At 32.9% G+C, this 72,089-nt stretch overlaps 1 pseudogene; it reads left to right on the plus strand.

Annotated features, from left to right (window-relative positions):
- Positions 1–2,955: 2,955 nt before the first annotated feature.
- On the plus strand, positions 2,956–31,565 carry LOC149541718 (transport inhibitor response 1-like protein; annotated as a pseudogene).
- Positions 31,566–72,089: the final 40,524 nt, after the last annotated feature.

Consider the following 72,089-nt stretch of genomic DNA (forward strand, 5'->3'; position numbering starts at 1 on the left):
TGGGTGAAACACCCCTCATGCATTCCTTATAACAATACAAGGTAGATCCAAGGAGCAAATCCCTCACCACTAAGCCCATATAATGACCTTCAAAGCAACACTAACTTTCATGTTGCACATCATTTTAAATCCTAGATGCTAAGAAATGAAGCCCAATTTATTGCATGGATTAATGCATCTTGGGGATTTTCATTGGTCCATGTCTAAGAGGTTTTTTTAAAAACATATCACAAACCCTGGTAACTTCTCTTATTTAGTAACATCTCCTTTTATTGATCCTCTTCTTGCTCATGTTTTGAATTCCTAACTATACTTATTATTATTTTGTTATAGATTTCCCTTTTTTCCCTTTCTATACTCTACCACACTATATTTCCTTCTTTCTCTACCAAAATCATCAACATATCTATTTATGTGTTTGGTTTGCATTGCAATACAAATGCAGTGTCCAACTAGGCAATTTCTAAATTATCAAATAATTATTAACCCTTTAAATTCCTATTGTAGTTTATTTTCAAGATGATGCTTTTCACAATACATACATGCATTTGGCTAGAACACCAAACCAATTCTTGTTACATCATTTGCAACCTTACAATTTTACACATATTGCTTTTGCCATCTTTGTATAGCAACCATCATTAACAAAAGATAACTTATAGAATCTTGATGTGGCTTGAAGCAACATGTTAATGATTTAAAAAATCCTATGTATATTCTTCAAAAACATAAGATACAAAAAAGTGCATGTAGTGCTCCTAAGTAAAGAAACTAGACACACACAAATACACACGCAAGCAACTAGAAACCCAAACACATACACCAATTGTATGTAAACTTGAAAATTCTAGGACCTTTATATCCATACAACCAGTAGTGAAATTTAATTGTAATTTCTCCCTAAGGATTTGGAAATGAAATTAAATGATGGAAATAAAGTGTACAACCACTATTGATCAACAGTAGAAAACTCATGGTTTTTCCCACATAATGAATCTACCACTGTAGCAATTACAAATAAACTGCCATGGCAAAGTTCAAATTTCAAAAAATCACATGATTGTTCAACCTCTAATTCCTTTCTAGACCTTCCACTACATGAGGGAATTATTCAAGAGTTATAGAAAGTGTTGGTTGTCATGGATTTAATTAGTGGAGGCTAGTGTGAGTATTTAACAAATTGAACTATTAATATTTAGCTAAATGCAGATATTTTATATGATTCATAGTGCAGAAAGGAGGAATCTTAGTTGTCTCTACCCTTGTTGTTTTAGATTAATTAGAAGACTTAAGTTTGATGCACTATCTCAAAAAGAAACCAAGCTTTTACTCTTTGTAGTTTGTAAAGATAAAATGTTGATTGTTTCATGGTGAATATTTTCCAGGTTTAGTCTTTAATTATCTATTTTGAACAATAAATTAATCCTCTAAAGTTCTCTCATTTTCTTTTAAAAGTAGCAAAGAAGATGGTTTCTAATTTTAATGAATTCTAAATTATAATTTATTTTTTCAAAGTTATAGATAAATAATCTGTATTTTATCATCACATGAGCTAAGAGAAACAATGGAGGAAAAAATATGAAATGCTCAATGAAAATTTTCAATATTTGGTACAACCACAATTTATTTACCCAAAATAATTCAAAACAAAAATTAGAACATGATCTATGGATTTGATTTAACTATTGCAAAATGAGCATCCCTAGATAGTGGATATAATTTCAAAGAATTGTAAATATACCTACATAGATATCTTCACTTATATTAATAAAACCAGATACCTTGGTTATGCCTCCTCTTGTAATATAGAAAATCTTGTAAAACACATCAAAATGTTCATAATGCATGTAGACCCTATAAAAGATAAGATCATCTAGAAATCAAGTTTAGAGAACTAAAGCTTAGTTAAAAATAGAAATAAATATGGAAAAATGTCTAGAACTACATCTCATATGTTAAATATCTAAAGCTTAATTCTTGATTAAACATAAATGAAGATAAAGATGGCACACTACAGAAAATATCAATTGAAATAAGCTTGATCAATAGGTAAAATCCAAACATGGTCAAGAAGTTTGAAATTATGCCTTCTAGTGAAGACACACTCCCAAACACCAAGAATAGCAACAAACCTAAGTCCATGACCAGTAATAAATTCTTCTAAGAGACTGCAAACTTTCAAAGCTTCTTCAAAGTAATCATCCTGCTAGAAATAATAATATTATTGTACATTACAATGAAAGAAGTAAAACAATACTCAATTCATATTTTATATTCTAAAATAATAGAGAACTTATAACAATCAAATATTTCCCAAAAAAAAATTCAAATCATCTCACAATAATTATTTTGACTTTACTTACATCTCAGGGAGTACTTCAAGGAAGTGGTGGAATTGTATTTTTTAACCACTATAGAATTTTATTTTATCTCTGAATCACATGTGATTCAAAATAAAAACTCAAACACACACTGGATGTTTAATTATATTCCTTATGCATAATAATATGAGGAGACCTTAAGCTCTAAAATTTTTTAATTATTGGTGTCTAATTGAAGCTATTGATTATGATCTTAATGACTTTGATACAATATATGGTAGCTATCTTGGAAGATGGATTTATTTTTAATTGTAGAATAACTATTTTCTTGTGGAGGACTTGTAATTCTCCTATTTTGGTTGTATCAAGATGCTCTATTTTGCTACCCAGAGGCTTCTAGATTTTTTTATGTTTGGTGGATGCTTTTTGTTCTCTAGGATTTGACACTTCAATACTATCTTGAGACATATTTGAAAACCTTTCCCAATATAAAATTTAAAATTTAAAAAGAAAATAATGAATTTTTGTATTTTGTATTTTGATTGTAGCATACATTTCATTCATAATGAGAAACTTACATTAGAGTTGACATTCACTAGTGGTGAAGTAGAACCTCTTATTAGAGAGGGTAGCAATGGAAGTGTAAGTAGTGTTGGTAATAGATGATTCATATGCAAATGTTCTTCAAATCCATACTTTGAAATTTTTTGAGGTACTGATGTATAGATCTAAAGTCTAAAATTACTAAGCAATGCAACTATAATAGGAACTATAGTTTCACCTTTACGTTTGGTAGAAAATGTGGGCATTTAACTAAACTAAATTTAATTGAGGTTAAGTTACTAGAAAAAAGAGAGGAGGTTGGAATCCTTTCCTAAGAAGATGACCTCCTTGATACCTCTTAGCTTTGACTATTTAGATGTTCCAGTAAATTTTTATGTGCTTGAAAGGTTAGTGATAAGGTTGCCCATCTATAAAGAAGCTTAGGTTGAATAAAACTATCTCTAAAGTACAATCATAGTTTTTGATATTAGTAACACCATAGATTACTCATTGAGGAACAGGATCAATGGTATATGATTTCTCTCTAGAACATGCATAAAATCTTCTAGCAGCATTCAAGAAATGTTCTCAAATTTAATGCTTGTCAAGATTCTATAAACTTGTGCTAGAATATCTGTCTATGGTTTATCCAATGCACTCAATTTTGAATTCTCTAAAGTTAAGCTATGTACTTATTTAGAAATCTAATTTAGAAGGAATCATTCATCATTTTCATAAAGCACAATGTCTCTAGGATCTAAATTCAATGGAAGGCAATGGTCTAGAAGAAGTTGTAGCAACATGCATGGATTTGAAGGATCTTTGAGTGTTTTCCATAGATGTATGTGAAGATGGAAAAGGTTATGTATTAGATTTGAGCCTTGTTGTAATTTCAGTGGAATGTCCAAATCTATAGTTTATTCTTTACATTTGTCAAAAAATAACCAATGAGGCATTTATGACAGTGTCAAGAAACTATTTCAAACTAGTAAGATTTCAACTTTGTATCATGGGATGACATACACCTGATCATGTAACTAGTTATTCAATATATGATAAGTTTGGGGAAATCATAAAGAACTACAAATACCTAAAAATGCTGATAGTTTCTAGTCTTCTCATAGACAAAGCATTTGACTATATTGGAGCATATGTTAAAAGATTAGAAATCTTATCAATTTTATTTGCTAAGAAAAGTGATCAAGGTCTAAAGTATGTGTTGGAGGGGTGCAAAAGCCTTCAGAAATTTGATACAAAAGATAGTCCATTTGGTGATTTTTCCCTCTTGTCTAGTTTGGATCACTATGAATCCATGTAGTTTTTGTGGATGTTTTCTTGCAAAATTAATATAGAAGAATGCAAAGAGTTGGCAAAGAAGATGCCTAAACTTGGTGTTGAAGTTATCAGAGATAATGCCTCAAAAGATACTTTCTTTTTGGAGAAGATTTAGGTATATCTCTCTATAGAAGGACCATAAAAACACATGCCTTCATTTGTGACTACCATGTGGCAAGTTTTTCACTTAAATTTGAGTTCATATTTTTATAATTTGTGTTTCTAACCTCTCAAATTTTTCAAGTGAAATTTTATTCAATTTGAAGATCTTTCATCTATTGTCTTTTTCAAGAAAGTCCAAATGTGAAGTTTATTAGGTCAAGAAATTGTTACATCCCTACAATTTCTTCATGGTTTGGCTGCAATAGGAAGGGTTGCAAAAGATAAATTGACCACTAGTGAGGTATCTCATAATTGGTCTCTAAATATTATTATAGTTAAATGCCACACAAAAAGTTCTTGAAACAAATGCTGAAAGGTGAAGTATTACTAGTCATTCCTTTTTGCATGCACTAGCATATCATTTTAATGGAATGAAATATTTGGTTTTCTTTTTTCAGTTCAAAAAAATTGACAAATCACCCAATCAGCTAGGAAAAAATCCCCATTAAATTTGGATTGAATATTACATTATTCAAATTTTAGTTAAGATTTTTTTGTGTCTACTACACATACAAGTTGTGGTTTCTCTCTATTATTACTTGGTGTACCTTTTCTAGAGTCAAGCTTTTATTTATTAGAAGATTTGATCACTAAACAAACCAAGTCTTTGGGAATCAGACTCAAGCAAATATTGTACATGAGAATAAAAGATGTTATTGAGGTGAGAAATAAAATGGTTTATCAAATGTGTAGTTATTTTGATATTATTTATGATTTTTTAAATTGTATACTCATTTTAAATTTTTTTTAGCTCTAGCTAGAGTTTTCTCAATAAATTAGGGTATTTTGCATAAGTTTTGGTATCATAACAACATGTGAAATTCATTCGAATAGGGAAGAAGAGCTAGGAAAGGAGCTAGACAAGATAAAATACAAGAGAAGAGATGAATTGTTTAAAACTCAAGATATTAGAATGGAAAAATTTAGAGTAGTCCAAAATTGTTAAAAACTAATAGAAATGCACAAATTATGTGACTCGTGGTCTCTCAGTTGATGCTTGTGAAAAGTGTCACACCTAATATATCATCATCCCTCCCTATGCTATCTTTTTTATTTGTGTTTTGAGGTACACCATGTTCATTGTGATTTTAATACTTAGAGATCCCTCTCATAGTAATGTTAGACCCTAGCTTCTCTATAGAGGTTGGAGTTGTGCATAGGTGCAGTGATAAACACCAATACGGTAACTTTTTCAATTTGGTGAATGTAAAAAGAATATTTACACAAAAAAATAAAAAAAATAAAAATTCATTCTCAGCCTATATAAACAAAGATGAGAATAAAGAAAGAAAAATAGGTTTTGGGGAATTTGTAGCACCTATGATAGTGCAAGTTTTTCCAAATAAATGACTAATGACTCATAATTTATAGAAACACACTTACAAAAAACAAAACCCTTTATAAAATTCACAAGATAATTCATTCTATCAAGAGAGGTAATTCTATTGGAAGTAAAATTTTTTACAATGGATAAAAAGAAAGGAATAAATCCCATATCTCAATTGTTAATTGCTAAGCCCACTACATAGATTTTCCTCTCAATGGGTCAAAAAAATATGTAAATAATGGCAATATCAATGTAGAAAAAAGTAAAATATACTAGACATGGTGAAAATAAGGTACATTACATATGAATTCCATGCCTTTCATAGCTCTGCCACACATTTGAACTCTTTATAGAGTTAAACAAAAAATCACTAATGGTTTCCCCAATATTTGATCCTCATTTGCAGTGTTTGGATGTCACTGAACTATTTGACTCTCTAATGAAAATGGTAGAGAAATTATTTTTCAAAAACTATAAAATTGTGGGACATTGCAGTGTAGTCATTTTCACTTTAGGTTGACAATTTGGCTTTACAAAGCTATGATTAAGTTGGGAAAGTATCCTACCTCCGGCTATTAGACTTTTGCCCCTTTTAAAAAATATATGCAATTTGTCTTTTCATCTTAATTTTAATTTTTAATCTATTGCAATTAGAATGATTAAATAATAATTTAATATTTAAAATAAAAATTTTATTAGATCTTTTAAGAATTTTTTTAAAATATAATCGTAGCGATACAAATGGAAAATCAAATTGGACAAAATAGTAATTAAAAATATTAATTATTACTTGGTACTTGTGCCAAATAAGTGCATTTTCAAACAATTACACTACCAAAAATATTAATTTAAGACATGTTACCATTGTGCTAAAGGCTCTTGTTTACAAGTAATATAATTTATAATTTATAATAACTAAAATTTTAAGATGAAATATTATTGTTGTCTTTGAAAAATGTCTTAAATGTTGTTTTTATGTTGTACTACAATAAAATTATCATGAGAACTAAAATCTGACCTAAAAATCTATATAAGAAAAATAGGTTCAATAAGTTGGCTTGTTGAGAATCACACAACAAGGATCCCAAAGAAATAGGCACCACACCCATAGGGTGAAATGTGTGAGGGCACCTCATGCCTAGCATGTCCAGAATTGTTCCCATGTAATTCAAAAGGAATGTTAAACAAATAAAATGTAGGATTTGAAGTAGATCTAACGAAGGTGACCACAATAAGAATCAAAAAAATCAATTATAGTGTTCCCAAATTTGTAAATGGATAGAGAGCATGAGGATAGAATGTGTCAATAATGTAGATATAATACATATTCATAATAATATCTCTCTCTCTCTCTCTCTCTCTCTCTCTCTCTCTCTCTCTCTCTCTCTCTCTCGCTCTCACTCTCTCTCTCTCTCTCTCTCTCTCTCTCTCTCTCTCTCTCTCTCTCTCTCTCTCTCTCTCTCTCTCTCTCTCTCTCTCTCTCTCTCTCTTTCAATGTTAACTTATGTCTTTGTGTCTCTACATGTTAAATATATTTGTAATTAGTAATAAATTGTCAATACTTTTTACTACAATTTTGATGACTACTGGCTATAAATTACTAATTCTTTTAACTATGATTATTTTAATATATAATTGAGAATCCAAATGAGTAATATAATAAGAAAATAACTAAAGTAAGGGAAAAAAATATTAATACACCCATTTATTGATATACCTTTTAGAGGAAAACTAAATCAATCTGTAATATTAATCATTAAAGAGCCTAAAATGGTGCATAAAATCTCTCAAGCTATTTAACAAAATGACTTGTGTCCTAGAAGATGCAAACCAAAATGACCATTTGTATGAGAACAAGAAGGTCAAAGGGTCTTGAATGAGTTATGGAAAATAAAATCAACCTAATCCATTAATAAATAAACATTAGAAAAAGTGAATAGAAGAAGTGCAAATGACTATTTTTTAGTGATTGATTATCTAATCCATTATTTATTTATTTTTGTTTAGGTGACTTATTATTAGTGAATAGTTATCCAGTCACTTTTATGTCATTTATTTAGTAGTATATATGTTACTTTCATTTGGTTGATCTTGTGATTTACCTAGCAACCAAAGTAGTCACTTATTCTGTCACCTATAGTTGTAAATTACAATGAAATAGTGGAATGCGACTAAATTTTTTAGTGGTGTGACTAAACATTTTAGTCACATAGTCACATATTTACCAAAATGTACTAGTGACAACATAGAGAAAAGATAGAACAATGGTTAGTAGATTAGATTAAAGGTCAGAGAATAGAAGAAAGTTTCATAAAGAAGACGAATATTGTAGTAGCATGAGTCTTGATCTCCTTGTTCTCGATGACTTTGTATTGTTTGTCTTGAGAAGTAGTGATTTATCTAAGCTTGATCATATGCAGCCATTAAAGCTATATGTTTAAGCATAAAGTATTATCAGTTTGAAGTTTTGGTGTCTATTAGTTGAAGTCAAATGCTCCCAAATTTTGTAATAGTTTTAACCTAGTTGAATAGAAAGCAAGAAAGCAAGCAGACATACTTATTGATCCAGTTGATCTTTATTGTCTCCTTTCTATTCAATATTCATTCTTAGTATTTGAGAAGTTCATATTTAAAGCTTCATTGTTAGCCTCTCTGCATTTTAATGGTGAAAACATTCAGACAAAAAATCTATTGTTAGAATGCTTGGTTCACTCTCTAACCAAGCCCACTCAGTCATTTTGTTGGTTGTGTATTGAACCTAATAAGCTCCACCTCCCTTTATTGACTGAACTCATGGAAAATCTATACTATCGAGTTTACTCAACACCCTCTAGTATCGAGTTTCCCCTTTGTTACCAAGCTCATTCACCTCCTTTGTGTGCCAAGAAACTTGCCACCATCTCCTTGTCACTCGGCACCCTCTTGTGCCAAGCAAAATTGTTACTCGACACCCTTGGTTGCCAAATTTTTTTTAAAGGTTGTGATTTATCTTTCACCTAGTTTCAAAGCTTTGAGGCCCCACATCTATAGTGAGTTAGGAAATTTATTTTCTAGGTATGCTTAACATGGAAGGACATGGTAGCAACCACCATCCTTTAATGGAAAAAATTATGCTACATGGGGAAAGAATATGAAAACCATAATGGTAGCTAATAATTCATGGGAGTTTGTTATAAATGGATTCAATGATGTTATAGTCCTAGCACTATATGTTTCCCTCACAAAACTATAGAAGACTCAATTGAAAGATTCAAGGAGAAAGGATGAAAAAGCATTAAGTCTGATTGAGACAACTATGACAACAATAATCTTTCACAAGATTGTAGCAAAAAATTATTCAAAGGGAGAATGGGATATCCTTGAGATGAACTTCAAGGGGATTGATAAGGTTAGAGTAGTGAAGCTATAGATGATCAAAAGGAAATTTGATAAGCTTCAAATGAAGGAGAATGAACCTATTGTAGAGTTTAGTTTATCAATCTCCACTTTGATAAACTAGCTCAAATCAAATGGAGAAGATTATAAAGAGTAAAGGATTGTGGAAAATATATTGAGGAGTTTACCTCAAAACTATGAAAACCTTGTGATGACTATTGAGGAAGCAAAGGACCTCACCACATTGACCAGGGACAAGTTGATGGGAACTTTTCAAACCCATGAGCATCAAATTTAGCGATCAGCAATAACTTCTCAAGGTAAATGTTTAGGGCTCAAGATAATTCAAGAGATAGGGGTAGAGGAGGAAATGGATTTGGTTGAGGCTCAAGAAGTAGAGGTCATGGAAGGAATGGTCAAAGGAATGTTAGTGCAGAAAGATTAGGATGAGAAAGAAACCAAGAGGGAGCAAGCACCTCTCAAAATAGCTTTAGAGGAGGTAAGAAGAATTACAACTCTAATAAGAGCAATGTTGAATGCTACTACTATCATAAGTATGGGCATTATGCTAGTGAATGCTAGAAGAAGTAGGGTGATTAGTAAAAGAAGAATGAAAATGTGGCTTACATGAATATGGGAAATACAAACAATCCCACAATCTTCATCATGTGCAACATTGGTGAAGAAGACAACCCTGAAGTGTGGTAATAGTTGTAGAAACCACATGAGTGCTAGTGAAAGTTTATTTTCTTTCATTGACAAGAATTTCAAGTCTAAAAATAAGATGGGAAATAATGGAACCTTTCCTATGTGGGAAAAGGATCTATCATGGTCTGCACCAAGAAAGGTGAGAAGAAGGAGGTACAAAATATATATTTTTCCCCTAGTATGAAGCACAACTTGATGAGTGTGGGACAATTCATTCAAAATGGTTACAAGGTGTTGATGGAAAATGAAAAGTGTATCATTCATGAGAAGGATGGGAGTAATAGATTACTTATAGTAGTCCAAATGAAAAAGAACTAGATGTTCCCTTTGAGGATAGAGACATGTTTCTCTTCTCAAGTCAGTGATGCACCTCCCAAGCATGCATGTACAATATTACATTAGCAATCAGCTCTTAGGAGCATGATTGAAGACCCCTCCGAGATTTGGCCTCTCAAGTATGGACATGTTGGTCATGGTGGTTTAAATTTGTTGTCTAAAAAAAGAATGGTATATTGTTAGCCAAGCATAGTAGATTCATATGACAAGTGTGAGGGTTGCATTTTGGGTAAGCAACATAGGCTTCCCCTTAATTCTAGAAATTATAGAAGGGATAGAGAACCAATAGAATTGGTGCATTCTAATTTAATAGGCCCTGTGAAAACTAATTCTATTGGGGGGAGTACTAATTTTAAGACATTCCTAGATGATTTTAGTCATAGGAAATGGGTGTATTTTTTAAAGAGAACATCGAAATAATTTGATAAATTTTTTCAATTTAAAGCTCTAGATGAAAAGGAATGTGGAGACTATGTAAGATTCCTTAGATTAGATAAAGGAGGGGAGTATACCTCCAATTTGTTTGTAAATTTTTGTAGGAAAAATGACATCAAGAAAGAACTAACAACCAATAATACTCCATACAAAAATAGAGTGGCTGAGAGAAAGAATAGGATCATTGTTGAAATGGCTAGAAGTTTGATGAAAGAAAAAGGGATCCAAACTAAATATGGGGAGAAGCTATAGGAACAACAATATATTTGATCAACTGGTGTCCTAAAAAGTCAGTTCATGACAAGATTCCTCTTGAGGCTTGCTCAAGGAATAGATGGATAGTTGAATACTTGAGAGTGTTTAGATGTGTAGCATATGCACATGTGCCTAAGGAACAAAGGAAAAAGCTAGATGACAAATGTGTAAATTGCATCTTTATAGGTTATAGCTTGGAACCAAAGGCTTATGGATTGTATGATCCTATCACCATGAAGATCATCATTTAAAGAGATGTGGAGTTTCTTGAAAATCAGTCATGAGATGGCTCGGTTGATGTATCTTCAAGTATTTCAAGCAAAGTGCCAAATATAGATAACGAGGAGGAATGCATTGGTGAGATGCAGGATGATGGAGCAAAAACAGTAGATTGTAGACAAGGAAAAAGGGAAAGTATCCCCTTACATTTTGAGTGACAACTCCAAGTAGTTCAAGACATGCTTGACCTAGTATGCAAACTAGTAGCAGAAATAATACTAAAATTTCAGATGCCACTCTTGCCTCCCTATTGCCAAGAATGACTAAAAGTCTAAGAGAGATATACCAAGATGAAGGGTATGAGGAATATTATGATGGGAGTGTTAATTTTGCATTACTTTCTCATTGTGATCCAATTTATTTTGAAGAAGCTATAAAGGAAGAGAAATGGTGTAATGCCATGGATGAGGAAATAGATTCTATTGAAAGAAATGAGCCATGGGAGTTAACTACATTGCTTCCCATGAAGTAAGTAATTGGAGTGAAATGGGTTTACAAGACCAAGTTCAATGTTTATTGAAAAATAGATAGACATAAAGCATGTTTAGTGGTAAAGGGGTACAAGCAATAGTATAGTAGAGATTATGATGAGACATATGCCCCCGTTGTAGGAATGGAAATTGTGCATGTTGTCATAGAAATTATAGCCCAAGATAAATGGAAGGTATATCAAATGGATGTAAATTTTACCTTCCTCAATGACATATAGAAAGAAGAGGTTTATGTGGAGAAGCCACCCAGTTATGAAGATTTCAATGAAGAAAACAAAGTGTATAGATTGAAAAGAGCCTTATATGGACTCAAACAAGATCCATAGACATGGTATAACAAGATTGACTCATATTTGATGAGCAATGGCTTTAGAAAAAGTGATGGTGAACCCACTCTCTATATCAAGGTAGCAAATGCAAAAGTTTGGATTGTTTTTTTCTATGTTGATGACTTAATCCTCATTAGAAATGACAATTTCCTAATTGGTGAGTTCAAAGAGGCCATGAACAAAGAATTTGAGATGATAGATCTATGTCTCCTAAAGTAATTTCTTAGCATAAAAGCAAAATGAATGCATCATGGCATCTTCATCTCTTAAGAAAAATATGGAAGGAAAATCTTGGAGAGATTCTAAATGACGAATAGTAAAGCAACCCAAACACCAATAATAGTAGGTTTGAAGTTGAGCAAGGAAGATTTCAAAAAGAGTGTGAATCCAACACTATACAAGAGTATGGTTAGAAGTTTGATGTAATTGACAGTAACTCAACCTGACATGATGCATATAGTAAGTTTGGTTTTTAGATTTTTAAAAACACCAAAGGATTTCCATTGGCAAGCGGGAAAGAGGATCCTAAGGTATGTGAATGGTACCAACGGATTTGGGATTTTGTATAATATAGATAATGATTTTATGTTGGTTGGTTACACTAATAGTGATTGGGCTGGAAGTTTAGATGATAGGAAGAGCTTTTTTGGATATATGTTCCATATGGGATCAAGTGCAATTTCATGGGCATCGAAGAAGCAATCTATTGTTGCTCAATCTACAGTAGAGGTTGAATACATAGTGGTGAATGCAACAACATCTCAAGCTATTTGGTTAAGGAGGATCTTGACAAATTTGAATGAAAGGAAAGAGGATGGAACCATATTAATTTGTGACAACATCTCCTCAATTGCACTGTCTAAGAATCTCATATTCCATGGGAGAAGAAAGCACATTGAGATTAGATATCACCTTGTTAGAGAGTTGGTGGAGAATGGAGATATTAAGATGGAATTTTGTAAGTTTGAGTAGCATCTAGTAGAAATTTTTACAAAGCCTTTGGGAATTGGAACTTTTGTGCACCTAGGAAAGAGTCTTGTTGTAGTTGATTTGGATCAGGAGTGGTCCTTCTTTTATTTGGCTCATGAGAAATGAGGAGTTTTAGGCTTTTAATGTGGTTGGTTGGTTTCTCTTGGAGCCAAATGTTGACAACTAGATTTATGTAGAGATGTAATTATTGTCATTTATAGAAAAACATGATGTACTTGTTGTAGAAAACCACAGAAGTAAAGATACTTAGCCTTTGGTAATCAAAAAATTGTCTAATTATGAAGCTGGTTTACATCAGTGTATTATTTTGATGTATAACTTGTTTATATGATATTATCTAAGAGAGAGAGGTCAAATGTAATAATTATACATACTAATGATGATATATATAACCTCAGACATCAATATAGATATTATGGAAAAGAGATATTCACATTTTATCAGTAAAAAGAACAACAGAATTAAAGGTAAAGGAATTACTTTATTTACAAAATAATTACTTGACAATTAGGGCCAACATCCTAGATGTTTACTCTAAATTGTAAAAGTATATTGTGGTCCTAGCCAACCTAGCAACAATTTGTGAAAGGAATGGTCTTTGTACAAAGGATATCTTGCAAGATTAAGTGTGCAATTATAATATGAAATGTGATATGTGAACTTTTTATGAAGTGATATGTCTGAATTTTTTGAGAACCTAATTTTGTGATCGTAGATTGAGCTAGGGTTAGAGACCAGCCAAGAAAGAAGGTAAAACATCTATATAATTGAGGATTAATTACTTGTTTTGACAGTGAGCTTTTCTTGTAATTGGAAGTGCATGTTTGCGCAGTGAGTTCTTCTTAAATACACTTTACTACAACTCCTAATAGGGTTGGAATCTTCTAAGAAGGATTCAAAGTCTCTTAACCGAGACTCTTATGTACTAAATTCTTTCATTGACTCTTAACATGGTCCATCCTCTAACAAGGAAAATTTATATTAGTACATCATCTAATGGGTATCATCCCCAATGGGCCTTTCCCTTGGCCAAGGTTTCCCTAATTAACATAATATACTGTTTTGAGTTCTCTATATGCATCATTATTATTACTGCTCAACATTACTTGTTTATTTTCTTATGCATGGTTCAAAGTGATAAATAATATCTAGTTGGTGAAAAAAGTTTGTAGAATACTGATCCCCCCCCACAGTATTCCATATTTCTAACAATTGGTATGAGAGCATAGTTACTCAAAAGAGGATTAACATCTTGAGTAAGATCCCTATGGATATGGAATAGTTGATGAAGAACCTTGAAGAGGCACTTGAAGAAATTGATCTCCTTAGTGAAGAAAGAGATAAGCTAAAAGATAGATATGAAAATTGTAAAGTATACATTAGACAATTAAAGAACAAGATTGAACATCTCTAATCCAAGCCTGAATCTACTAAATCTAAAACTGGTGATGATGAATATTCAAAACTGAAAATAGAGTAGAAGATATTGAAGCATGAATTGAAGATTACCAATCTAAAGTTATGTTTGAAGAATGATACTAGCAAATTTGAATCTGATTTGAAGATTGAAAATTCAAATCTTAGAGCAAGTCTAGCGAAGAAGACATATGAATTTGAAACATTGAAAGAAGATCATGAAGAAGTTCATAAGTACAACAATATTGTGAAAGGAAAATTAATTCCGTGCAAGGTACATCTTCAAAATATTTATGCTAGTAGAGAAAGGCTTGATGAATCAATGTCAATAAAAAGACCTACCTATGATAAGACTAGTCTTGGTTATCTAATTAACATGTTTACAAAGAAACTTGAAAGTAAATTAGATCCAAAAGAAAAAAATAAATCTAGTGATAGGATTGAATCCAGTCAATCTTCTAATAAATCCAAAGAAGTTGGACAAGAAAAGGAAACTATGAAATTGGATCTACCTAAGCAAGTGGAATCTCCTAAGGAAACTAGGTGAATTTAGAGGTAAATATTTTTGATGTAATGAAATAGGTGAGATGAAAAGAGATTGTACAAATAATTCATTTAATCATGTTCAAAAATTTTGCCGCCATAATTGTCATGGTATTGGTCATAATGCAATTCATTGTAGGAAACCTAAATATGATAATGATAGAAGAAGTAGTAGAATGTTTAAAAGTATTGACTCTGCATATAGAAGAAGATCTAATGAAAAGACATGAAGAAAAAGTATACCTTATAAAGAAAGGAAACATATCATGTGTTATAAGTGTAACAACTTTACACACTTAGTGTGGAACTGATAAGCACCTATTGATGAACATAATCCTAGAAGAAGAACAATAGTATGTTAGTTATGCAACAACTTTGACCAGACAAAAAAGTACTATAGAATGGACATAAGCAATAATGGAAGGAACTTCAAAAATTCTAGAAGGAATCATGGAAGAAATTTTAGAAACATAAGTAACAATGAAAGAAACTTCTGATCAGGCAAAGCCAAGAATCAAGGGTGCCCTAGTTTCTTCTTCAAAATTGATACCCATAGAAAATAACTAACTAGTAATAGTATTAAACTCATTTAAATGATCTACAATAGATCCACCTTCTTCCATTTTCATATTAAATAAATGCTTCATGAGAAATACCTTGTTCGAAGCAGAGGGCATTTCATATAGTGTTGCTAGGGTTTTCGTCAAGTCTTCTATTCTCTTCTCTTTTGTAATATGAAATGCCACTGATGGTGCCAGGCATAATTGAATGCTTCCAAGTGCCTTTCTATTCAAAAGATCCCATTCATCATTTGACATAGATCATCAATACAAAGTATACCTTATGAAGAAAGGAAACATATCATGTGTTATAAATGTAACAACTTTGGACACATAGTGTGGAACTGATAAGCACCTATTGATGAACATAATCCTAGAGGCAGAACAATACTGTGTTAGTTATGCAACAACTTCGACCATAAAAAAAAGTACTATAGCATGGACATAAGAAATAATGGAAGGAACTTCAAAAATTATAGAAGGAATCATGGAAGAAATTTTAGAAACATAAGTAACAATGAAAGAAACTTTTGATCAGGCAAAGCCAAGAATAAAGAGAGCCTTAGTTTCTTCTTTAAAATTGATACCCATAGAAAATAACTGACTAGTAATAGTATTAAACTCATTTAAATGATTTGCAATAGATCCACCTTCTACCATTTTCATATTAAATAAATGCTTCATGGGAAATACCTTGTTTGAAGCAGAGGGCTTTTCATACAGTGTTGCTAGGGTTTTCATCAAGTCTTCTATTGTCTTCTCTTTTGTAATATTAAATGCCACCGATGGTGCGAGGCATAATTGAATGCTTCCAAGTGCATTTCTATTCAAAAGATCCCATTCATCATTTGACATAGATCAGGGATCTATGTCAAATGATGAATGGGATCTTTTGAATAGAAATGCACTTGGAAGCATTCAATTATGCCTCGCACCATCGGTGGCATTTAATATTACAAAAGAGAAGACAATAGAAGACTTGATGAAAACCCTAGCAACACTGTATGAAAAGCCCTCTGCTTCAAACAAGGTATTTCCCATGAAGCATTTATTTAATATGAAAATGGAAAAAGGTGGATCTGTTGCATATCATTTAAATAAGTTTAATGCTATCACTAGTCAGTTATCTTCTATGGGTATCAATTTTGAAGAAGAAATTAGGGCTCTCTTGATTTTCTATTCTTTTCCTAAAAGTTGGAATGGCTTGGTAATGGGTGTGAGTAATTTTGTTCTTGTATCTAGTACCCTAAAATATGGTGATGTGATTACTGTTATTTTGAGTGAGGAAACTCATAGAAAATCCTCAAGTGGATCTACATTAGGAAGTGCTTTGAATGCTTAAAGAAGGGGCAGAATGAGTAAGAGAGAAAGTAATTCTATAAATCATGGGAAATCAAGAGGAAATTCAAAGGAGAGGAGGTCTCAATCAAGAGGACCAAATGACTACTGGTACTATGGGAAACCAAGTCATAAAAAGAAAGATTGTTGCAATCGAAAGAGAAATGAAGTAGATAAACCAAATGGGGACAAAGAGGCAAATGTGGTAAGTAAAAAATCTGTAGAGGATGCTTTGCTTCTGTCTTTAGAAAGTGTTGATGATTCATGGGTTTTAGATTTTGGTGCTCCATTTCATGCTACTCCTTATAGAGATTATTTCATTGATTATGTCCAAGGGGATTTTGGGCTTGTTTATTTAGAAGACAATGAACCCTATTAGATTGTTGGAAAGGGAAAAATTAAGATTAAGCTGTAGAATGGGAATCATTGGCTACTACATGAGGTTAGACATGATCCAGGCCTGAGTAGGAATTTAATTTTCATAGGGCAACGTGGTGATGAGAGTTGTGTGGCTACTTTTAATGATAAAAATTGGAATGTTTCAAAAGGTTCCCTTTACAAAAGGTGTGAAAATAGGCACCTCATATCTTTGTACAGGAAATATTATTCCTTCTACTTTAATTGTTTCAGAGAAAAATGAATGTTCAGGAACAATTGTTGTAGTCGAGTAGGGAGAACAAATAGTTGATGTAGATTCTAATACAATGTTGTCGCACAATTGACTTGGGCACATGAGTGAGAAAGGTATGAAAGTACTTCATTCCAAGAAAGTTTTACAAGGTCTGAAATGTGTTAATATGGATTTCTATGAAAGTTGTGTATGGAAAACAAAAGAGAGTAAGTTTTGTAAAGACTAGGAAGGAAAACAAAAATGAGAAATTAGACCTTGTGCATACAGAGGTATGGGGACTAGCTCATATATCTTCCCTTGGTGGCTCTCATTATTATGTCAATTTGATGTGCACTTTTCTACTTGTTATAAACATTATATAAAAAATTTGGGATATAGGAATCCCTAGGAAACTGAATTTAGTTTCTAAACTACTAGGCCAAATCTAAAACAAAACAAAAACAAAAAATGGTCAAAATTTTGAATTTTAATGCAATAGTACAAAAATTTAAGGACAAAAAAAAGAATTAGATGTATGTCTAACCATCTTAATCAAAATAAAATAATAATATTTTTAAATAATATTCTAGATATAAAAAGTAGACTCATGCTTGGATGTGACACATATTTTTTTGTATTATTATTTTAAATAAGTAATTAATTATTAATTTTCTACTGTACTATTTTTTGAATTAAAAAAATCTACTGTTTGACCACCTTAACTAATTCAAAAACCTGCAAATTTTTTTTTTCTTTTTATCCTTATAGTAGAAGAAACATAGAAAGTGATGCATCTTTTGGATTTGAAAAATGTTGTACCCTATGAAAGTTATAGGTTTTTTTCAAGTACTGTGTCAGTTAGCACTTTATAAGTAACTCCATTAGAAAATAAATAATAATTACTTACAAAACTCATAAGTTGAAAAAATTACATTATGGAAAGCTAAGAACATTCTTAAGAAACCATTCTCATTTCATCAAATTTTGGTGAAAAAAAAGTCATCAGCTACATGTTTGAAGTAAAAAACACACAAGAACAGGCCAAAAAAACATTTTCATAATGTTTTTAAAGTTAACCATATAGGGTTAGTATTGAAAGATATAGTAGGTCTATAAAGGTATTAATTATTTTCATTTAGTATTAGGATGGGTGGGAGAACAAGTTGGAATAGATTGTAAAATTATTTGAGGCATTTCAAAACTACATATTTTTTAGATCGACACTCTTTTGCACACCATGATCCTACACATACCCTATGTCATTATTTCAATCATGTGTTTTCAAGGCTAAAATATTTGAGACTTTAGAGTTTTTGAAGTTTCATGATTCTCAACTTGTACAAAAAGAAATGCATCTATGGAAAATATGTAGAGGTATGAAGTTTCTCAAAACACCATCACTATGAAAGATAATCAGGCTATTCAGGACGTGCTCTAGGAGTTGGGTAAAGTTAAATAATGGGTGGGCTACTGAAAAGAAATGAACTCTGGGACAAAATGGAATTGCAATGGAGATAAGAGATATGGTAGTACTTTCTAGATGTGGGACCAACCAATTTCATTGAAGCCATGAGAGACTTCAATGAAGAACTCTCTAGTAGGTTTTCAAACTCTTGGCATAATGACACAGTGATAATTGACAACTTTGTCTTTATGGTTACACTAGAGATAACTGTGAAGGCCATTTGTTTGAAATGTGCAAGTCACTAGGTCAAAAGGAAAAGCTATGGAAAGTACAAAAACTATATAAAAGATATATTTGGCAATAATGAGAAGACTGAATGCATGAATGGGAAAAATTGGGATGAAAAAATTTCTCACCCCCCTCCTTTAGCTATTATCTGCCACTAGGTTATGAAATATTTTACTTCTAAAGGTAGGTTTAACCCTTGCCATTCCTATTACTTCTGCTTGTTGAACTTCCTCTTTCACGGGAAGAAAATAAATGTTTTTCTCTTTTTGGTTTCCTCCTTAAAGGGAAGCATAGAAAATGGAGATAACCCTCCTCTTCAGCAAGGGTTAATTTTATTTTATACCAATATGTATTTTCCCATTAGCTATCTTTTAGTAGGAGCTTGACCTACTAGAAAGAGTTGGTTGGGAAAAACTCTTCGATTAGAATTGATGAAATAAACTAGTCCCTTGTTGCAAACCCTAGCAAAAAAAAAATTAACCCTAGGACCTAGGAAATATCTAGTGCCAACACATCTCTTCCAACTAGAAACCCTAAATAATCCCTTCAAAAAAGATGAATTCTCCCCAAAGAAGCCAAGGCCCCACCCCTAGAAAGAGTAGAACTGATAAACACATCTTTGATGTTGACAAGTATGATATTGGGGATAAAGAGAGTAAAGATATAATTACTTTGGTGAAAAATGAACAATAAGAGGCTACCTTATTGGGAAGAAGATTGGAAATAAATTGAAAGAAGAAATAATAAAGGAAATAGAATGATGATGAGGACACATCAATGGGAATGGAAGAATTAAAATTCCTTGAGGGAGAGACTTAAGTGGAAGATGAAACTGATGATGAGGACACAGAGGATGCAGACGATGTTAGCTACAATGGGAAAGATGAGGATGTAGTTATGGTTGAACAGGAGGCAATTATTAAGGTTGACCTCCACAGAGTTACTACGAAAAAAACTAATCCCATTGAGGTTAATGAAAAGAACCAAGATGATAAGGGACATAATACAGAAGAGCATGATAGAAATGTGGATAGGGGTTCTATCCTTAATAGGGTTATTGATCTTGAAAGTGAGATTTCAATTATACTAGATGCTCTTTGTATAAAATTAGAATCACTCAACAAAATGTAAAAAAAAATCATCACTAAATTAGAGTTGGGGGATTTTGCTCAAATTATCTATAGTATCCAAGGGAAAATAATGGCAAGAAATGTTTTAAGGGTGTTCATTGGTAAAAGTAGGCTACTAAAGACAAAGGATGTGGACTCAACTAGGAAGTTGAAGGATTGGGAATAGGAGACTAGAAATGTCACGAATTAACATAGGGAGCTTTCTCATCTTACCAAAAAATGGACTGATATTAAAAAAGCTTAGTTTTTTCTCCGATTTTAATTTCTTGAACACCTCTTGGAGATGTCTAAAAAATTATAATAGTCCTAAGTTAAATATTTTTTTTGTTATTTTTAACATAAGACCTTTAACTTTTTTGAAGTGAAGTACTTATGTAGTTTTAATACTTATTACTTATACAACACTAAAATAGTTTACATTGAATCCTCTATTTTTGGTTGATTTCTATTGTTGCAAGTTATTTAGTAGGTTTAGTTTCATAGTATCTTTGATTAGTTTTTTTTTCTCTCATGACGTGAATCAGTTGTCTTGGTAGTTGATTTTTTCTTTTGATTATTTTGTGGGAGTGATCTCTTTGTTGGTTATGATTTTTGGCTAGTTGCTCCACTATAATGACCATCATGTTTTTTAGGAAAGCTACCTACATAAATATGTCTTCCAAATTCCAATTTATAGGGGAAATATTAAACTTTGTAAATCTACTTTATAACATTGAGATGCATAGGAAAAACAAAAACATTGAAAAACAATATGCAAACAAGATAAACAAAGGACACAAATGTAACATGGGAAACCTTTTTAAGAAAAATGCACCAACCAAAAACCCTCAAGAAACTTTTTATTACAATAAATAATTTACATACAAAAAACTCTAGTTTCTAGACAGGCTCACAGGCTCAAATTTTACTACATTCAACCTAACTTTCAAGGCACTATAGCTGTCACAAATCCCACAAACATTTATACATTTTGTAATTTGTTATGGAATCTCATGTATTAATTTTCAAGAACAAAATGGTTACTACTAGCCTTGGAACTCGTCCATCCAATGGTCAATCATCCATCTGATGGTCACTCCTAGTATCAAATGCCTCTAATCACTTTGAAATCTTCAGTCACATAGATGCCTTTGGTGATAGTCACACAAACACCTTCAGTCACATGGATTCCTTTAGTGATGGTTACGCAAACGCCTTCAGCTAGACATCTTTGGTATCGACTAGTGCCTTTAGGTTACTGGCTTTAGGTTACTGGCTTCACCATACTGCTATACACGCTATGCTCATATTAATATTCATGTACATGTACTCATTAAGTATATCACACTAGTTTCATTATGCATGTATCTCACTATACATGAGATTAACTTTTCCAAGTTGCTAATATAACCATATAGTGCCTCAATGTACATGTTTCACCATACATCCATCACTGTATGGGTTTCACCATAGGGTGAAAAATTACTATACATGCTCATCACTCCAAATAGGTTTTCCTTGCTCTTAACTCAGGTTCAAGACCCTCTCCCATCCTCCTTTATCAAAAAAAATGCACCACTCTAAAACCCTCAAGCAACTATGTATTACAATAAACAATTTACATACAACAAACTCTAGTTTCTAACTTTCAAGCCACTATAGCCCTCATGAATCCCATAGACATCTATACATTTTGCAATTTGTTATGGAATCTAGTGTATTAATTTTCAAGAACAAAATAGTTACTACTAGCCTTGGAACTCATCCATCCAATGGTCAATCATCCATCTGATGGTCACTCCTTCTGGTATCGAACACCTTCAATCACTCTAACACCTTCAGTCATATAAATTTCTTCGGTGATGGTCACACATATGCCTTCGGTGATGGTCAGATAGATGTCTTCAGCTAGACATCTTCGGTATTGGCTAGTCCCTCCAACTTACTAGCTTTACCATACCACTACACTTGTTGTGCTTATATTTATGTACCCATATGCATACTCACTAAGTATATCATAGTGGCTTCATTATGCATGTATCTCACTATACATGAGATTAACTTGTCCAAGTTGCTAATATAACCATATAGTGCCTCAACATACGTATTTCATCGTACATCCATCATTATATGGGTTTCACCGTAGGGTGAACAATCATTGTACATGCTCATCACTCCCAATAAGCTTGCCTTCCTCGTAGCTTGGGTTCAAGACCCTCTTCTAGCCTCCTTTATGAAAAACAATTTTAAATCATTTAAAAATATATTAAATATTACACTAACTTATTTATAAAACTTTAGTCTCTAATTCATATCCATTACACCCATCAGATTCCACATGTGCATCAGCCAATCACACTATTGAATTCCTTTTTAGAAACTTTTTAGGGTATTAAGAATAATCAAGCCAATAGGCTTATTGTAGGAGATTTTCTCCCAAATTTTAGTTTTTTTTCCAAAATATTGCAAGACCATGTCAATTTTTAAGTTTTCCAATTGACTTTTTGACATGAGTTTAAAATCCATTTAAAAATATTTCTAAAAATAAAGTATTTGATAAATGATGCTCCCATTAAAACCATAAACTCATAATAGAAACAAAGAAACAATAGCTTTCAAGAGCCTAGTCAAAACCTATTTTTGTGGCTGTAGTGTTTTATTTTATATGTGTTCCCACCTTGGCCACCTTTTGTTTGGTGACATGTTTCACATTTTCTTGTTGTTTTGTATAGGGTTTCAAGCACCCTTCAAAACCTATTTGGGGTTTTAGGTTCCCATTCAAAACTTGTTTGTGTGGCTAATGAGTATTGTGTTATCTACGATGCCACCTTGGTCACTGTGTCTTGTTGGGTGGCCTATTTCACCTTTGGACTATAGTTTTGTTTAGTTTGGGATTCTTTGAAAATTTCTTGATTTGTAAAGGTTTTACACTCCCTTCAAAACCTATTTTTCTTATCAAATACAAAGAAGCAATAGCAAATGCAAGAACAAAATATGGACTTCTTATTTGCACCAAAAATGCGAAATTACATAATTCACAACTACAATATGCTAATCCACATGGTGCCTTCATTACAATAATCATCATGACAAATTGCGCACTATCATCCATAGTTGTCCTAGATAATATTTGGATTTTTCTTAAATAGGCAATTTTATGCTTCTTGGGAAGGTTCTAGATGCTCAAACTTAATACCTAGGGCTGACGAACCCTAACAATACATATAGAGTCGGCCAAATATATCTTTGACAATTATTTTAGATATTTCAGGTAGCCCAACTTCGGAAGGCCATAACTCTAAAACCGTTACTCTGATTAGTGATTATAACCACTTTTCAAAAATGTTTGCTCTTAATCTACAAACTTGAAACCATTAAACCACCCTTTCGTTGAGTTTTCTGACCTCATCTGGGAACTCTAAAGCCTCCAACAGTGAACCTCAAGATTTTTCTACAAATTTTTTCACCAAAAATCCTTAATAACTTCTCCAATACTTAAACTAGAGAAATGAGATTTTTATGGTACACTTATAACTCTAAAATGAACCTTTTTGTATGAAATGAGAACATTCTGAGCTCATATGATGAACTTGCTAAAAATAGCAAGTTTCCATAAATAGTAATCACCCTCTCTACTAGTTCTTATTAAAATAGAAAAGATTGAAAAGAAAATATTTTTGGTTGATGTATGATTGCTCTTACACCCAAGATGCTCTTGCATCCAAAAACTAGGGTAATTTGAGAGGTGACCCTGCAACATCTTAGGTGTTCAGAGGAAAACCAAGATGGTCAACATCCTCATGGATGTTCTTTAAATGTTCAACAAATTATTTGGCCTTAGCACTACTTATCTCTCCTTTATCTAACTACCTCAATTCAGAAGCATTTTTGAAACTACTCTGAAATGGTTATTTACCAGTACTCTTTTTGATAGAATTATTATATGCAAATTTTTCCTATGGTAAAATCATATCCCATCCTTTTTGTTTCATCTCCAACCAAGCATCTCAGCAAGTTTGGGAAACAACAATTTAGAACTTCTATATGTCCATTAGTCTATAGATTATATGATGAATTTAACTTCAAATCTATCTTCAACTTTTTCCACAATATACACCAAAAATATCCAAAATTTTTGGTATCTTGATCTAAAACTATACTCTTTGGAAGACCATTTAATCTCACAACTTCTCAGAAACACAACTCTACCACGTGAACAACATCACTAGTCTTCTTGCAAGGAATAAAATGTCTCATCTTTGAAAACCTATTAACCACCACAAAATAATAATCATGCTTGTGGTAAGTCCTTGGTAATCCAAGAATAAAATTCATACTAACGCCCTCCCACAACTTCTCTATTATAGGTAATGGTTGATACAACCTTGTATTCTACTTTACAACTTTTTCCATCTGACATACTTTCCAACTCTGTACAAATTTTTTCACATCTTGCTGCAACTATGGCTAGTCATAATTCTCAACAACCAAAAAAATGGTTTTCTCTCTACCAAAATGTCCAGCCAATCCACCACTATAGTTCTCCTTGATGAGATTTTCTCTCATTGAACTTCTGGCAATGCACAACTAGCTTCCCTTGAACAACATACTATCTTGGATGATAAAATCCAACCACTTTGTCTTGTCAGTTGTAATAGGTTCTATACCAGCCTTCCATGCTTCACCAAAATTAGGATAATCTAAATACAAGGTACTTAGTTCCTTGAAGCCAACCTCCTCTATCTACATTTTTGTCATAAAAAGTTAGCTTCTACTAAGAGCATCTACAACTCTACTAGAATTCCCACTCCTGTATTTCAAAACAAATGTATAACTCTGCAAAAACTCAATCCATTTTAAATGTCTTTGGTTTAATTTTTCTTGACTATTCTAATATTGCAAAGCTTGATGATTGGTATACAAAACAAACTCCTTAGGAAGAAGATAGTGTCTCCACTTCCTCAATGCTTTAACTATAGCATAAAATTCCTAAACATAAACATAATATTTTCTTTTTGCACCATTCAATTTCTCATCAAAATAAGCAATAGGTCTACCTTCTTGGCTCTTAAAAGCTCCTATTGTAGTACCACTAGTAGTACAGTTTACTTGAAACACCTTGTTAAAATTAAGAAGTGCTAAAACAGGCTGGTCAGTAACTTTTTGTTTCAACAAATTAAAATTTTTATCTTCTCCTATAGTCCACTTAAATTATTTCCTATCCCCTCTCATTTTTTTATTCAAGGGTCCAAAAATATTGCTAAAAGCTCTTATGAACTTTCTATAAAAACTAACCAGTCCATGAAAAGATCATACCTCTATCACACTCCTTAGAGTAGGCCATTCATGGATAGCCCTCACTTTCTCTACATCACCTTCTACTCAGACTACAAATCCCAGGTACGCTAACTCCTTCTTTACAAAACTTTACTTCTTCAGGTTTATCAGCAACTTTTATTCCCTAAACTTATCACTCACCTTGCAAATATGAATCAAATGCTCCTCCAATGTCATACTAAAGATCAATATATCATCTAGGTAAACAATGAAAAAATTACCCAAAAACTTCTTCAGTACCTCATTCATGAGCCTCATGAAAGTGCTTGGTGCATTGGTTAGCCCAAAAGGCATGGCTAACCACTTGTACAGTCCTTCTTTGCTCTTGAAAGCAATCTTCCACTCATTACCTTCTCTGGTACAAATTTGATGCTATCCACTCTTCAAATCTATCTTTTTGAAATACTCAGCCCCACTGAAATAGTCCATAATATCATCCATCCTTAGTAATGGAAATCTATACTTGATTTTGATCTTCTTGATAGTGCGATAATCTGTGCACATCCTCTATCCTTCTTTGGTGCTAATACTATTGGTACAACACATGGACTTAGACTCTCTCGAATCAACCCCTTGTACAACAACTCATGAAGTTATCTATTAAACTCTTCACTTTTTGCTAGTGGTATTCTATGTGTTTCCTTGTTTGGAAAACTAACTCTTGGAACGAAATCCATCTGGTGATTGATCTTTCTCATTGGGGGTAATCCACTAGGTACATTATCTAATAAAATATCACAAAACTCTCCAAACATGTCTACAACTTCTGCAGTTACCTCTTCTACTTCTTCGTTACTATCTTTTGGAATTATAACAAAACACATATGATACCTTTGAGAAACTCTTTTCCATCAACAAAACATATTCTAGTAGCACTACATACCTTTTGTTCTTTATGCTTCAATGGCTTCAACTTATGTTTCACTCCATCCTTGGTTAGAGTGTAGGTATTTGATTTCCCATCATGTACAACATTCCTGACAAACTGCCATGGCCTACCCAAAAATATATGACATATGTCCATAGGAATGATATCACAAAGTACCTCATCCTGGTAGCTTCCAATCTTGAACTTCACCGAACACTGCTCATTCTCCTTGACCTTGTGGTCATCTTGCACCGAAGCAATATTGTATGGATGTGGGTGTTTCTATCTCTTCAGCTTCAACTTGGTGATCATCATTTTTAACACTAGACTATCAGTACTTCTACCATCCATGATCACATCATAACACTTATCTTCACATATGAACCTTATGTGAAACAAGCTTCTTCTTTGATTGGGTTCATTCTCACCACTCTGTAGGACTCTTCTATTAACTAGGATTTCTCCTCTTTCAACATCTTTAGAATGTGAGGATCTAACATCTTCATCAACATTTGCAACTCTAACCTAGATTTCTATTCTTTGGTCATTCCTTTGTTGGAACTGGGTACATTCAAATGCTTTGTGTCCTTCTTTTCTATAGTGAAAACATTTCCCACAGAAGCGTCCTCTTCTAGATCCTTGTCCTCTACCTCTTCCTCTCTGATCTTTATTATTATGATCATGAAAATGATTGGAATTATTTCCCCTCTAGTTCTGACTACTGCTTCTAGTCCCATCCTTGTTCTTCTAATCATCATTATGGCCCCCATAAGATTGTCCACTAGATCTTCCACCATGACCTCTTCTAGTATTCTTGTTGTCAAATTTCTTGGTCAGTTTCTCCTCAACTCTTAGGGAAAACTAGTATGCCTCTTGAATATTGTTCATCCAAACTAGACTCAACTCATCATGAATGCTTGGCCTTAACCGATTAAGATAGTGGGTGACTTTCTCCTTATCAGCTTTTGCGTGGATAGTTCTAGTCAGAACATAGTAGAACTCTTTAATATACTCTTAAATAGATTTTATTGGTTGCTTCATTCCTTGCAATTTCTTCAATAGATCAAGCTTGTAATCCATAGGAATGAATTGTCACTTCATTTTAGCTATCATTGATCCCATCTAGAAATTTTATCCTTTCCCTCTCTATTTCACTCTAACTGAACCTATTTCACTCTAACTGAACCTCCTGCCACTAGATCTTTGCATGTCACTTTAGTTTTTCCTTCAGAAACTTGACCCTATCTTGATCCTCAATATCTTCATACTCAAAGTACTCCTCCAATTCATTGATCCAATTGATCAACTCCTCTAGGTTAAGATTTCCTAAAAATGTGCAAACCTCAAACTTGGGTCTTTTTCCAATCTCAGAGATGACCCTAAAAGCCTCTCTTCTCTAGGTTTAAAACCGCCTCTACTTTAGCATTTTCTTCTACTTTGTCATCATCCTCACTTTCATCTCTTATGGGAAGATTTGATCCTCTACACATTTGTTATTCCAATATTTGCATTTATTTTTGGAGGGTTTAGAAACCCTTAGGTGTATAACCTGTAACCCTTCCACTACGCTATCTTCATGCAGGTATTTTCACACTTTCACTAAAAATCTAGTGCAAACTACTCGCAATTGGCAATCTGTCTACATACTTAGCCCAAATCATGATCGTGGCGTGAACTACCTTACAATCAGTGATCTATCCACACACTCAAGAACTCTAGCTTTGATACCACTTGATGAAAGGTGCTCCCCTTAAAACCATAAAATCATAACAAAAACAAAGAAATAATAACAAATATGAGAACAAAATATGGACATCTTATTTGCATTGTAAATGTGAAATTACAGAATTCACAAGTACAATATGCTAACCCACATCGGTGCCTTCATTACAATAATATGCAAGACAACCTATGAACTATCACCAAGAGTTGTCTTAGACAATGTTCAGGATTTTTTTAAATAGGCAATTTTATGCCACTTGAAAAAGTTCTAGATAGTCAAACTTAATATCTAGGGCCGACAGGCCCTAACAATACATCTAGAGTCGGCCAAATACATTTTTGACAATTATTTTAAATATTTTGGGTAGCCCAAATTTGGAAGGCCATAACTCTCGAATCGTTGCTTTGATTGGCTATTATAATCACCTATTAAAAATGCCAACTCTTGATCTATAGGCTCAAAATTATGCAAACACTCTTTCATTGAGTTTACAGACCTCACCCAGGCACTCTAAGGCCTCCAACAGTGAGCCTGGAGATTTTTCTGCAAATTTTTCTACCGAAAATCCACAATAATTTCTTCAATAATTAAGTTGGAGCAATGATATTTTTATAATAGGCTTATAACTCTAAAATGAACCTTACTATAGAAAATGAGAACATTCTGAGTATAACAAGTTCCTAAAAACTAAAAATAATATATTTTTGGGTGATACAAGATTGCTCTTACACCCAGGATGCTCCTACATCATTATTCTTTTATGATATTATTTCTTAAATTTCAATTAGATATTATTGTAGATTTTTCTAAAAATATTCTAAGATGGAACTCCAATAAAACATAATTTTTGTGGAGACATAACACACAAATATATATGAGATATAAAATATGTAATTTTTTCTTTATCTTATTAATATTATTTTTTGAGTAACTTTAAATATAAGTTTAGTATTAAAATTGTATTTAACATATAATATGAATTATTTAAATGCAATAATGAGTAAATCGTATAATTAAAATTTTGATGTGAATGTAACTTTATTTATTTAAAAAAATTATGTTCCTTTTCAATGAATTCAATTCTCATTTTTTATTTATCTTAGAATGAATTTGTTACATATTTTTACATATTTCAATTTTAAGTAAATATATATGAAATATAAAATATGTAACTAATTTTTTAATTTTATTAATATTATATTTTGAGTAATTTTAAATATAAGATTTTAATATTAAAAATTTTGATCTTAAGAGGTCATATGATGTCTTAAAAAAGAAAAATTCATAATTCCTTCAAACGGTGCAACTGTTAGTTTTAAAAGATCTTGTAGTCGAATTTTGATATTCAGATTGTACGAACTACGTAACAAAAACAAAAAAAATTGATATTTAATAGGCGTCAAACTTATCCAGATAAAGGTGTTTGGATTTTTAAAAACAGAAACTTTCATCTTCGAACTTTTTAAATCAGAAGCTTTTATCTTTAGCTTTAAAAAACCAAAAACTTTCATCTTCTATTTTTTAAAATCAGAAGCTTTCATCTTTGCCTTAAGAAAAAACAAAAACTTTCATCTTCTATTTATAAAAATCAGAAGCTTTCATCTTTGGTTTAAAAAATCAGAAATAAAGTTTTAAACTTATACCTACAGAATCCTTGATTCTGAGAAATTAGAAACTTTGATATTACTTTCTTAAATTATCCCTAATTATTTGCAGAGATGAAAAGAGGGCTGTAATGCATAATCTACGATTTTGCGAATACTTATTTGAAAAGTCTAATCGAAACCATAATCTTATAAAGGCCAAATTTGTGTACAGAGCAGAAACAAAGACAGTTCTTTTTAAAGGATCCAGCAATGGCAGGCCATAAAAAACATGTAGCAGCTGTTCTTGTTATTGCATTCATGTTAACTTGTTCTGCACGTCAATTACACAGTGAAGAAGGGAGAGTACGTTTACCAGTTCAGCCAGATGATGTTGTGGATGTTGTGGAGATTAAGGGCACCCAAATGGTAATACCAATGTAGTTTAACATTTCATTTTCACAATGTTCGATAGCATGCAATCGTAATAACATTAACAAGTCCTCTTTTATATTCGGGTACTTGATAATTTGTTTAGGTTCTGTTGTTGTAAACTCATCAGTGATTGTATTGGTTTCAATTCAGGTACTGTTTGTTAAATCAATACCTCTAAATATTTCATCAAAACGTATGTTAGTTTATCTCAGGATTTGTAATGATTTTGATTTGGACACGTTCTAGGGTTCGTTTCTTTTCCCTAGTCTCCATATAATCAAAATTAATTCTTTTATCAAAAGACCTCTGGTTTTTGGCGAAGTTGAAAGACTCACAAAGAACCTACTTCAAGTCTTGCTTAAGAAAGAGTTTAAATGGACTGTAAGAACAAATCAGAGTTTGCGGGTACTGTGGACTTGGACTACTAGATGAGTTTAAGTAGTGAAATCTAAGGTATGTTTCTTTAGATGGTGCGTGGGAAATCACACTTAACTTAGGGTTTGCGTTGGTTTTAATCTATGCAACATTAAAGAGCATATTCAAAGTTTCTATTTATTTAGGTTTCCCATAAAAATTTGAAATAAGGTAAGTTAGGGTCTTAATTGGTTTCCATTAGGTCAGACATTGTATTCAAAGTTTGGATTTCGTAAGTGCAATGATTGGAAAGAGTAGGATTTGCATTTGTTTCACACTGGATGAAAGTGTACACTTTATGTTTTGAATTGTTCAGATGAGAAATTACACTAGATTACCTCAAGTGTTGATCGATTTTATCATGGACAAGATCAAAATGGAAAATTGCAAGATTTGATTTGTTTAAGTTATTCATCTGATATCATATTTTTAATCGGTTCATCACAAATGACATTAAATATTACTTCCAATATATCTATCTGAATAATGTTATTGTATCTTTTGATTTTCCTAAGTTGATCTATCAATTGGATTTTAGATAACTATTATTGTAAATTAAAACTCAAAATGTAGTGTTTAAACCTAAATCTTTCATGTTTATCATGATGATAAAGCAAAGATCCTTGTATGGCATTTGATCTTTCATTTGATAATTCTTGAATGATGAATAAATCTGATTGTACCAATGTTGTGGCAGAGCGTAGATCTGGAGATGGATGATGTTACAAAGAGCTCCACTGTTGATCAGAACCCTACTCCAAGGATGACATTTGATGATGCAGAGAGTTCCACCGACAAACTAGTATTTGCTAGGCTGCCAAAGGGACCTGTACCTCCCTCTGGGCCTTCTACTGATCCTCCCTGTTATAATCCTGAAGAGTGTGATGATTAGTAAAATCCCAAACATGGTCATAAATACAATAAATTTCCATAACATAATTTGGAAACAGTTATATGTTTTGTAATAAATGCACTAAATGTGCAAATATATTCAGGAAGCTGAAGAATGTGCTGTATGCAGATATACACAAATATGTACGAACAGAATAATTTGCTTAGTCACTAATGACCATATACCTAAGGAAACAATACCTACCAAACTCCTCTTGAATTTAGAATTTGTTTTGGTTATTCAACTATGCGTTCACCAATGTTCAGATCATTGTTCATTTCCATTTTTTTGCAATTAAAATAATGCATTTAGAGTGCATGAAGTATTTGTTATGAAGAAATAGATGTTCAAATGGGTGTAGAAATGTCTCCAAATCTTCACTAAACATTTCGCATCACAGATAAAATTAGGAGGTAGAAACCTATTTTGAAAGATGACTGGGTAATCGTAACCCTGCTTGCAACCACATTTATAAATTTCTCAACTATATTGATGTAAAATGATTGTTCTTCCATAAATTTTGGTTTATTATTATTACAAGATTATAGAAGAAATTTTCTTTATCTTGATCCTTCTCACGTAACAAGAGATGTAGTTGGTCACAATGTTTTTCCAAAAAATTCGTTACTCATGATCTGGGAAGTATTGAACTTTTTAAAATATGTTTTTGATTTTACTTTATTAACTTTCTTCACCGATTAATCTATATGATATATATTTGTTTAAAATATCTTAATATAAAAAAAAATTGTATATTTTAACAATTTAATTAATCAAAGGTTTAAAATCATTTCCTATTTTTTTAAATATCACTTGGAATGCTGTTATAGAAGCTAGACTAACAAAATACTAAATATTTTCTAAATCTCAAAAATCTTGCAAAATTATTTAACCTTGAAAACAAGCACTAACTGAAAACAATCAAAATATAAAAAGTCTCCTTTTATATATAGGAGTGCTCGCTAATTTTCTTGGGTTTTGTTGCCGGAAATCGATGAGTGTTGGCATTTGTTTCCATCTAGGTAAAGCATAGATTACTCTTTTTCCGTTTTAATTTATTTAGGGCTTAGCTTTAGTTGGAGTCATATTGGCTCGATTAGGATTCGCACGACTCGACAAGATTTAAGTAGTAAAAACTAAGGTATTATTTCTTTAGATGGTGCATGGGAAACCACACGTACATAACTTAGGCTTCGCATTGGCTTTAAAGTATGAAATACTAAAAATAATATTCAAAGTTTGTATTCGCTTAGGCGATTCATCAAAAAAATTAAATAAATTAACATAGGATCTCCATTGGTTCCCATTAGGTTAAAGGTGGATTTATTGAGGTGGATGATTGGAAATAGTAGGGTTTGCATTGGTTTCAACCACGATGACTCTGAAGAGTACACTTTATGTTTTGAATTGTGTAGATGAGAAATTGCATTAGGTTGTCCTAAGTGTTGATTGATTTTATTATGGGCTAGATTAAATGGAATACTGTAAAATTTTATTTGTTTAAATTACTCATTTGATATCATAGTTGATAGAAAAGAAATCAGAGAGAAACAAATAGATTTTGTTACTACATAGAAGAAAATATAGAGAAACAAATAATGATTGCTACTATAGAATGATGGGTGGGCAGAGGCACAGAAAAATAAAATAAGAAACACAGTGTGATGTGGCACAATAAAAATTAATTGTATTTGATTACTTTTTTATTGTCAAAATGGATACATAACACTCCCTTTTATAGAAATATCTGACATTTGCAACAAGACAATTATCTACAGAGTTTTGGAAACTAATATAGCCAACACAACCTAAACCTAAACCTAAACCTAAAATTCTAGAAACATTTAATGACAGATATGATTAAATAAGTTTTAGAGTAGAAATTAATATTTCTAACACTCCCCCCTAATTTCTACTATAAACTATTACAAATTTCAAAGTGTACTTGTGCTAAGGCCTTGGTGAATAAATCTACAAGTTGCTCATCTAACGTGCAATGTTGTAGATAATTTTTTTTGTTATTGACCAGCTTTCTAATGAAGTGATACCTTGTGTCAATATGTTTTGTTCTCTTCTGAAACACATGGTTCTTTGAAAGTACAATAGAAAACTTTTTATCACAATAGATTGTAGTAGGTCCATCATGAGCTTGCATTAAGTCCTTCAAAATCCTTCACATCCATATTGTTTGACATGCTGTTGTGGTTCCTACTACATACTTTGCTTCACCTAATGAGATTGTCACTACAGCTTGCTTCTTTGATGCCCAAACCACAACACTTTCCCTGAGTTGAAATGCATATCCAGATGTGCTCCTTCTATCCTCAATATCCCCTGCAAAATCACTATCTATATATCCAACTAATTGAAAATCATCTAAACTAGAATACAATATGCCATGATTCATAGTTCCTACAATATATCACAATATTCTTTTTCCTACTTGCCAATGTGAGGTCTCTAGTGAATCCATGAATTTAGAGATCAAACTCAATTGTTGTGAGATACATCAAGCTACCAATCAATTTTCTAAATATAGTTGAGTCAAAATCTTTCTCATTATCTTCTTTGCTAAGTTTTGTGCCTACTACAATAGGTGAAGAAACAAAACACCAATTTATCAATCTAAGCTTCTTTATAACATCATTTGCATATTTACTTTGACAAATGAAATTCTCTTGTCATTTTGAGTAACTTCAATGCCAAGAAAATATTTCATCAATCCTAGATCTATTATTTTGAATTCCTTCTTCATTGTTGATTTAAACATGTCAATAGATAGATTACCTGTAAATATCAAATCATCAACATATAAACAAACTATCAAAATATGACCTTGTTCATTGATCTTGGTATATAATGTAGGTTCACTGGCGCTTCTTCTAAATCCATTCTCTATCATGTATGAATCTATCTTGTTGTACCAAGCTCTTGTAGCTTGCTTTAGTCCATAGAGCACCTTTTTCAACTTATAAACTTTATCTACATAACCTTTTATTTCATATCTTGGTGGTTGTCATACATAGAATTCCCCTTCCAAATATCTATTCAAGAATGCTGATTTGACATCCATTTGGTAAACCTTCCACTTCTTTTGAGCTGCAATAGCTAATATTATTCTAATAGTATCAAGTCTAGCTATATGTGAAAATGTCTCATTATAATCAACCCCATATTCTTGTGAAAAACTCTTAACAACTAACCTTGCCTTATATTTGCGTACATCTACATTTGATTTAAACTTAGTCTTCTAAACCCATTTTACACCAATGCAATCTTTGTTCTTAGGAAAATCAATTAATTCTCATGTATCACTTCTCTCAATTGATTCTATTTCATCATTCATTGCATTAATCCAATGTTCTTCCTTAATTGCATCTTTAAAATATATAGGATCTTGAGAAAATAAAGCAAAATTTCATTGCAAATCTATTTTACTTCCTTGAACATAAATCTCATTCAACCTTCTAGTTTTCTTTCTTGTAATCCTTGATCTCAATTGTCCAAGTACAGGGTTTGAATCATTACTTATTTATGAATTCAAAGTTCCTCCATGTTTAACTTCATTTTCTGAGTGATCTCCTTGTGGACTTTGTGGTGGAGTTCCTTCTTGGTCACTTGGTTGATCCTCTTGATCTTAATGATCCTTTTTATCCTTCTCATCATATGGTATTGTTGCAGCACCTATAACATTTGTATATATATTTTCATCCCATGATTCATCCTCTTTAAATACAACATCCTTACTCACATTGACCTTTCTAGTGATAGGATTAAACAACCCATATGCCTTAGATTGCTCATCATAGTGAACAAAAATGCATTTCCCACTTATACCGTCTAACTTTTAGTTCTTTTAGGAACATGCACATATGCAATACAACCAAATACTTTGAGATGAGAAACACTATGAATCTTACCACTCCATGCTTGTTGTGGAACTATGTCCCCCACAATCTTTGTTGGACTCCTATTCAAAATATAGTGCAAGAAACTGCCTCAACCTAATAGTCATTAGGAGGATTCTTACCTTTTAACATGCTCCTTTCCATCTCCATTATTGTCCTATTCTTTCTCTCTACAACACCATTTTGTTGCGGTGTGTAACTGGTAGTAAATTTCTTTTTGATTCCATGATCCCTACAATAATCTAAAAACTCATTTGACTTATACTCTCCTCCTCTCTTAGATCTCAATATCTTGATAGGTAAACCACTTTATTTCTCAACACAAGCCTAAATTCTTTAATGATGTAGGGAGCTTCCCTTAATACCATAAACTCATAATAAAAACATAGGAACAACATAAAATGCAAGAACACAATATGGACTTGTTATTGGTACCACAAATGCAGAATTAAAAAATTCATAAGTATGATATGCTAACGATGGGCATCTTTAGTACAATAATTTGCAAGACAAGTTGTGAACTATCACTTAGAGTTTTCCTAGACAATGTTTGGGCCTTTCTTAAATAGGCAGTTTTATGCCATTCGAGAAGGTTTTAGATGCTCAAACTTAATAGCTAGGGCTGATAGACCCTAACAATACCCATAGACTTGGCCAAATACATCTTTGACAAACTATTTAAGAAATTTTGTTAGCCCAACTTCTAAGAGCCATAACTCATGAACCGTTGCTTCAATTGGCTATTATAACCACATTTTTGAAACACCAACTCTTGATCTATAGGCTCAGAATGGTGCTAGCACCCTTCCATCAAGTTTTTGGATGTCATCCGGGCACTCTAAGGCCTCCAACAGTGAGCCTAAAGATTTTTCTTCAAAAAAATTCACTGAAAATCCACAATAACTTCTCTGATACTAATGCTTTCACAATGGGATTTTTATGGTAGACTTACAACTCTAAAATGAACCTTTCTATAGAAAATAAGAATGTTCTAAGCTCTTATGACAAACTTACTAAAAATAGTAAGTTCCCATAAATAGTAACCACCTTATCTACTAGTCCTTATTAAAATGGAAAAGACTAATTTTTTATTTATTTTTGGGTGATACAAGATTGCCCTTGCACCCAGGATGCTCCTACATCAGACACCTGGGGTAATTTGAGAAGTGACCTCATCACATCTCAGGTGTTGAGAGGAAAACCAAGATGGTTAACCTCCTTCTTTGCTAGCCATGATGAATCCTCAATTGGTCTCCCTTTCCATTTGACCAAATATTCCTCATAAGTTCTATTTTTGGTACTTTTTCCAACACAACTATCTACTATCTCCTCAATCTCTTTTATAGCTGAACTATTTGCTCAAATGCTCCACTATGCTTCTACAAATTCATCTCCATCACCTCCTTCATAATACTCTATAGAATCTGAAATATTAAATACTGGTGAAATATTTAATTCAATAGGCAACTCCACTTTATACGCATTGCCAGAATCATGTCTCTTAACTATCTTGCATGGTCCAAACTTCTTCATCATCAACTTATTATATTTACCCACTAGAAAATGCTCGTATCTCAAATGAACCATGACTTCATCTCCATTCTAAAATTCCTTATATCTCCTTTTCACATCTACCTTAGCCTTGTATTGTGTATCCATCTTTATGATGTGCTTTATCACCTCCTCATGGATGTTCTTCAAATGCTCAACAAAATCTTATGCTTCAGCACTACTTATCTCTACTTTATCCAACTGCCTTAGTTCAGAAGAATTTATGGGAGTATTCTCCCATATACAATCTCGAATGGTTATTTACCAGTACTCGTATTGATAGAATTATTATATGCAAATTTCACCTGTAGTAAAATCATATCCCAACCTTTTGGTTTATCTCCAACCAAGCATCTCAACAAATTTCTCAAACTATGATTTACAGCTTCTATTTATCCACCAGTCTATGGATGATGTGATGAACTAAACTTTAAATCTGTCTTCAAATTCTTCCACAATGTATGCCAAAAATATCCAACAATTTGATATCTTGATCTGAAACTATACTCTTTGGCAGACCATGTAATCTCACCACTTCTTTGAAAAACAACTCTGTTACATGAACAACATCACTAGTCTTCTTCCAAGGAATAAAATGTGCCATCTTTGAAAACCTTTCAACCACCACAAAAGTAGAATCATGTCCATGATGTGTCCTCAATAATCCAAGAACAAAATCCATGTTGATATCCTCCCACAGCTTCTCTAGTATAAGTAGTGGTTGGTACAACCCTTAATTCTACTTCACTCCTTTCGCCATCTGACATATTCTTTAACTTTGTACAAACTTCATCACACCTTGCTGCAACTATGGCCAATAGTAATTTTCAACAACCAAAGCTGTGCTTTTATCTTTGCCAAAATGTCTAGCCAATCCTCCACTATGCTTCTCCTTAATGAGATTCTCTCTCATTGAACTTCTAAAAATGTACAATTGGCTTCCTTTGAACAACATATTATCTTGGAACATGACATCCAACCACTTTGTCTTGTCAAGTCTAACAGGTTCTGTAGAAGCCTTCCAAGCTTCACTAAAATTTGGATCATTTGGATACAATTTACTAAGTTCCTTAAACTTAACCACCTCTATCTATATTTTCGTTAGCAAAACTTATCTTCTACTAAGAGCATTTTCAACTTTGTTAGAATTCCCTCTCCCATGTTTCAAAATAAATTTCTAACTTTGCAAAAACTCAACCCACTTTAAATGTCTTTGGTTCAATTTTTCTTGACTATTCAAAATCACAAAGCTTAATGATCAGTATACTAAAAAACTCCTTAGGAAGAAGATAGTGTATCCACTTCTTCAATGCTTGAACTATAGGATAAAATTCCTAAACTAAATATTTTCTTTTTGCATGATTCAACTTCTCACTGAAATAAGTAATAGGTCTACCTTCCTCGCTCAAAACAACTCCTATTGTAGTACCACTAGCATCATCGTCTACTTGAAACACCCTATTAAAATTAGGAAGTGTTAAAATAGGCTACTTAGTAACTTTCTATTTCAACAAATTAAAACTCTTATCTTCTCCTATAGTCCACTTAAACTCTTTCTAATCCCCTCTCATTGTTTTAGTCAAGGGTCCACAAATACTACTAAAAATTCTTATGAACTATCTGTAAAATGTAGCTAGTGGGTATGTGCAGGATCATGGTCAACAAAACTCTAGCCTTCAGTGACAGTGAAAAACTAGCAAATCTGGGTTATGTCAACTTGACACATAATTTTAAAGTGGTTTTGGACTATATATCAAAAAGTTGTAAGAAAACAATCTGTAAGAAATTGAATGTAGTTTCCAAACTACTAGGCCTTATCTAGAGAAAAAAAAAATTGATTGTTCAAAAGTTTGGATTTTAATGCAGTACTACGAAAATTTCTAGGTGAAAATAAAAAGTAGGTGTATGTCTAACCACCTTAATCAAAATTAAATGATAATATTTTTTTAATATAATTATAGATATAAAAAGTAGACTCATGCCCAGATGTGACGCATATTTTTGGGTATTTTTATTCCAAATAAATAATTAAATATGAGTTTTCTCCTTAAAAAAATTCAAAAGAAAAACTCCTATGTCTGACCACCTTAACTAATAGATAACTTTACCAATTTTTATTTTTATTTTATTTTTCTTATACTAGGCAAAGCATAGAATGTGACACAACTTTTGGATTTAAAAAATATTATTCTATTTGAAAGTTACAGTTATTTTTCAATTAGTATGCCAATCAACAGATTATAGTCATCTTCATTGAAAATTAACTAATAAATACTTATCGAACTTAGAATTTGACAGCAATTATATTGATGGAATCTCAAGAGTGTTATAAAAAAACTATTTTTGTTTCATTCAATTTTGATGAAAATAACATTGTCAGATAGCTACTCGAAGTCTAACTATCAATGAAACCCTTCTCAACACATTTTTTGGGTTCACCGAATAGGCCTGGTAAATACTAAGGCTAATCAGATACCCGAATTCATATCAAGTATTTGATGTGGATACCCAATTTGAAATTAGGTATCTGATCAGGTTTAGGATTTTTCAATTGAAATTTGGAGGCAAATTTGAGAGAGATATTTTCCAATGTCAAATTTGGAGCGAGGGAAAATTTAGAGGAAATAAATTTAAGAGGGAAACTTTAGAGTGTTTTAGAGGGAAATTTAATTGGTGGAAGTGTGGAAATTGATATTATTATTAATAATAATTATTATTATATATGATTATAATTATTATTATATTATAGTAATATGTATGATTATTATTATTAAATATAATATAGTTATAAATATAATTATTATTACAACTAAATCTAATATAGTAATATATTTGATAAATATTATTATTATTAAATATATATAGTAATATTATATGACTATTATTATGTATAATAATATATATGGTTATTACTATTATTAAATCTATAATCCAATAACATATATGATTATTATTGTTATATAATCTAATATTTTATTATTATAATATAAAAATATACAATATTATATTTTTACTACATATAATATTGTCATAAAATGTATTAAAAGGGGTCATAGGTTAACCTATGACCCATTTCAATGCATTTCATGACAACATATATCCCTACGGCCCCTAGTGAACCCTTTTGACGCATTCCCAATGGGTCCCTAGGGGTCCTAGGGATATACATTGTCATGAAATGCATCGAGAGGACCTATGACCCCTCTTGACTCATTGGAACCACCAAAATATATCCTTAGGGGTCATAGGACCCCTAGGGACATAGGTTGTGATTAAATGCATGGAGAGAGGTCATAGGTCATCCTATGGCCCCTTTTGACCCGTATAAATAATTATAAAATGTCCTTAGGGGTCCTAGGACCCCTAGAGACATATGTCATCCTAGAATGTGTCGAAAGGGGTCATAGGACCCCTTTCGACCATTATAAAAAAATTATAATATATCCCTAGGGGTCCTAGAACCCCTAGCAACATATGTTGTAATAAGATGTGTCGAAAGGGGTCATAGGTCATCCTATGTTTCTTTCAAGCCATATAAATGATTATAATATGTCCCTAAGGGTCCTACAACACTTAGAGACATATGTCATCATGGAATGTGTCAAAACAGGTCATAGATCATCATATGGCCCCTTTTGACCCATATAAATGATTCTAATACGTCCCTAGGGGTCCTAGGGACCCTAGAGACATATGTTGAAATAAAATGTGTCGAAAGGGGTCATAGGTCATCCTATGGCCCCTTTCAATACATATAAATGATTATAATATGTCCCTAGGACCCCTAGACACATATGTAATCATGAAATGTGTCGAAAGGGGTCATAGGTCATCATATGGCCTGTTTCGACCCATATAAATGATTCTAATATGTCTCTATTGGTCCTAGGGCCCCTAGAGGAATATGTTGTAATGAAATCTATCAAAAAGCGTCATAGGTCATCCTGTGACCCCTTTCGACCCATATAAACAATTTCAATATGTCCCTAGTGGTCCTTGGACATCTAGAGATATATGTTGTAATAAAATGTGTTGAAAGGGGTCATAGGTCATCCTATGGCACCTTTCCACCCATATAAATAATTCTAATGTGTTCTTAGGAGTCCTAGGACCCCACGACACATATGTTGTATGGAAATATTTCAAAAGGGGTCATAGGTCATCTTTTGGTACCTTTCAACCCATATAAACAATTATAGTATGTCCCTAGGGTTCCTAGGACCCCTAGTGATATATCTTGTCATGGAATGTGTCAAAAGGGGTCATAGGTCATTCTATGGTCCCTTTCGACGCATATAAACGATTGTAATATGTTCCTAGGGGTCCTAAGACCCGTAGAGACATATATCCTCAAGGAATTTGTCAAAAGGGGTCATAGGTCATCTTATGGACCCTTTCGGCCCATATAAGTGATTGTAATATGTCCCTAGGGGTCCTAGGGCCCCTAAAGATATATGTTGTAAAAAAATGTGTTGAAAGGGGTCATAGGTCAACCGATGACCCCTTTCAAAACATATAAAAAATTGTAATATGTCCTTAATGGTCCTAGGACCCGTAAAGACATATGTTGTAATAAAATGTGTCGAAAGGGGTCATAGGTCATCCTATGGCCCTTTTCGACCCATATAAATGATTATAATATGTTGCTACGGGTCCTAGGACCCCTAGCAACATATGTCATCATGGAATGTGTCAAAAGGGGTCATAGGTCATCCTATGGCCCCTTTCGACTAATATAAATGATTGTACTATGTCCCTAAGTGTCCTAAGATCCTTAGAGACATATGTCATCATGGAATGTGTCAAAAGGGGTCGTAGGTCATCCTATGGCACCTTTCAAACCATATAAATGATTGTAAGATGTCCCTAGGGATCCTAGGACCCCTAAAAATATATGTCATAATGGAATGTGTGGAAAGGGGTCATAGGTAATCTAATGGCCCCTTTTGACCCATATAAACGCTTGTAATATGTCATTAGGGGTCCTAGGACCCCTAGCAACATATGTCATCATGGAAAGTGTTGAAAGGGCTCATAGGTCATCCTATGGCCCCTTTCAACTTATATAAACAATTGTAATATGTCGCTAGGGGTCCTAGAACCCCTAGCGACATATGTCATTATGGAATGTGTTGAAAAGGATCATACGTCATCCTATGGCCTCCTTCAAACTATATAAATGATTGTAATATATTACTAGGGGTATAAGGACCTCTAGAGACATGTCATCATGAAACGTGTCAAAAGGGGTCATTCGTCATCCTATGTCCCCTTTCGATCGATATAAACGATTGTAATATGTCCCTATAGATTTTAGGACCTCTAGACACATATGTCATCATGGAATGTGTCGAAACGTGCCATAGGTCATCTTATGACACCTTTTGATCCATATAAAAGATTGTAATATGTCCCCAAGGGTCTTAGGGACCCTAGAGATATATGTCATAAAAAATTGTGTCGAAAGGGGTCGTAGGTCATCTTGTGACCCCTTTGACACATATAAACAATGGTAATATGTCCCTAGGGGTCTTAGGGCCCCTAGGGACATATGTTGTAATAAAATGTGTCAAAAAGGGTCATAGGTCATCCTATGACCCCTTTCGACCCATATAAACAATTATAATATGCCCCTAGGGGTCCTAGGACCCCTAGAGATATATGTTGTAATAAAATGTATCAAAAAGGGTCATAGGTCATCCTATGGTCCCTTTTGACCCATATAAATGATTGTAATAGGTCCTAGGACCTCTATAGATATCTGTAGTTAAGGAATGTGTTGATAGAGGTCATAGGTCATACTATGGCCCTTTTCGACCAATACAAATGATTGTGATATGTCCCTAGGGATCCTATGAACTCTAGAGACATATGTCATCATGGAATGTGTTGAAAGAGGTCATAGGTCATCCTATGGCCCCTTTCAACCCATATAAACAATTGTAATATGTTTCTAGGGGTCCTAGGGCCCCTAGAGACATATGTTGTAATAAAATGTGACGAAAGGGGTCATAGATCATCCTATGACCCCTTTCAACTCATATAAAAAATGATAATATGTCCTTAGGGGTCCTAGAACATCGAGAGACATATGTTGTTATAAAATATGTCAAGATTGGTCATAGGTCATCCTATGGCCCCTTTAAACTCATATAAATGATTCTTATATGTCTCTAGGGGTCGTACGACCCCTAATAACATATGTCCCTAGGTGTCCTAAGACCCCTAGAGACATCTATCATTATGGAATGTGTCAAAAGGGGTCATAGGTCATCCTATGGCCCCTTTTGACCCATATAAATGATTGTAATATGTCCCTAGGGCTCTTAGGACCCCTAGAGACATAGGTCATCCTATGGAATGTGTTGAAAGAGGTCATAGGTCATCCTATGGCCCCTTTCAACCCATATAAACAATTGTAATATGTTTCTAGGGGTCCTAGGGCCCCTAGAGACATATGTTGTAATAAAATGTGACGAAAGGGGTCATAGATCATCCTATGACCCCTTTCAACTCATATAAAAAATGATAATATGTCCTTAGGGGTCCTAGAACATCGAGAGACATATGTTGTTATAAAATATGTCAAGATTGGTCATAGGTCATCCTATGGCCCCTTTAAACTCATATAAATGATTCTTATATGTCTCTAGGGGTCGTACGACCCCTAATAACATATGTCCCTAGGTGTCCTAAGACCCCTAGAGACATCTATCATTATGGAATGTGTCAAAAGGGGTCATAGGTCATCCTATGGCCCCTTTTGACCCATATAAATGATTGTAATATGTCCCTAGGGCTCTTAGGACCCCTAGAGACATATGTCATCATGAAATTTGACCCATATAAACAATTGTAATATGTCCCCAGGGGTCCTATGGCCCCTAGAGACATAAGTTGTAATAAAATGTGTTGAAAGGGGTGATAGGTGATCCTAAGACCCATTTCAACCCATATAAACAATTATAATATGTCCCTAGGGGTCCTAGAGACATATGTTGTAATAAAATGTGTCGAAAGGGGTCATAGGTTATCCTATGCCCCTTTTTGACCCATATAAACAATAGTAATATGTCTCTAGGGGTACTAGAACCCCTAGTGAGATATGTCATCATGGAATGTGTCTAAAGGAGTCATAGGTCATCTTATGGTGACTTTCGACCGATATAAATGATAGTAATATGTCTCAAGGGGTCTGAGGACCCATAGAGACATATGTCTCCATGGAATGTGTCCAAAGGACCTATGACCCCTTTCGACCAATATAAACAATTGTAATATGTCCCTAGGGGTCCTAAGATCCGTAGAGGCATATTTTTAATAAAATGTGTCAAAAGTGGTCACATGTCATCCTTTGATGCCTTTCAATCGATATAAATAATTATAATATGCCCCTAGGTGTCCTAGGACCCCTAAAGACATATGTTGTAATAAAATGTGTCAAAAGGGGTCATAGCTCATCCTATGGCCCCTTTTGACCCATTTAAATGATTTTAATGTCCCTATGGATCCTAAGATCCCTAGAGACATATGTCATCATGGAATCTGTGGAAAGGGGTCATAGGTCATCCTATGGCCTCTTTTGATCAATATAAATGATTGTAATATGTTCTTAGCGATCCTGGGACACCTAGAGACATATGTCATCATGGAATGTGTTGAAAGGGGTCATAGTTCATCCTATGGACCCTTTCAACCCATATAAATGATTGTAATATGTCCCTAGGGGTCCTAGGGCCCCTAAAGACATATGTTGTAATAAAATGTGTCAAAAGGGGTCATATGTCATCCTATGACCACTTTCAACCCATATAATCAATTATAATATGTCACCAAGGATCTTAGGACCTCTATTGACATATGTTGTAATAAAATGTGTCGAAAGAGGCCATAGGTAATCCTATGGTCCTTTTTGACCCATATAAATGATTATAATATGTTTGTAGGGGTCCTAGGACCCCTAGGAACATATGTCATCATGAAATGTGTCGAAAGTGGTCATAGTTCATCCTATGGTTCCTTTCAACTCATATAAATAATTGTAATATGTCTGTAGGGGTCCAAAGGCCTCTAGAGACATATGTTGTAATAAAATGTGTCGAAAGGTGTCATAGTTCATCTTATGACTCGTTTCAACCCATATAAACAATTATAATATGTCACTAGGGGTCCTAGGATCCTTAGAGACATATGTTTCAATAAAATGTGTGAAGAGGGGTCACAGGTCATCCTATGGCCCCTTTTGATGCATATAAATGATTCTAATGTCCCTAGGGGTCTGAGGACCCCTAGTGACATATGTTGTCATGAAATGTGTCAAAATGGGTCATAGGTAATCCTATGGCCCCTTTTGACCCAAATAAATAATTGTAATATGTCCCTAGGGGCCCTTGAACCCCTAGAGACATGTCATCATGAAATGTGTCAATAGGGGTCATAGGTTATCCTATGGCCCCTTTCAACTCATATAAATAATTGTAATATGTCCCTAGGGGTCTTAGTGCCCCTAGAGACATATGTTTTAATAAAATGCATCAAAAGAGGTCATAGGTCATCCTATGACCCCTTTAGATCCATATAAATAATTATAATATTTTCCTAGTGGTCCTAGGACCCCTAGAGACATATTTCATCATGGAATGTGTCGAAAGGGGTCATAGGTCATCCTATGGCCCCTTTCAACCCATATAAATGATTTTAATATCTCCTAGGGGTCCTAGGGCCCCTACAGACATATGTTGTCATAAAATGTGTCAAAAGGGGTCATAGGTCATCGTATGACCCCTTTTGACCTGTATAAATAATTATAATATGTCCTTAGGGGTCTTACGACCCCTAGAGGCATATTTTGTAATAAAATGTGTTGAAAGGAGTCATATGTCATCCTATGGCCACTTTAGACCCATATAAATTATTTTAATATGTCCCTAGGGGTCCTAGGGCGCCTAGAGACATGTATTGTAATAAAATGTGTCAAAAGGGGTCATAGGTCATCCTATGACCCTTTTTGAGCCATATAAATAATTATAATATGTCCCTAGGGGTCCTAGGTCCCCTAGAGATATATGTTGTAATAAAATGTGTCGAAAGGGGTCATAGGTCATCCTATGGCCCCTTTCAACCCACATAAAAGATTCTAATATGTCCCTAGGGGTCTTAGGATGCCTAGAGACATATGTCATCATGAAATGTGTTGAAAGGTTTCATAGGTCATCCTATGGCCCCTTTCAACCCATATAAATGATTATAATATGTCCCTAGGGGTCTGAGAACCCGTAGAGTAGTATGTTGTAATAAAATGTGTGAAAAGGGGACATAGGTCATCCTATGGCCCCTTTTGACCCATATAAATGGTTCTAATAATAATAACAACAATATTATATGCTGTTATAGTAACAAATAAAAGTAATATAGTAAAAATAATAATAATATAATATAATATAATAATTTCATATATATATATATATATCAATATATACTATATATTTGTAGATTATGATAATAATAAAATATATTATTATATTTAATAATAATTTAATATAATAATACATTATAAGGTAATACATAACTCATAACTTATATATTTTTGTAATTCATAATTCATTACTCACTAATAATAAATAGTCATTCATTTTTCCCTCCAATATTTGGGTTGCAATATTGGATATCTGATTTCAAATTGGGTATTCGATTTAAAATCTGGTATCTAATTTGAAATTGGATACCCAATTTTACTGGCATGATTTTCCGAAAATATTCCCTGTGTCTGCAGACTTGACAATATTGCTTTTTGTGGGCCTTTTTCATGGGTTTTAGGAAAAGTTACTATTCATTTAGAAGATCGTGGTTGAAGGGTGAACTTTTTGCATTGATAAGTTGGCACTATTCATTTAGAAGATCTTTGTTTTTGTTTGAAGTCCCTATCAATCATTTTGCAAAAGATATCCTATTTTCTTGGTTGTTGCTCTGAGAAACCCTTAAAATTAGGGTTTGGTCACAAAAATGACCCTAACTTGATTGTCCACTAGTGGATTTCTTTCCTTTATGGCATAGATCAAGTTAGGGATGTACTTTGTCATATTCTAGAATTTTTGGAGTAGGAGGTTGCATTGGTGAATTTTGAGAGTGAGCCCTAGGTCAAATATCTCTCTGTATTTGACCCTATTTTGGAGGAATTTAAGTGGATAGGATGGTGGAAAGAGTTTGAGGACTTGGTGTAAAAGTAAAATACCCTTATCTGAGTTTAAAGAATAGCTTGGTGGTGGAGGTTTGACTTCATGCACCCATTCTTGACCATTTACTTTGGAAACCAAGCCTAAAGTGGCTAATTAGGCTCGTGTACTTGGTGCTGGTTAAGATATGCTGGAGTGGAGTTGGCCTTTAAAACTTTGGATTTTTTTAGTACTTTGAAAAGGGTACTTGAATCAGCATTTTATTTCCTAGGTCCTTTGGTAAGTTTTGAAGTTATTGAGTCAAAATTTGTTTTAGGAGACCTAATAGGCTACTAGGTCTAATTGAGCAAATTGAGTTGTGGGATGTTGGGAGTGCAACCAGTGATTGGTTCACCTTGTTTGTGTTGAGACCAAGTTGTTGGAAGCCCTTTCTTGTGGTGGAAAGGCCTAGAACAATAAAATCCTCATTTTGCCCATTTTGAGAGAGGTTGTCATATTTACATTGAATTGGGTACATGTGGTTTTGGGTCTTACTTGTGGAAGGTAAGTCTAGAAACCTTTTTTAGTGTTTTTTAGGAGGAGTATCCATTTAAGGAAGTAGACCAAGTCTTTTGTTAAATCCTTGTGAAAAACTTGAATGTTGTGTAGGAGTTGGCTTGATCCTTGCTTCCATTGTGCTATCTCTGCATCATCCATGGTCAAGGAGTCCCCTTCTTTTGTTAAGGTAGCTTAAAGTTCATAACAACTATCAACCTACTAAATGCTCTTGAAAAACGGATCCATCTTGCATTCATGCTTAGAATCATTAGGAAAAATGCATATACTCTGAATTTTCAGTAGCAAGGTTCTCATTAAAAACTTTTAGAATACAATAAAAATAATCTTCTAAGCTTTGGTTAGCTACCATATCATTCATATTTTTTATTGTGATTATGTGGTTTGAATCACATCTTCCCCATTCTTCTCAACAAAAGAAGGTAATGACATTTTAAAATTAGGATAGTTGGTCCAAGAAGGCCTCCATGGCAGTTTGATAATTTGACCATGTAGGGAATCATATAGGGGTTGTTCTATTTCTTTTGTAAGGCTGTGACCCCTAAAATTTGGAATCTCAAAAATAGGAGTTATACTTGGATATTGTAGAGGATCAACATGCCTAGAGCTTGGAAATTCATTTTTGAGGGCCTCCACTCTAATGGGTTGGTTCATTGAATAGGAACACAAGGCGGTTGGGTCTTTACCTCTTATATTTGAGAAAATTGCAATCTCATCTACCCTTCTTTTATAGTTATCTCTCTTGCAAGATATTCATCATACTTCCTTTGTTGCCAATCCACTTTTTGTTGATCTTGGTAAGCACAATCATAATTATGCATGTAATACTCTTCTTGTCTATCAACACTCCTCATCTCCTCTTATGTTATCAAAATGCGTGGGATAGTTTATAAAAGTTCATAGGTGCACCACATCCTTAAAAGTTCATAAAAATAACATTCTACAACATTAAAGGATGATAGTCCATTTGCACGCACTCTTAAGCATCTCCAAATGAGCTATTCATTAATATGGTGATTTAACATCACCAAAACATGTTGAGCTCTTAGGCCCACCGCTTGAAACAAGAGTAAAATTGACAAGAATCCCTTTGCATGTAGTCTCAAGCTTCCTTAAATGAACTAGTCATTACCAAGGTGATTCAACATCACCCATTAGTGTTGAATCCTTAGGCCCACCCTTCCAACTGAGAAGAAAACTTGGTTCTTAGTCCAATAACATTAATGAAATACAAGGTTGTTGATCATTCACATACCTAGTACATTTAATAAAAAGAGTTTTCAAAAATGCATGACATGTTTCCAAATGCATATCCATAAAAGTGTACAAAAATGAAATTCTACAATATTAAAGGATGCTAGTCCCTTTGCACACACCCTTTAGCATCTCTAGAAAAGCTAGTGATTTTTGTGTGGATTCAATATCACCCAAATTAGTAGGAAAATTGATTTTTTATCCAACAATTCTCATGCTAAGAAAGCTTATTAATTGATCACATACCAACCACATCTCATCAAAAAAAAAATCAAGGAACGCATACATGAGGTATGCACAATCACTAACCATTTCGTGCACTTTTTTATCACATCAATACATGGAACACTAGTCCAGAGCACCTAATCTTTTTCCTTTTCTTGATGTAATAAGGTCTAGGGATATATCTAATGATCTCCCTATGACCATCCACATTTGTAATGGACACAAGACCCCATGGTGCAACTATAAGCCTTGGGCATCAATTGGTCCAATAAAGTTGATTTTTGGTAAATTCCATATTTTCTAGGCAAGTCTAGATGTTTAGAACATTATTAGGATCCCTAGGAGTTTTTAGAGTCCATTTGCAAACAAATTTGCAATAAAACTTGTCTTAGTGCAAAAATTGCAAAAAAATCAAAAAGTTGCTTAGCAACTTTTTGCAATTTTCTTAACAACTTTTCAAAATGTAACTCCTAATGGCTAGAACTGTCCATAGATTTTTTGAACCAGTTGTAAATAGCCTATATAGACTCTAACCATTAGAAGAAGGAGATTGATTGAAGAAACACATTGTACTTGATCTCAAATCAATAAAGAACTTATTATTTCTAGTGCATTTTTCTAATTTTCCACATGCAGTATGGAACCAAATGGTTGAAGGGTGAAATTTTTGTATTGATAAGTTGGCACTATTTATTTATAAGATCTTGGTTTTTGTTTGAAGTCCCTATCAATAATTTTGCAAAAGTTATTCAGTTTGCAAATACACATCCATAAAAGTGCATCAGAATAACATTTTACGACATTAAAGGATCATCACAACATAAATTTGAAACTGCTAATCTTGGTATTGAATCATCAATGCCATTAGCTCCAGGTGGGTCGATGAACCCTAGTGATACCCTTGTTCTGGCCATTGAGACCATCCATTGTCCACTGCCACCCTGTACTAAGGAGTCTCCAAGGTGCTCAAAGTGCATTTTGAGGTTGATCTTCCTAGGGTCATAACTTAGAGCGCGTGAGGGCTATCAATGAAATGTTGAATTATAAAAGATAGTGATGTTTAGGCCTAAACTAACCTATCTCATTTTTGAGAGATCACGTTCTATTTGGATTTGACACAACAATCTCGCTCAATACTAAAACACGTAGTCTACCTCAGTTCATAGGTGCACCACAGTGTAACTTTGAAACCACTAATCTTGGCATCAAATCATCAGCACCATTATCTCTACATGGGTAGGTGAGCCTAGTGACACCCTTGTTCTAGCCACAGAGATCATCTATCATCCACGACCACCCTGTACCAAGGAGTCTCCAAGGTGCTCTGAGTGCATTTTGAGGTTGATCTTTCGAGGGTCGTAACATAGAGCTCATGAGGGCTATCAATGAAACATTGAATTTTATAGGATGATGATGTTGAGACATAAAATAACCTATCTCATTTTTGATAGATCATATTCCATTTAGATTCGGCACAATGATCTCACTCGATGCCAAAACTTGCAGTGTGCCTCAGTTCATAGGTGCACCACAGTGTAAATTTGAAACCACTGATCTTGGCATCAAGTTATCAACACCATTAGCTCCAGATGGGTAGATGAACCCTAGTGACACCCTTTTTTTGGCCATGGAGGTCATCCATCATCTGTGACCACCCCATACCGAGGAGTCTCCAAGGTGCTCTAAGTGCATTTCGAGTTCGAGCTTCTGAGGGTTGTAACTAAAAGCTCATGAGGGCTATTGATGAAACATCAAATTATATAGGATGATGGTTTCGAGGCCTAAAATAACCTATCTCATTTTTGAAAGATGACATTTAGTTTGGATTCGGTACAATGATCTTGCTCGATGCCAAAACTCGCAGTGCGCCTCAATTCATAGGTGCACCACAGCGTAACTTTAAAACTATTGATCTTGGCATCAAATCATCAGTGTCATTAGCTCTAGATGGGTGGGTAAAACCTTGTGACACCCTTTTTTTGACCATGGAGACCATTCATCATCCACGGCCACCCCGTACTAAGGAGTCTCCAAGGTGCTCTAAGTGCGTTTTGGGGTCAATCTTCCAAGGGCCGTAACTCGGAGCTCATGAGGGCTATCAATGAACCATTGAATGATACAAGATGATGATGTTGAGGCCTAAAATAAACTATCTTAGCTTTGAGATATCACCTTCCATTTGGATTCAAAACATCAATCTCGCTCGATGCGAATACTTGCAGTGTGCCTTAGTTCATAGGTGCACCACATCGTAACTTTGAAACCACTGATCTTGGCATTGAATCATTAGCACCATTAGCTTTGGATGGGTGGGTGAACCTTAGTACCACCCCTATTTTGGCTGTAGAGACCCTCCAATGTCTATAGCCATCCTATACCGAGGAGTCTCCAAGGTGCTCTAAGTGCATCTCGAGTTTGATCTTCAAAGGGTCATAACTAGAAGCTGGTGAGGCCTATCAATGAACTGTCAAATGTTACAGGATGATGATGCTGAGGCCTAAATAGACTAATCTCATTTTTAAGAGATCACATTCCATTTAGATTCATCGCAGGGATCTTGCTCGATGCCAAAACTCATAGTGTACCTTAGTTCATAAGTGCACCACAATGTAACTTTGAAACTGCTGATCTTGGCATTGAATCGTCAGTGCCATTATCTCCAAGTGGGTGAGTGAACCCTAGTGAGACCATTTTTCTAGCTATGAAGACCCACCATCATCCACAACCACCCCATATCAAGGAGTCTCCAAGGTGCTCTAAGTGCATTTTGAGGTCGATCTTCCAAGGGTCATAACTTAGAGCTCATGAGGGCTATCGATGATTCATCAAATTCTACGGGATGATGATGTTGAGGTCTAAAATAATATATCTCATTTTCAAGAGATCACATTCTATTTGGATTCGGCACAATGATCTCGCTCAATGCCAAAACTCACAGTATGCCTTAGTTCATAGGTGCACCACAACGCAACTTTGAAACTGCTAATCTTGGCATCGAATCATCAGTGGCATTAGCTCTAGATGGATTAGTGAACGCTAGTGACACCCTTTTTCTAGCCATGGAGACTCTCCATCATTTGCAGCTACCCCATACCAAGGAGTCTCCAAGGTTCTCTAAGTGCATTTTGAGGTCAATCTCCTGAGGGTCGTAACTTAGAGCTCATGAGGGCTATTGAGGAACCATTAAAAGCTATATGATGATGATGCTGAGGCATAAAATAACCTATCTAATTTTTAAGAGATAACATTCCATTTGGATTTGGTACAACAATCTCGCTCGATGCCAAAACTCGCAATGTGCTTCAGTTCATAGGTGCACCACAACATAACTTTGAAACTGTTGATTTTGGCATCGAATCATCAGGGCCATTAGCTTTGAATGAGTGGGTGAACCCTATTTATACCCTTGTTCTAGCTATTGAGGCCATCCATCATCCGCAACCACCCTATACTGAGGAGACTCCAAGGTGCTCTAAATGTGTTTCAAGGTCGATCTTTCGGGGGCCGTAACTCAGACCTCGTGAGGGCTATCGATGAACTATCAAATACTACAAGAAAATGAGCCATAAATTTTTCTTGTAAAGTGAAAATGAGTGCAAAGAGTTAGTTAGGGATTGGGGCATGACCATACAAGGTTGGAAACACTTATATAAGGTGTGAAATGATAACATGCATTAATGAAGCCAATTTTGTTAAGTGGATCAATATGGGTAATTTGATCAATGTGAGAAATGTATAGATGTTATTCATATGGGTATGGTATTGGGGAACTATGTTAAAAAGGTTTGATCCAATAAAGTCTCTTAAGTTGGGATATTTTGAAGTTATGTTGAAATTGGAAAGTTGTTGTATGAGGATAGTAACAAAGTGAACTACTAGTTATCAAATATTATGAGTCTAGTAATGAGTTTGTGGTTGGGAATAGAATCCATGGTTAAGGAGTGAAGTCCTTAAGTGTGTTGAGATTAGATTTGAAGCCATGAGTTAGTTTTAAGGTTGAAAGTGGAGTTTAAAATCAGATTTGGGGTTATGCGAACCTTGTGTAGGAGGTTAACAAGTGAGTTTATGTCATGATAGCACTTGAAATTCTAAAATTGCATCAAAAATTGATAATAAAGGTTGTTAAAATGTTATTAACATATTATTTCATTTGAATCGAATATAAAAAATATAATCAAAATTAATGATATTCCATAAACATGAACAATACACATGATCCATGATAAATTGAACAATACTAGATAGTAAATTAATATTTATATCATTGTGCACATAAATGAAAAAAATATATATCAAAATACATGTATCCATAGAAAAATTACACAAATATATAACAAAGATCATGTATCCATAGACAAAGTACACAAATATATATATATATATATATATACATAGATCCATATACAAAATGTGGCTGATCATGCCATCAGAATGTGTATAATATCAATGTTTCTATAAACAATGTGGCATATTGCATCTGAAAATGTCTCATGAGACATCCTACAACAAGCATACTATCTTAGGGTGCTGGTGGATAATCAAAATGCAACCTCTTCACTCCACTAGGTGGATCATATGCCTCCTACATAAACAAAAAAGGAAAACCCAAAGTTAGACTACTAAATTTATATGATTCTTTGTATCTAACATTGAATTACTCAAATGGATAATAATCTTTTTTTTTATGAAGATTTATACTATTAAAATTTCATAATAAATACCTCTCTCATCGACCTCCTACACCAGTCAAAAGTTCTCTCGTATGCCCTTGGCAATGTTTGTAACTCGCTAATTGTGGGTTGTGTATGTTCAAATATGTTTGTCAGTTGAATCTACAACTTAAACTATAACATTATAATTCATAGCACACTAAATTTATAACATATTTAATCATGAATTCAAACTACAACTTACTAGTGTAGGCTCCTCCTCAAGATATAGTGGTTGCATCATCAAATCTACAAAACTCTCCCATTGAACCTCGTGTGCACTAGGAGTCTCCTATGAGATAAAAAATAGTAGTTGTTAATATCATGAAAATCAGTTTTGAATTTATTTATGAAGATAAGGAAAATAAAAATTAATGATACTTATACATACAATGGGGCTCTTAGTGCAAATGGAAATACCTGAGTATCTATGACGCATAATTTGTATGGGTTCATTGCCAGTAGCAACACCCTATATACAATAAATAATGTAATTAAATTTTATTGCCACAAATATTTTACAAGAATGCATTGATATTTAATCAAATAGAAAGCACCTAATTACCTTTCCTTTGTCAATGGGCACTAGCTCATCCCCTGCACTTTGTCCCCCAGGGACAGGTGGTACTTGCAAGATAAAAGAAAAATTAGCAACCATATATGCTACAATATCAAATAGGAAAAAAAAAGATATGCAACATAATGTATCATAGATGTCTCAAGACCAAATAAAATGGCTGAGAGCATGGCATCATCAACTTGTCTAAGCTCCTCGTCAATCATCAACTAAACATGAATGAAGATCACATACATGTATAAGTTAGTATGGCTTAAAAAATAAAATTACTCTATTATAAAAATTGACTTTAAATCACATACTTCATAACAAAAAAATGTATATACGTACTGACACAGAAGGAGTCCATGCCTCTGCATTCCCCTCCTCTCTCGCATCAGGGTCTGTAGCATCTACACGTGTGTCTAGTGTATCCTCGTCAAATACAAAATGATACTCAAGAAGATCACCTATGGGACCCAGTAAAATATTCTTGCATGTAATCAAAGTGTGAGGCACACAAACGTGTGATGAGCTAGCTGATGATGAACTGGTGCCAACATCATCAACACAGGGAGGCACAATTGACCTAGCCTAAGATATCAACAGGCTACTTAGCCTATGAATGACTCTAATGGTCTAAGAGCTAGCCTCTACCATAATATTAGGATGCTGCACTCAAGGAGGGGGGATATATCAGTAGCGGGGACAAAAGTTCCATCTTTCTTCCACTGGGAAGAGGGTCTATCCTGAGGAGCTTCTAGTCCTACACCCATGCTAGCCTTCATGCTCCAATAGTTCACTTTGAGTTTCAACACAAATTCTGCATATAATTTTCTAAGGAAATAAAATGACACCTCTAAATTTCTATGTGGAGGGATATCAAAAACCATCCACCAATGGTCTCAAAAGTTTGCACATATGGCTTCATTTTTGTACGATTTAATCAATAGTTTGGTTTTTTTTTTCGACTAGTATACCAATTTTTGGGTTCACAAAAAGGGCAGCCAAATGCTCTATAGTTATAATGAGGGTCGCAACCTCATCATAGTCCAAGCCATCATGAAACATCTCATGCATTTCTTCATGCCAAGGAAGAGTGGTATTTTATTGGTTGGTAAGGGTTTCAATGTTATCCACTATGGCGTTTAACATGGATAACATAGGAGCCAATGCGAGTACATTATTATATGTTCTTTGCAAAATGTTCAATTAGGTGAGATTTTCAATTATCAAATCCTTGATTCAAGGAGGGTTTTAAGGGGGTAAAGGATCATTTGGTGGATGATTTTGTGGGGACACTAGATCATTTGGTGGGGGGTTATGAGAAATAGTATTCCTTGCCTCAATGTCATCATTTTGATCAACCATTCCTATTAATTTGCAAAACATAATTTATATTTTTAAAAAACTTTAATTTTAACAATTTCTATAATAAAAAACCCTAAATTCAACTAAAACTAACAAATTCATGATAAAATTTATTAAATTTATATTAAAATTGATAAAAAAACAAAAAAAACTTACCTTATATCGGATATGTGATTTTAAACCCAATACCGGAAACCCTATGCATGAAAATCTCACTGTGATAACAACATGTGCGTTGTGGCTTTTTATATAAACACTAATAGATATCAGGTATCTGATACTTTCCACATCAACCCCACGTCAACCTGTGTGTTGTCTTTTTTGAAACAACCCGCAAGTCAAACTATTATTTCCTATAGTAACATATTAGTATAATTAATAATTAATATGTTAACTATAATATAATAATTACCAAAATTAGTGATTATAAATTAATTATACTATTGTATTATATTATACTCATATTAATATTTGTGAATGATTTTTGAAATATAAAAATATTAATTGTCATAAATAATATAATATATATTAATTATTTTATAATTATATAATGTAATAACTAATTTATTATTTCATATTACTTGATCTATATTTCATACTATATATTTTTAAGTATTCGATATCAGGTATCCGATAAGGGTTGGGCCTTACTTTCCATGATTGGTACCTAGATAGGTGAAAAAAATCTCCCATTATTATATGACTTTTGTATTAAAGTCATTTCTCTAACATTCTTTATTTTCTTTTTTGAGATAAACTTAGACAAATGTAGTGTAGATGTATGTATAAAGCAAGAGATTAGAGAAATTGATATCAAAACACTATTTTTCTATTATTAATAGAATGGAATTGAAATTGATAAATTTTATTGTTTTAGAATCTATATATAAATAGATTGTTTTAAAATATAAATAAATAGAATTCTATAGAATATTGCTATTTATTTTGAATGTTTTAATCTATTTAGATGGGATATACATACATCAAAACATATAGATCTATGTTTATGTGGATAAACTCTTTAAAAAAAAGTATGTTTCCCTTTTTTTTTCTTTTTTTTGCATTCAATGAGAATCTTGTATTTCATAAAAATCAGGTGCAATATAGTCTTTGTGCAAAGGCCACCCAATCCAACTTTCTGGCATCAATATACGTTTTAGACATGGATGACTTTCATAAAATATTCCCAACATATCATAAGATTCCCGTTATTGGAAATTAGCACCTTTCCAAATACATAGAATAGATGAGATTCTTGGATCTTCCCTTGGGACAAATACTTTTATACACATCTCTTTGGGTTCATCTGCATTATCGTTTATTCTCGTAAGATGATATACACTAGCTACGAAACCTCCTGGTGCTACATCATAAGTGCATTGAGAATGGAGATAATTAAAATTATAGACATATAAAGCAATGGCTACAAAGACCCAATCTTCAAATTTGATTTGTAATGTTTCTGTGCCTTGGTAATCAAAACCCAAAGGTCTATGAGCTAACCTATGCTTGGCTAGCCAAGCAAATAATCAACCTTGCATTTGATTACTATTTATTTTTAAAGTATCTACATAAGGATTTGACATTTTTCATGGAATTTTCAAAATTTATTTCTTGCTCGTTACTTTTTACTAATGATTATTCATTCGCCAATAAACACTCATATTTTAAAATGTTTCAAAGGGTATGCTATCTCTGAAATTGATTTAGATGTTTTGGGAGTGATCTCTAAAGTTGATTTACGAGATTCTTAAGATTGATGAAAAACCTTATCCTCCTTATTTTCAATAATAATACTGGTTCCAATATGAAATCTATACTTTCTACTGAAATATCTCTTTGTTTATTGAAACTCATATCTATCTTCAAATATTTCTTGAGCTATTTTTTCATGATGTTTTATTATAGCATCTATAATAGCTTCTGGTATAGGAGAACAACCTGACAAATAGATATCCATAGGAATTAACTTATCTACTTTGTGAATGGTACTATAAGAATCTGTACTAAACATTCCTCCTGTAATAGTACAGGCTTCCATAGCAATTACATATTTTAGTTCTAGCATTTGTTCATATAAGCTCACTAAAGATGGAGCCATTTTCATGGTAATAGTTCTAGCTGTTATAAGTAGATCAGCTTGCCTAGGATTGGATCTTGGCACCAAACCATAATGATCAAATTTGAATTGCGAACCTATTAATGAAGCAAATTTTATAAAACAACAACTAGTACCATAAAGGAGTGACCATAGACTAGAAAGTCTCACCCAATTGGATAGATCATTTAGAGTAGTGGAAATCACTGAATTTGGAGTTGCTTGATGAAGTAAAGATTTTGAAATTCTTTTAGATGTTTTCAAACTCTATTTTTTTCACATTGCCACTTTTTGGCACACCATGATCCTGCACATACCCTAGTCCATTAAAAGATCTTACCTTTGTCATACTCCTTGGAGTAGGCCATTGAAGGATAGCCTTAACTTTCTCTACATCCATTTTGAGACCTTCTCTCGAGACTACAAATCCTAGGTACACCAACTCTTTCTTTACAAAACTGCACTTCTTCATGTTTATCAACAACTTTTCTTCCTCACCTTATCAAACACCTTCCAAATATGAATCAAATGCTGCTCTAATGTCTTACTAAAGATAAATATATCATCTACCTAAACAATGACAAGTTACCTAGAAACTCCTTGAATATCTCATTCATGAGCCTCATAAAAGCTCTTGGTGCATTAGTTAGCCCAAAAGGCATGACTAACCACTCATATAGTCTTTCCCTTCTCTTGAAAGTAGTCTTCCACTCATCACCTTCTTTGATACAAATCTGATAGTACCCACTCTTCAGATCTATCTTTGTGAAATACTTAGCTCCAATCAAATAGACTATAATATCATCCATCCTTGGCAATGGAATTCTATACTTTATTGTGATCTTGTTGATAGCGCTAGAATCTGTGCACATCCTCCATTCTCCATTCTTCATCAGTGCTAATATTGCTAGTACAACACATGGACTCAGACTCTCTTGAATCAAAACCCTTTTGCAATAACGCATGAACTTGCTTGTTCAACTCTTCACCTTTTGTTGGTGTCATTTTGGGCATTGCCTTGTTTAGAAAATTGGCTCCTCAAACCAAAACCATTTGGTGACTGGTCTTCCTCATTGGGGGCAATCCATTATGTATATTATCTAATAAAATATCAAAAAAATCTTCCAACATATCTACAACTTCTACAAGTACCTCCTCTACTTCTTCTTTACTATCTTTAGGAATTATAGAAAAACACATATGCTCATGTTTCATACCTTTAAGAAACTCTTTTCTATCAACAAAACATATTCTGGCAGCACTACACACCTTTTCTTCTTTATCCTTCAATGGCTTCAACTTATGTTTCACTCCATCCTTAGTTAGAGTATAGGTATTTTCTCACCCATCATGTACAACATGCCTACCAAACTGCCATGGCCTACCCAACAACATATGACATATGTCCATATGTATGTTATCGCATAGTACCTCATCCTAGTAGCTTCCAATCTTGAACTTCATTGAGCACTACTCATTAACCATGACCTTTCCTCTTGCACCCAAGCAATATGGTATGGATGTGGGTGTTTCTACCTCTTCAACTTCAACTTGGTGACCATCATTTCTGACACTGGATTGTCAGTACTTCCACCATCAATGATCACATCACAACACTTATCTTAACATTTGAACCTTGTGTGAAACAAGCTCCTTCTTTTCTCCAGTTCATTCTCACCACACATTAGGACTCTTTGGTTAACTAGGACTTCTCCTCTTTTAGCTTCTTTAGAATGTGAGGATCTAGCATCTTCATCAAAATGTGCAACTCTCACGTGACCTTCTGTTCTTTGATCTACCCTTCCTTGGCACTAGGTACATTCAAATGCTTTATGTCTTTCTTCTCCATATAGAAAACATTTTCCATGGAATACTCCTCTATGATCTCTATTATTCTAAACATAGAAAAAATTGAAATTATTTCCCCTATGGTTCTGATTCCTATTTCTAGCCTCATCCTTGTTCTTTTGATCATCATTATGACCACCATAAGATCATCCACTAGATCTTCTACCACAACCTCTTTCACTATTCTTATTGTCAAAATTCTTGCTTAGTTTCTCTATAACTCTTAGGGCAAGCTAGTATGACTCCTCAATATTTCTCTTTTGAACCAGACATAGCTCATCCTGAATGTTGGGCCTTAACCCATTAAGATAATAGGTGACTTTCTACTTTCAGCTTCTACATGTCTAGCTCTAATGAGAACTCGGTAGAAATCTTTGATATACTCTTGAATAGATTTTCCTACTTGCTTCAACCCTTGCATCTTCTTTAATAGATCAAGCTTATAATTGACAAGAATGAATTTTTGCTTCATTTTATCTTTCATCTGATCCCATCTAGTGATTTTTTCCTTTCCCTTTCTATTTTTCTCCAACTAAACCTCCTGCCACTAGATCTTCGCATGTCCCTTTAGTTTTTCATTCACAAACTTGACCCTATTAGGATTATCAATATATTCATACTCAATGTACTCCTCTAGTTCATTGATCCAATCGATCAACTCCTATGGATTACAATTTCTTGAAACTATGGGAACCTCAAACTCATATTTTTTTCCAATCTTAGAGATGGCCCTAAAAAGCCTATCTTCCTCTAGATTTAGAACCGCCTATACTTTAACATTTTCTTCTACTTCATCCTCATCCTCACCTACATCTCTTATGGGAACATTCATTCTTGTATGTATTTTTTCTTCCAATGCTTGCATTTGTCTTTGGAGGGCTCAAAAACCCTCAAGTGTAACTCCTACAACTCTACTACCATGCTCTCTTTATGAAGGCATTTTCAAATTTCCATTGAAACCATAATGCAAACTACCTCACAATTAGTGATCTATCTACATGCTCAACATAAACCATGTTCTTGGTGCAAACTGCCTAATAGTCAACGATTTGTCTACACACTTAAGAACTCTAGCTCTGATACCACTTGATGCAGGGAGCTTCCCTTAATACCATAAACTCATAATAGAAACATAGAAACAATAGAAAATGTGAGAACAAAATATCGACTTGTTGTTTGCACCAAAAGTGCAGAATTATAGAAATCATAAGTACACTATGTTAACCCACATGGATGCCTTTAGTACAATAATTTGCAAGACAAGTTGCAAACTATCACCCACAACTGTCTTATACAATGTTCAGGCCTTTCTTAAATAGGCAATTTTATGCCACCTAAGAAGGTTCTAGATGCTTAAACTTAATACCTAGGGCTGACAAACCCTAACAATACACATAGAGTCGACCAAATACATCTCTGACAAATTATTTGAGAAATTTCAGTAGCCCAACTTTTGAAGGCCATAACTCATGAATCATTACTCTGATTGGATATTATAACCACTTTTTGGAAATTCAAATTCTTGATCTATAGGCTTAGAATGGTGCTAGTGCCCTTATGTTGAGTTTTTGAACCTCATTCAGGCACTCTAAGGTCTCCAACAGTGAGCTTGAAGATCTTTCTATAAATGTTTCCACAAAAAATCCACAATAACTTCTCTAATACTAATACATGAGCAATGACATTTTTATGGTAGGCTTACAACTCTAACATGAGTCTTCTTGTAGAAAATGAGAACATTCTAAGCTAATATGAAAAACTTACAAAAAATAGTAAGTTCCCATAAATAGTAACCACACTGTCTACTAGTCCTTATTAAAATGGAAAAAACTGAAAATAAAATATTTTTGGGTGATGCAAGATTGCACTTGCATCTAGGATGTTCCTACATCATTTAAATTTGCCAAAATTTTCATATTTGTATTTCAAAAAGTAAATCCATGTCTTTCTACTGAAGTCATTAATAAATGTTAAGAAATAAATGCTCCCCCCTAATAATGGCATTTTCATTGGACCACATATATCTAAATGCACAATTTCTAAATGTACCCTTGCTCTATATGACATCCCTTTTGGAAAACTTTCTCTATTATGTTTGGCCAAGATACAAAATTCACATGGACTCAATGATGTTTCAATTGTGGGTAAGCCTCTTACCATTTCCTTTCTTTGCAATAAAGATAATCCTTTGAAATTCAGATGACCATACCTCAAGTTCCATATCCATGTTTGATCTTCACTTTTTACCTTGAAACTTGCTGCAACTTCATCAGTCATATTGCTCTTCATCTGAAGTGGAAACATTTTGTTATTTTTCATTTCTACCCTTGCAATCACCATGTTACTAGGAGGCATATCAAATATAGTGCACAAATTTTTCTCAAAAATAACTCTATAACCATTTTGAATAAGTTGTCCCATAGTTATAAGATTATGTTTCAAACTAAGTACAAAGTATACATTAGAAACATATTTCTTACCATGCTTTGTTATGATATTGATTGTGCCTTTTCCACTCACTTCCACTATCTCATTATTTCCCAACTTCACTTTTGATTTAATTGATCTATTCAAATTTTCAAAAAACTCTTTATTTCCTATCATATGATTGCTACAACCACTATCTAAAAAGAAAAAGTCATTTGTGCTCTCTTGAGCTACATTACAAGTAATGAAAAATGTCTCAAAATTACTCTAGAAAAATTTACATTTTGCTTACTCATATCAGCTTTTCTTTTTACACTTTTTTGCAAAATGTCCAAACTTCTTGCAGTAATAACATTGAATATTTGATTTATCATACGTCTATGATGTCTTTTTTTTATATCTTCCCCTTGAGTAGGAGCATTGATTTCTTCTTCCTCCTAGATTTGGACTCCTTTTTGAAAATTATTTCTGCCTCTTCCTCTTCCTCTAAATCTAGCATTTCCTCTTCCTTTGCCTTTGCCAAATATCATTTGTTTTTTAAATGCTTTATCTAGTGAAGTGTTATTATGCTTGTTCAATCTATCTTCATGTTTATATAAAGACCCAAATAAGTCATCTATAAATAATGTTGTTAAATCCTTATATTCTTCAATTGCAATCACAAGATTATCAAATCTAACAAGTTAACTTCTTAAACTCTTCTCTATAACCTTTTCATCAGTAAGTTAATCACCATTCATCCTTATTTGATTAATAACATTCATGACACAATTTGAAAACTACTCTATAGAATCAAAATCCTTCATTCTTAAATTCTCAAATTCTCTTCTAAGTGTTTGCAATTTCACAATCTTTACCTTACTTGCATCGTGATATCCAGTCTCAAGAATATCCCAACCTTGATTGGCTATAATAGCTAGCTTAATTTTTTCAAGAACTGAGTCATCTAATGCTTGTCCAATAACTTGCAAAGCCTTTTTATTATTTTTCTTCTTTTCATCAAGCCTTTTTGTTTGATTAGCATTTAAAGTAGACTCCTCTACACACTCAATATAATCAATTAAAATTATATCTGATAACTGATAAGAATCAAATGGAAGCTTTATTCTGAAAGCCCAATGATCATAATCCTTTCTAAAAAACATTGGAATTTAATGTTGAAAACTTCTTAAAGCCATTCCAAATAGAAATTTAAAAAGAGATACATAGATCTAACAAACCTTAAATAAGGTAACAAGATACTTATGGATCTCAACAACACTCTCACAACAATAAAGGCATTTACAGGACTTTCTATTCCCTTTTTTGCTACAATCCTCCTTATGTATGATCCTTCAAACTATCTTTCTTAACCAAGCTCTAATACAACTTTGATGAGTGGGCAAAGGAACACAAAAATAAAATAAGAAATGAAATGTGTTGTGGCAAAATAAATATTAATTGTATTTGATTACTTTTTTATTGCAAAAATTGATACATAGCACTCCCTTTTATAGGCAAGTTTACAATATTCTAGAAATATCTAACATTTTCTGACAAGATAATTATCTACAAAGTTATGGAAACTACTATAGCCAACACAACCTAAACCTAAACCTAAACCTAAAATTCTAGAAACATCTAATGACAAATATGATTAAATAAGTTTTAGGAATAGAAATTAATATTTCTAACATAGAAATAATTACTTTTATACATTGCAAAAATATGTATGTTAAATCTAGCTTGACTAAAAGAAGGAATGTGATAGTTGTTTTAGGTGTAGTTCAAACTATAGGCATGGAAAGATATTGAGTCCTTATTTCACAAGTTTATGTCCTAAGAACCACAAATTGTAAACTGTCATGGGAGAAGATCTTGGACAATGTTTTATTTGGTGGCTTATGAATTCTAAACTTCCTATGCATGATTTAAAAAATTCTTGCATGATGGAATAGAAGCTTTTATTGAGAGTCTTCAGATAGTTTAAACGAAGTTAATTAGCACTGAAGAAGCAATTAATTCTTTATAATTTCTCCAGCTTCAAGTATTCCCAAAAATAATTGTATATTTTCACGGCTCTATTTAGATAATACTTTTGTGAAAATATCAAGGAGCTTCTATTCCCATCTATAATTGCTAACTAATTCTTTAAAAAAAGAAATCTCACATCAATGTGCTTGTTTCTTTTGTGCAAAACATGGTTCTTAGAAAGTGCAATTGCTGATTTCTTGTCACATAAAGCTTGTGTAGGCTTCTCCTATGCTTGTAGAACATCCTTCCATATCCTATTTGACTTTAGCTAATTAAATAATTATTATTTATTTCTTTTATGGTGCCCAAGAGATTGTACCTATACTACAATGAAAGATATATCTAGAAGTGCTCCATCTATTATACAAATTACCTTCAAAATCATTGTAAAAAGAATCATTAATTTTAGAATATAAAATTTTATATTCATTTGTCCATATAACATATCTTCAAGCATCATTTTTCCAACTTGCGAATGTGACTCTTTTGGTTACTCCACAAATCTTGAAATTAAACTAACACCATAGACAATGTCAGGTCTTATAGCTATGAGATACATCAAACTCCCAACAAGTTTCTTGAATAAGTTTAATTAGCATATGGCCCCAAAATAATTTTTGCTAATTTTTCTTGTTAAAACCAATGTTATTGTTGGATTACAATTCATCATATTGAATCTTCTTAACAGGAATTTAGCACACTTTGTTTGACAAATAAAAATTATTTTATTAGATTGAAAAAATTTAATACCTAAGAAATATCTCATGAAATCCAAATCAATAATTTCAAATTCTTCCATAATTTATTTCTTGAACATGTCCACGAACAATTTTCTAGTGAAAATCAATTCATCAACATATAAACATACAATCAAAAATTGACCTTCTTTGTTGATCTATGTATATAGAGTAGGCTCATTAAGACTCATGCAAAAACTATTTCTTTTCATGTATAAATCAATTCTTCTATACCAAGCCCTAGGGACTTTCTTCAAACAATAAAGAGTATTTCAATTTGCATACTTTAGTTTTATGTCCATATACCTCATAACTAGGTGGCTGTTGAATATAAACTTCTTTCTCAAGAAAACCATTCAATAAAGATGATTTAATATCCATCTAAAAATCATTCCAATCATCATGTGTAGATATAGCTAAAACCATTCCAATTGTATCAAGTATAGAAATTGAAGCAAATGTTTCATTATAGTCTAAACCATATTGCTATGAATTACCAGTTTCTATGAATCTAGCTTTATACCTTTCAACTTCACCTTGTTCATTAAATTTTCTTTTAAGAATCCATTTAACTCTAATGCAATCCTTACCTTCAAGTATATCCACAAGCTCCCACATATCATTTCTTTCAATGGACTCAATTTCTTTAGCCATGGCATTTATCCAATGTTCCTCTTTAACTACTTCAAAAGACAATGGATTACAAGAGAAATTCTTAGGGAAGGTGTATTACTTACACTTGGCATGTGCTGATTTTCATGATTTCATGGTTGACTTTGTACATGATTTCTTTCTTGAGTGCTTGGTCTTGCTTGATTTGGCTTACCTACTTGCTCTTCATACTCTTCTTCATTACATATAGGTGCTCCAATTGTGATTACCTTGTTGATGTTTCCATCCCATGCTTCCTCCTCCTTAAATATGAAATCCATTCTTGTAATAATTTTCTTTGAAATTGGGTTATATAATCTGTGAGCTTTTGAATCCTCAATATAATTAATGAAAACATATTTTTCACTTGTATTATCTAATTTTCTTCTTAATTCAATTGGAACAAAAATATATGCAACACAAGAAAAAAATCTAGAATGATATAGAAAAATTTTCATGCCACTACACACTTCTTGTGGGATTATGTCTTTCACTCTTTGTAGGACTTCTATTTACCATATATACTGCACATACAATAACTTCAGCCCAAAATTCATTAGATGAATTCCTTTTCTTCAAGACACTCTTTACCATGTCCATTATGGTTATGTTTTTTCTCTTTTCTACACCATTTTTCTATGGCATGTACCTAGTTGTAAATTGTTTCTTGATCCCATGATATCTACAAAATATAAGAAATCATTAGAACTATATTCTCCACCTCTATCAAATATGAGTACCTTGATGAATAATCCACTTTCTTTTCCACCATTGATTTGAACTCCTTAAACTTATTGAATGATCCAATTCCTCCTATTGAAATCATCAATGAATGTCACATAATATAAGCTTCCTATACCAACGATGGGGTTAACATAAGACCACATATGTTAGTATGAACCAAGTCTAAAAGATCTCTTGCTCTAGTTGAACTTCCTGCTAGAAAATTTTCTCTATGTTATTTTCTATTATATAACTTTCACAAGAATTAATAGTCATGGTAATAGGTGTAAAACATTTTACCATATTCTTCTTTTCCAATAAACTTAAGACATGAAAATGAAGGTGTCCATACCTCAAATTTCATAACCATGTATGATCTAAGGCTTTTTCCTTGAAGCTAGCTTCTATCATTCTTTGAATACAATGGATTTGAAGAGAATACATCATGTTCCTTCTCATCTCAACTTTTATAGTCAACTTGTCTCTAGAATTTCCATCCAATATTGTGCATGCATTATCCTTGGAATTAACTTTATATCGCTTTTCAATTAATTGACCAACACTCATTAGATTATGTGTTAATGAAAACACATAGTAAACATCACAATAAACATCACTTCAACATATTTAGCCAATACATTAAAAACACGGTTACCAATGATAGGCACTATATTATTATTTCTCATTTTTATATCTAATTTCACATAATCATCAAAATTAGAATGTAGTTCCCTATTTCTAGTCATGCCGTTATGAAAACCACTATTTAAAACCATACATCCTTAGTGTTTTGTTCTATCACATTGCATGTTATAAATAAACTACCTACGTTAACATCTAAATAATTTGCATGAGAATTTTCTAGATCTGCTTCTTTCTTCTTCCATTCATTAGCCAAATGACCATACCTCTTACAATAATAGCACTAGATATTATATTTATCAAACCTTGATGAAAATTGGTTTCTACCATGTCCTTTGTTATTGAAACTTTAGTTAGGTTGGTTTTCCTTCCTCCTTCATTTATATTCACTTGTCCAGCTATCCCACTTCCTCTTCCTCTAAAATTTGATATTCATGTTCCTCTTCATGAAGTTTGAGATATTGAAGCATTCTTAGAACGTGAATTTCTATTTTTTTAGACTCTAGAATCATGAGATAACAAGTAACCCATTGTTTCATCCACAAACAATATCAATAGGTCTTTTGATTATTCAATGGTAGCTACAATTGAATCAAATGTACTAGGCCAACTTCTAAGCACCATTTCAACAACTTTTTGACCAGAAATATCATCCCCATGTGTCTTAAATTGATTAAAAATACTGATTACTTCATTAAAGAAATCATTTATATTATCTTATACATTCATATTAAGATTGTCAAACTTTCTCCTTAATATTTACAATCTTGATACTTTATCTTTGTTGTACCTTGGTAGGCAACATGTAAGGTGCCCCATGTTTTCTTGGATCTTGTTGCTCCAAAAATTCTTGAAAATAATGACTCACCCATTTATTATTGAATGAAAAATGAATCCTTCAATTCTTTCTTCTCCTTATCCTACAGTGAATCATTTTTGAGATGTGGTAATTATAGGTAGGCTACCTGATCGGTTCTACAAAATCCTTCTCAAAAAAAATTTCATATATCGTGAGAGAGAAATAGGGTGGGTAAATGGAGTGTCCCTCCACATGGTATTCTTAAAATCAACATGGATGGGTCTTCCAAGGGAAGTCTAGGACCTACTGGCATTGGTGGTGTTGGTAGAGATAGTAAGGGGGATGTCTAGTTTTTGTTTTCTATTTATGAAGGTCATCAGACTAACAACTTGATGGAGGCCATAGCTATTTTGTATGTTGTGAAGAATGCTTGTGACCTTGGTTGGAGAAGTCTTATCTATGAATCTAACTCACAAGTGGTTATATGTCTATTGAATTAGAAATATTCTAAAGCTATTAGTTGGAAATTAGCTTTGATTGTAGACCAGATTTATAATTTGTGTACTTCTTTGGAGTCTATTACTTTCACATATATTCCTAGGGAATGGAATAGTGTTGTTTATTTTTTGGAGAAGTGGGCTTCCAATCATATGTGTAATTGGAATATTGTTGATAATCCAATTGGCTTGTCCTATGAACTTGTTCACTTGGTTGATCTTGAAAGGGCTATTTGATGCCTTTTCTCTGTTCGTTATTGTTTCTCTTTCTTCTTGAATAAATTTTCACCCCTTCTTTATTTCAAAAAATATGTTTTTCATTTTTTAAACCAACCATCATAATTTTAACCATCTTGTCCAATTTCAGCTTCAATGCAATCTCAACTTCAACTTCCTCCTTTAATGCAACCTATTTGACTCCTCAAAACGGTGGCCTAGAATTTTGATAGAATAGAAATTATAGATAAATAAATAATGATTCTTACTACATGAAATAATTAGTCTAGCACTCAAAGAAAATATTAGACTATAGTTTACTACAACATTGCTACACAATAATTTATTATTTTTATTCACTCGAAAAAACATGATAACATTTTCCTTATTTATAAGACCCTTCACATTATGGATGGTGGGATTTTTTCAAGGTTATTATCTATAAACATGAAACTAATCTAAAGTCCATGTCATGCTAAGTCTACCTTGACTAAAAAAGGAACATGAGAGTTCTTTTATTTGCAGTTCAAACTACATGCATGTAAAGATATCGAGTCCTTATTTGATGAGTCTATGTTCTAACAAACAGAAACTCAACCTTACTTGTGACTTATGGATTCTAAAATTCTTGCACATGATAAAGAAATTCCTTGCATGATGGAATAGAAAGTTTTGTTCAAAGATTTCAAGCAATTCAACCAAGTTAACTTGTAGGCAAGAAGAAATTAATTCTTTCTAGCAAGAGTAAATTTTTTAAATTATTCATCAAAAATGACATTTAGTTTACAATATTTTATTCTGAAAAATGTTACCCTAAATTTTTTATTTTTCTAAATTGACTATTATAGAAAATAAAAACAAAAAAATGTACTATTTAAATCTAGATCTTTGATGTTTATTATGATGATCAAGCTAAGATCCTTGCATGGTATTTGATGTTTCACTTAATAATTGTTCTAAGATGAAAAAATCTAATTGAACCAATTTTGTGGTAGAGCATGGTTATGGAGATGGATGATGTCACAAAGACCTCAACCCTTGATCACAACTGTACTTCTACTGATAGAGTTTCTCATGCTTTGAAAAGGATGGCATTTGATGATGTAAACAGTTCCACACGACAAAATAGTATTCGGTAAGCTGGAAAAGGGACCCGTGCCTCCCTCTGGGTCTTCTAGGCCTCCATGTTATAATCCTATAGAGAGTTTATGATTACAATATGTTTCTAATTTTTTTGTAGAGCTACTCTTAGGTTTTTGTAATAAATGCACTCAATGTGAAAATATATTCAAGAAGCTCTATTATGTATTATATGTATATAGGGGAGAGGAATTAATAGCTGAGCACCTCTAATAATCAATCACACTGTTGTTAATATATTATCCAATCTTCAAACACAATTGTACTATATATTGTAATTAATTGATCTATTTTTAAATATTAAAAATTTAAATAATGATAAAAGTTAGAAGAATATTTGAACACATGAAAATTTATAAATTTTATAGAAAAAATAAATAAATGAATTCATCAATAAGTGAAATAAATAATTTTTTGTTTCAAAAAAAATATTATAGCTATCTAATATATGTGTAACTTAAGAAATACTATGCTGACTTAATAAAGAAGACATCTAAATAAATAATGATATCTTAGTGTAGAAATAATATTATTAGTATGTGTACAATTATTGGGGTAGTAATGCTTTTAGCGCTCATTTTGCATGATGATAATGACAGAAATTCTCTAGATGGCTATTTTTCAACCTCCTGGGTAACTCAATCGAAGATAAACGTGAATATTCACAAAGAGATCTTTACTAGTATCTATCCATTTTGCACAAATTTCGTAAAACATAACCACAAAAAACAAACATATTTTTGTATTTTGTATTTTATGATGAATGCAATTTCTGATCAATGCAACTATATGAATTCATTTTTTAAACAAGTGTTTGAGAAACAAATACTAAAGATAGAGTAACAAGAGAATAAAAAAAATTATTAAAAGGGAAATTCCTAATGGACACAAGTAAATGTAACATCATATTTGTGAATTAAATTATTAAAAGGATATACTAGGAAATGAATGAAATTAGGAACAATTCTTTTTCAACTTTACTAATGTAGTCATCAATGGGAACTTAATGAAAACTAAAATATGTTTCACAATTCATCAAATCATGTAGCGATGCAAAGTGTGCTCACATGTGACGAAACACTATGTAAGAAAAATAGTGTTCTTTTCTCCAATTCATGACAACAGCAAATTTTTTTTACATAAGTAAAACACTAGAATTAAAAGATCATACAATTATAACAACACAATAAAACCATTAGCTCCATTATAATTCTTGAACATGGATTTAGCAAAAAAAAATAGCACACTCTGAAAAGATTTACTACACTCAAAATGAGAACACTAATAGAATTTACTATTGCATAAAAACATCAGTGTAGAGTACTTTTAAAAAAAAATCAGTAAACAACCATAGCCATAATTAATTTTATTAAATTAAAATCAAATATACAAGTAATTCCCCCATTCTGACGGGCACTGGTAGGAAAGAACGGGGAAAGAAAACCTCCAATCTTGCCCAAGACCGAAGTCCTATATTATACATTAGTAAAAGGGGCATACCCTAGTGATTACATCTTAATTTTGTCCAAAAAAATAACATTGTCTTTCTAGTAAAGCTCCAAATTGGAGAAGAGATAATCAAAATCTGTCTATAAGTCATCACATCCAACAATATGTTAAGGGTTAAAGATAAATCAAATTCATCAATCTTCAATATGAAATGAGGAGTCCATTCCATATACTATCTAAATATGAAATAATTTTAAAGAACAAAATAATAAATTAATTAACAAATTTTAATTTTTTAAATATTTTGCAATTAACTGAATTATATTTACATATTGAAAAATAAATGATTAAATTAATATTTTGGTTTAGAAGTCATCAAAACTTGACATGTTTTAACTTGTGATTATTTTAAAGATGATCATTTCTCATTATGAGATTAAATAATTAACAACTGAATCCATGAGGAGCAAATTGAAAATGGGCCAAAAGTTTCTATGAAAAGGCACCAAATCCATATTGCATGAGGATTGGAGAGCCAAACAAAGAGAAGGATAATATTGAATGACAAGAAAATTAGGATGAACCAAAATTAATTTGAAGCTTAACCAGTAGTGCCAAAGTGATAGTAAAAACCAAAACTGAAACCAAACCCAGATAAAGAGGCTAAATTATAGTTATAAAATGATTTTACTTAATATTGATCGATATATATGGTAACAAAAGCATCCCTGATATATATTGAAAGAGACACTATATCAAAATGTGCCCTGCATACTAATTTTGACCAAAAATAAAGCCAGAATGGCTATCTACAAGAGTACCCATTATTAAACTAGATCACTAAATCCAAAATTTTGGGTCAAAGTATTATATAAAATGACCCAATAACCTATCTATATCATGCTTTCTTGAATACCATAATGATTTCAATAGCTTCATGCATAGTGGTGGCCTTAGATCCTAGGGGGAACTCGTATGTCAATCTTCCCTTACTGGTTTCGTCATAATTCAGCAAGAAAAATTCCACATCCTCTAGATTGTTAAAGTCTACATTCAGATGAATGTAAGCATCAAATGCCCTTAGGTAGTTGGTTAACTAGTCCCTTCCTGGGCCTTCAACAATTCCCCTTCATCGTAACAG

The sequence above is a fragment of the Cupressus sempervirens genome, chromosome 8 (genome assembly GCF_028749045.1).
Source record: "Cupressus sempervirens isolate cs-2001-9-10 chromosome 8, ASM2874904v1, whole genome shotgun sequence".
Lineage (NCBI taxonomy): Eukaryota > Viridiplantae > Streptophyta > Pinopsida > Cupressales > Cupressaceae > Cupressus > Cupressus sempervirens.